The 72089-nt window shown below is 47.7% G+C and overlaps 1 protein-coding gene across 1 annotated transcript; it reads left to right on the top strand.

Annotated features, from left to right (window-relative positions):
* The first annotated feature begins 44128 nt into the window (after window positions 1-44128).
* Window positions 44129-71808, top strand: CDH5 (cadherin 5). Its single transcript, XM_023556528.2, has 11 exons — window positions 44129-44351; window positions 53509-53797; window positions 55014-55130; window positions 56057-56221; window positions 57235-57422; window positions 57626-57876; window positions 61599-61741; window positions 63116-63240; window positions 63561-63669; window positions 66377-66622; window positions 66989-71808. The coding sequence occupies exons 1-11, from the start codon at window positions 44145-44147 to the stop codon at window positions 67501-67503; spliced, it is 2355 nt and encodes a 784-aa protein (XP_023412296.2). The 5' UTR covers window positions 44129-44144; the 3' UTR covers window positions 67504-71808.
* Window positions 71809-72089: the final 281 nt, after the last annotated feature.

Here is a 72089-nt window from a genome sequence, read left to right as displayed (position 1 = left end):
AACTGAATGCTTCGAAGGCCTGCGTAGCAGGGGCGGGGATTTGGGGACCATGGTTTCAGAAGACATCTAAGTCAATTGGCATAATAAAATCTATTAAGAAAACATTCTGCATCCCACTTTGGAGAGTGGCTTCTGGGGTCTTAAACGCTAGCAAGCAGCCATCTAAGATGTATTAATGGGTCTCAACCCACCTAGAGCAAAGGAGAATGAAGAACACCAAAGACACAAGGTAATTATGAGCCCAAGAGACAGAAAGGACCACATAAACCAGACACTGTATTGGCCTGAGACCAGAAGAACTAAATGGTGCCTGGCTACAACCAATGACTGCCCTGACAGGGAACACAACAGAGAATTCCTGAGGGAGCAGGAAAGCAGTGGATGCAGACTCCAAATTCTCGTAAAAAGACCAGACTTAAGGTCTTACTGAGACTAGAAGGACCCCGAAGGTCGTGGTCCCCAGACCTTTGGTTAGCCCAAGACAGGAACCATCCCCAAAGCCAACTCTTCAAACAGAGATTGGACTGGACTACGGGCATAGAAAATGATACTGGTGAGGAGTGAGCTTCTTGGATCAAGTAGACACATGAGACTATGTTGGCTTCTCCCGTCTGGAGGGGAGATGAGAGAGCAGAGGGGGTCAGAAGCTGGCCGAATGGGCACGAAAATAGAGAGTAGAGGGGGAGACCAATTAGGAGTATATAGTAAGGTGTATGTAACTTTTTGTATGAGAGACTGACCTGATTTGTAAACTTGCACTTAGAGCACAGTAAAAATTAAAAAAAAAAAAAAAAAAGATTACAGTGAAGAAAACACTACGGAGCAGTTCTACTCTGTAACATGCGGGGTCGACATGAGTCAGGGGTTGATTTTACAGCAGCTAATAACAACAACAATGCAGGCCTTGGGAGTGGCTGACACTAAAATCATTAAAAAAGAAAGAAAAAGAAGATAAAGTAATTAATGTTGAGTGAACGAGTAGAGAGAGGGCACTTCAGTGGTCCATACAAGAGCTGGGGAGGGCCTAGATGAAGTCAGTGGTGACAGAGATGACAGTAGTGAGCTGTCTGTGGATTTGAAGACTCCATCTTCATCCTGGCTGTATCAGTGACTATAGATGAGTCACCTGGCCTTTATCTAACCCTCAGTTTCCTTGTCCATAAATATGGATTTAATAGCAACACATTACCAATCTCAACCAACCTCCCAGGAGCCAACAAGACAACACAAAGGAAAACATCCACCATATGGCCCTTTATGAGAGTGAGTCACTCATGTCTGATGCAGCTTTCACATTGATTCCACAGGTGTGGACATTCTAAGAAGCTTGGTTTCTGTTGGAGTGTCTTGGACTTTCCAAGTTGAGCTGTGCTTTCAAGGATAAATAAAATGTGGGTGGGTGGATGGAGAGGAGAGGAAATATGCTCCAGTGACAGAAAATGATCTGATCTGGGGACACCCTGGAGGGAGAGGGAAGGACAATGGAAAAACACCCCTCCTGAGCATCTGCTATATTCTCAGCATTGTGCAAGGCATGTTCCATCCTCTTATTTCACCCTTCCAAGAATCATCTACAATCAAAATGAGGGATCTGCAGTCTATTTCCGCTCACCACAAACACCATTAAAAAAACGAATGGAGGAAATATTTTAAACTAGAGAAAGGCCTGGGAGGCGGAGCCAAGATGGCAGAATAGACAGACGCTTCCCTAGAGCCCTCTTTACAACAAAGACCCGAAAAAACAAGTGAAACGAGTATATTTGTGACAAGCTGGGAGCCCTGAGCATCAAAGTCAAGCTTAGACGATGAACCGAGGGGCAGGGGAAGGAAGAGAGCATTCAGAAGCAGAGAGGAATTACCGGACCTGAATCACGGGGAGCCCGCAGGCACCATTCCTGGAGGGGCCGTGGCAGCGGGCTGGTCCTAGCGTTCAGCCGCAGTTTCCTCAGGGAGAAGCAGCCAGCCACACAGCCTACTCACACCTCCAGAACCTGAGCAGAAGGGTGCTCTCAGCAAAAGCTAAGTACCTGCATATATTTTACCCCACCTCCCCACCCCCACCCCCAAGCCAGCTTCAGTGGCTGAATCCCTGGGCCTGAGATAGATCCTGGTGAGCACCTATAGCCATCCTCCCGGCCTTGGGGAAGGAAAAAATTTGCAACTAGGGGGAAAAGATAATTTGATAGCTCCATTAATCAACTCAATGGCACTGAGTTTGTTATTAACCAGGGGAGATCAGGACAGAAGTGGCTCCTGTCCAGACATAAACTGTCCATGGACCTTGAGCACCTTTCCCTTCTGCATGGACCTGTGTGGGCCTATTTCGGGAGGATAGGCCCTTGTTGGCAAACTCCAACTATTTCAGCTGTGCGGTGGAGAGGTGGGTGTTTGACGTTTGACATTGCTTTGCCTATTAAACAAGGTCCTCACCTACCACATCAGGGACCTAAGGATTGGTAGCTCCACTCAGGTCACCCAGCCACCCTCAACAGGGGTCCAAAGATAACTGGTACCTCCAGTCCTTACAACTAAAAACTTTGGGTGCCCATGGTCCCTCTGCAGAACCCACCCACCAGCACACTCTAGGGAACAGAAACGCGTTTTCCTCAGAGACACTCGGGGGTCAGTTCTCAGCCCCTGGCCTTGTTCAGAGCGTGACCCCCTACTGCAATCACATACCAGTATATACGCCAATCACCCCTGCCCCTCTAAGACTGTAGGACAGAGAGTGTACCACACACTTGATATCAGCTACCTGGAAACCTGAGCTGAATTCATACAAGAAAATTGAATGGACTCCTAGACTGATATACAGCTCTAGCCAGCTGGGGACAGGACACCTGAGCTCTAAAGGCGAAAATAATCAAGCTAGCTCACTCAAGCAACCCATAGGAGTATACCAAAACAAAACAAAGCAAGAAGCTACACACAGTACCCAACCCAGTAAGCAAGCATAAACTAATACAATAACTTATAGATGGCTCAGAGACAACAGTCAGTATCAAGTCACGTAAAGAAACAGACCATGATCACCTCAACAAGCTCTCAAAACAAAGAATCCAGGGATCTTCTAGATGAAAGTACATTCCTGGAATTACCAGAGGCAGAATACAAAAGTTTAATACACAGAACCCTTCAAGACATCAGGAAGGAAATCAGGCAATATGCAGAACAAGCCAAGGAACACACAGATAAAGCAGCTGAAGAAATTAGAAAGATTATTCAGGAACATAATGAAAAGTTTAATAAGCTGGAAAAATCCACAGACAGCAATCAGAAATTCAGAAGATTAACAATAAAATTACAGAATTAGACAACTCAATAAAAAGTCAGAGGAGCAAAATTGAGCAAGTAGAAGCTAGAATTTGTGAACTTGAAGATAAATCACTTGGCACCAATATATTTGAAGAAAAATTAGATAAAAGAATTTTAAAAAATGAAAACTTAAGAATCATGTGGGACTCTATCAAGAGAAATAACCTACGAGTAATTGGAGTACCAGCACAGGGAGGGATAACAGAAAATACAGAGAAAATTGTTAAAGATTTGTTGGCAGAAAACTTCCCTGATATTGTGAAAGATGAGAAGATATCTATCCAAGATGCTCATTGAACTCCACATAAGGTACATCTTAAAAGAAAGTCACCAATACATATTATAATCAAGCTTGCCTAAACCAAAGATAAAGAGACAATTATAAGAGCAGCGAGGGATAAACAAAAAGTCACCTACAAAGGAGAACCAATAAGAATAAGCTTGCACTACTCGGCAGAAACCATACAGGTAAGAAGGCAATGAGATGACATATTTAAAAAATTGAAGGAAAAAATTGCCTGCCAAGAATCATATATCCAGCAAAACTGTCTCTTAAATATGAAGGTGAAATTAAGACATTTCCAGATAAACACAAGTTGAGGGAATTCATAAAAACCAAACCAAAACTACAAGAAATACTAAAGGGAGTTCTTTGGTTAGAAAATTAATAATATCAGGTATCAACCCAAGACTAGGACACTGGGCAGAGCAAACAGAAGTCAACCCAGATAGGGAAATCCAAAAAAAACCAAGCAAGATTTTTAAAAAAAGCCCAACACAGGGTAGCGGTGATGTTATTACATAAAGGAAGACAACATTAAAATAATAAAGAGGGACTAAGAAATGTAATCATACATCTTCCATATGGAGAGGAAGATACGGTGATACAAAGAAATAAAAGTTAGTTATAAATTTAGAAAAATAGGGGTAAATAATAAGGTAACCACAAAGGAGACAAACTATCCTACTCATCAAAATAAAATACAAGGGAAAAATACAGACTCAGCAGAAAAAAAAAAAATCTACAACAAAAAATATGAGGAAAGGACAATATATAAAGAAAATCTACTCAGCACATAAAATCAAGTGGGAAAAAGAAACTGTTAACACACAAAAAAGACATCAAAATGATAGCACTAAATTCATACCTATCCATAATTACCCTGAATGTAAATGGACTAAATGCACCAATAAAGAGACAGAGAGTGGCAGAGTGGATTAAAAAACAAGATCCATGTATATGCTGCCTACAAGAGACACACCTTAGACTTAGAGACACAAACAAACTAAAACTCAAAGGATGGAAAAAATATGTCAAGCAAACGACAATCAAAAAAGAGCAGGAGGGGCAATATTAATTTCTGACAAAATAGACTTTAAAGTTAAATCCATCAGAAAGGATAAGGAAGGACACTATGTAATGATTAAAGGGACAACACACCAAGAAGATATAGCCATATTAAATATCCATGCACCCAATGACAGGGCTGCAAGATACATAAAAAAAAACTCTATCAGCATTGAAAAGTAAGATAGATAGCTCCACAATAATAGCAGGAGACTTCAACACACCACTTACGGTGAAGGACAGGACATCCAGAAAGAAGCTCAATAAGGACACGGAAGATCTAAATGCCACAATCAACCAACTTGACCTCATAGAAATGTACAGAACACTTCCACCCAACAGCAACCAAGTATACTTTCTTTTCTAGTACACACGGAACATTCTCTAGAATAGACCATGTATTCGGTCATAAAGCAAGCCTTAGAAGAATCCAAAACATTGAAATATTACAAAGCATCTTCTCTGACCATAAGGCCATAAAAGTGGAAATCAATAACAGGAAGAGCAGGGAACAGAAATCATACACTTGGAAACTGAACAATGCCCTGCTCAAAAAAGACTGGATTATAGAACACATTAAGGATGAAATAAAGAAATTCATAGAATCCAATGAGAATGAAAACACTTCCTATCAGAACCTTTGGGACACAGCAAAAGCGGTGCTCAGAGGTCAATTTATGTCAATAAATGCACACATCCAAAAAGAAGAAAGGGCCAAAATCAAAGAATTATCCCTACAACTTGAACAAATAGAAAGAGAGCAACAAAAGAAACCCACAGGCACCAGAAGAAAACAAATAATAAAAATTAGAGCTGAATTAAATGAAACAGGGAACAGAAAAATAATTGAAAGAATTAACAAGACCAAAAGCTGGTTTTTTGAAAAAATCAACAAAATTGATAAACCACTGACCAAACTGACAAAAGAAAAGCAGGAGAGGAAGCAAATAATCCAAATAAGAAATGAGATGGGCAATATTACAACAGACCCAACTGAAATTAAAAGAATCATACCAGATTACTATGAAAAACTATACTCAAACAAATTTGAAAACCTAGGAAAAATGGATGAAATCCTAGAAACACACTACCTACTTAAACTAACACAAACAGAGGTAGAACAACTAAATAGACCCATAACAAAAGAAGAGATTGAAAAGGTTATCAAAAAACTCCCAACAAAAAAAAGCCCTGGTCCAGATGGCTTTACTGCAGAGTTCTACCAAACTTTCAGAGCAGAGTTAACACCACTACAACTAAAGCTATTTCAGAGCATAGAAAAGGATGGAATACCACCAAACTCATTCTATGAAGCCACCATATCCCTGATACCAAAACCAGGTAAAGACATCACAAGAAAAGAAAATTACAGACCTATATCCCTCATGAATGTAGATGCAAAATCCTCAACAAAATTCTAGCCAATAGAATTCAACAACATATCAAAAAAATAATTCACCATGAGCAAGTGGGATTCATACCAGGTATGCAGGGATGGTTCAACATTAGAAAAACAATTAATGTAATCCACCACATAAATAAAAGACAAGAATCACGTGATTTTATCAGTTGATGCAGAAAAGGCATTTGACAAAGATCAACACACATGCATGATAAAAACTCTCCGCAAAATAGGAATAGAAGGAAAATTCCTCAACATAATAAAGGGCATTTATACAAAGCCAACAGCCAACATCACCCTACATGGAGAGAGCCTGAAAACATTCCCATTGAGATCGGGAACCAGACAAGGATGCCCTTTATCACCACTCTTATTCAACATTCTGCTGGAAGTCCTAGCCAGAGCAATTAGGCTAGATAAAGAAATAAAGGGCATCCAGATTGGCAAGGAAGAAGTAAAAGTATCTCTATTTGCAGATAACATGATCTTATACACAGAAAACCCTAAGGAATCCTCCAGAAAACTTCTGAAACTAATAGAAGATTTCAGCAGAGTATCGGGATACAACATAAACATACAAAAATCAGTTGGATTCCTCTACACCAACAAAAAGAACATTGTAGAGGAAACCACCACATCAATGCCATTTACAGTAGCCCCCAAGAAGATAAAATACTTAGGAATAAATCTTACCAGAGAGGTAAAAGACTTATACAAACAAAATTACAGTACACTTCTGCAAGAAACCAAAAGAGACTTACATAAGTGGAAGAGCATACCTTGCTCATGGATAGGAAGACTTAACATTATAAAAATGTCTATTCTACCAAAAGCAATCTATAGATTTAATGCAATTCTGATCCAAATCCCAAGAACATTCTTTAATGAGATGGAGAAACAAATCGCCAATTTCATATGGAAGCGAAAGAGGCCCCAGATGAATGAGGCATTACTGAAAAGAAGAACAAAGTGGGAGGTCTTACTTTACCTGATTTTAGAACCTATTATACCACCACAGTAGTCAAAGCAGCCTGGTACTGGTATAACAACAGATACGTGGACCAATGGAACAGAATTGAGAATCCAGACACAAATCCATCCACATATGAGCAGTTGATATTTGACAAAGGCCCCAAAACAGGTAAATGGGGAAAAGACAGTCTTTTTAACACATCGTGCTGGCATAACTGGATAGCCATCTGCAAAAAAAGGAAACAAGACCCATACCTCACTCCATGCACAAAAACTAACTCAAAATGGATCAAAGACCTAAATATAAAATCTAAAACGATAAAGATCATGGAAGAAAAAATAGGGACAAAGTTAAGAGCCCTAATACATAGCATAAACAGTATACAAAACATTATAAAGAATGTAGAAGAAAAAGTAGATAACTGGGAGCTCCTAAAAATCAAACACTTATGCTCATCCAAAGACTTCACCAAAAGAATAAAAAGACTACCTACAGACTGGGAAAAAGTTTTTAGCTATGACATTTCTGATCAGTGCCTGATCTCTAAAATCTACATGATACTGCAAAAACTCAACTGCAAAAAGACAAATAACCCAGTTAAAAAATGGCCAAAAGATATGAATAGACACTTCACTAAAGAAGACGTTCAGGTAGCTAACAGATGTATGAGGAAATGTTCATGATCATTAGCCATTAGAGAAATGCAGATCAAAACTACAATGAGATATCATCTCACTCCAACAAGGCTGGCATTAATCCAAAAAACACAAAATAATCAATGTTGGAGAGGCTGTGGAGAGATTGGAACACTTTATACACTGCTGGTGGGAATGTCAAATGGTACAACCACTTTGGAAATCGATTTAGCACTTCCTTAAAAAGCTAGAAAGAGAACTACCATACGATCCAGCAATCCCACTCCTTGGAATACATCCTAGAGAAATAAGAGCCTTTACACCAACAGATATAGGCACACCCATGTTCATTGCAGCACTGTTTACAATAGCAAAAACATGGAAGCAACCAAGGTGCCCATCAATGGATGAATGGATAAATAAATTATGGTATATTCACACAATGGAATACTACACATCGATAAAGAACAGTGAGGAATCTGTGAAACATTTCATAACATGGAGGAACCTGGAAGGCATTATGCTGAGTGAAATTAGTCAGTTGCAAAAGGACAAATATTGTATAAGACCACTATTATAAGAACTTGAGAAATAGTTTAAACTGAGAAGAAAACATTCTTTTGTGGTTACGAGAGGCGGGAGGGAAGGAGGGTGGGAGAGGGGCATTCACTAATTAGATAGTAGATAAGAACACTTTAGGTGAAGGGAAAGACAACACACAATACAGAGGAGGTCAGCACAATTGGACTAAACCAAAAGCAAAGAAGTTTCCTGAATAAACTGAATGCTTCAAAGGCCTGCGTAGCAGGGGCAGGGGTCGGGGGACCATGGTTTCAGGGGACATCTAAGTCCATTGGCATGATAAAATCTATTAAGAAAACATTCTGCATCCCACTTTGAAGAGTGGCATCTGGGGTCTTAAACATTAGCTAGCAGCCATCTAAGATGCATCAATTGGTCTCAACCTACGTGGATCAAATGAGAATGAAGAACACCAAGGACACAAGGCGATTACGAGCCCAAGAGGCAGAAAGGACCACATGAATCAGTGACTACATCATCCTGAGACCAGAAGAACTAGATGTTGCCTGGCTACAACCGATGACTGCCCTGACAGGGAACACAACAGAGAACCCCTGAGGGAGCAGGAGAGCAGTGGGATGCAGACCCCAAATTCTCAAGACCAGACTTAATGGTCTGACTGAGACTGGAAGGACCCCGGTGGTCATGGCCCCCAGACCTTCTGTCGCCCCAGGACAGGAACCATTCCCGAAGCCAACTCTTCAGACGTGGATTGGACTGGACAATGGGTTGGAGAGGGATGCTGGTGAGGAGTGAGCCTCTTGGATCAGGTGGACACTTGAGACTATGTTGGCATCTCCTGCCTGGAGGGGAGATGAGAGGGTGGAGGGGTTTAGAAGCTGGCGAAATGGACACGAAAAGAGAGAGTGGAGGGAGAGAGCGGGCTGTCTTACTAGGCGGAGAGTAATTGGGAGTGTGTAGCAAGGTGTATATGGGTTTTTGTGTGAGAGACTGACTTGATTTGTAAACCTTCACTTAAAGCACAATAAAAACTATTTTAAAAAATGAATGGACAAGCTACTGATTAGGAAAAATATTCACATCCAGATTTGAATTTTTTAAATGGGCAAAAGACTGGGACAGAAACAACACAAAAGAAAATATATGAATGGCCAATAAGCACATGAAAAATAACCTGAAGATTATTAGTCATCATGGAAATCCAAATTAAAACCGAAATGAGATACCACTACTACACCACAAGCGTGGCTAAAGTAAAAAGACTAACAACTTCAAATGTTGGTGAGGATGTGGAGCACCTGGAACTCTCTTACATTGCTGATGAATGTATAAATTGCACAACCACTTTAGAAAATGTTTGGCAATTATAAACATACACCAACCTTTTGACTCAGCAATTCCACTCCAAGTATTTGCCTGACTGAAATGAAGACATATATCTACACAAAGCCTTGTACAGGAATGTTCATAACAGCTTTATTCATAATAGCTCAAAACTGGAAAGAACCCAAATGTCCATCAGTAAGTGAAGGGATAGATGAATTGTGATGTACTACACAATGCAATACTACTCAGCAATAAAAGTAACAAGCTATTGATATGTGCAACAATATGGATAAATTTCAAAAACATGATGATGAGGGAAAGCAGCATACAAAAGTATATGTGTATGTATATATAAACCCATTGCCGTCGATTTGATTCCTACTCATAGCGACCCTATAGGACAGAGTAGAGTTTCCAAGGAGCGCCTGGTGGATTTCAACTGCCGATCTCTTGGTTAGCTGCCATAACTCCTAACCACTACACCACCAGGGTTTCCAAAAGTACATACAGTATATATGAAAAAGTATGTATTGTGTAATGCCATTCCTATGAAATCAAAGAATAAAGCTTGTCTGTGGTGATAGAAATCAAAATAGTGGGTGCCTTCACTTGGGGGGTAGAGATTGACTGGGAAGAGACTTGCAAGATGATCGAAGTGTTCTGTATCTTGCTGGAAACACTGGTTACATGGATGAATACATTTGTCAACTCGTTGAACTGAACACCTAAGACCTGTACGTTTGGTTGTATTTTCATTATCCTTCAATGTGAAAAAGATATGTAGTCAGACCATCTGGGTTTGAATCCTGGCTCCATCCCTTAACACATCTGTGACCCTGGTTAATATATAAGACTCCGTTGCCTTGCCTATAAAATGGGCGTAATACTAGCTCTTATCTGGGCACACCTGGCTATTAAGTGAAAACTTAGTGTGTGTGAAGAGCTTGACTCAGCACCTGAGACTTGGAAAAGCACACAATAAATATTAACTGAATAAAAGCTTGCCCAAGTTCCCGCAGTGAAGCAAGTAGAGTGAGGGTACAGGTGAGGATGACCCCTGCTATGTGCAGAGGCAGGGAAGAGGACAAGGAATGAGCCAGGCAGATAAGCCACCAGCCCACCCACTGCCCCAGAATCCTGGGAAAGAAGCTGTGCTGGGAGTCCTGTCTCCCTCCTGGGCCCCAGACACAAACAGACATTACAGTTGCTGCTTGTGGGCGAGTCATGATTTCTGGGCTCCTAGAGGCTGCGAGGACTAGACAGGTGGACACTGCCCACTGATTTGTTGTGGGAATTCTCAGCGTGTAGAGCACGTGGCCCAGCCCTGAGAAGGGACCAGACCAGGGCACATATAGACTTGGAAAGCAGATGGAGTGCTGAGTGGGGAAACTGAGGCATATGCACAGGCCATACATCAGGACAGGGGATGTGGGGAAGACTTTCTCTCCATGGTCTTCCTGAAACTCAGGGCTTCCCTGAACCCATGGGGTGTAACTGAGACCAGCTCTGCCTGCCCAACATGCAAGGGCACGCTCTGTGGCTCTGGTCCCTTGCAGACCCTAGAAGCACCCACCCATGCTAAGGTTAATAGAGTTCACCCCTCCACAGAACCACGTGGACTGAGGGCAGACACCCATCAGGTTGGACTATCCCCATCAAGCCTGGTAAAGAGCCTCCTCTCCACATCTCCTGCATCTGCCAACCTCATTATAAAATACTGTAGCTCTCTTCCAGGCTAGCTCGAGGCCTTGAATGATCCCAGCACAGTCACCAACAGGTGGAGGGAGCAACAAAGTCTATAAAAATATTAAAAATCAGGGGTGCTAATAATGAGGATAGTAACACTGGTGTTGTTGTTAGGTGCCATCTAATCCGATTTGACTCATAGTGACCCCATGTGACAGAGTAGAACTGCCCAGTAAGGTTTTCTGTAATCTTTATAGGAGCAGATCTCCAGGACTGTCTCCTGTGGAGCCGCTGGGTAGGTTTATATCACCAACCTTTCCGTTAGCAGCTGAACACTTAACATCAAACTCCTATGAGGTACCACGTAGCTTTGCAGATATTATCCCCAACATTCTTAATGGCTCTAAAAGTTGTCATCAGTATTATTTTCCAAACCGAGAAATTGAGGTTCAGAGAGGTTAAGGAATTTGTCTGAGGTCACACAGCCAATTAGTACAGACATAATATAGGGATGCAATGATATTTGCCTCCACAGCCCATGTCCTTACAATGCAGCATACCTCCTGAGGGGTTCCTGTCCCCATTTCGGAGGACAGCTAGATGAGGTTGAGTCTGATCCCTCAGCCTCAGTTTCTAGGAGCACAGCCAGGTGTTAGGTCCTCCTGGGTGTACCATCCAGGTCCACAGATGGCTGAGCCTCACTGGAGACTTGGTGAGACCCCACTCATTAGGAACAGAGGCTTGGGGTATGCCCCTTGGAGAAGGGAGGCCACTTATTTCATCATCTGAGGCAATGAGCCCTCAGTCCTGCTGGCAAACACCAGGTTCTCCCTCAAGATCTCAAAAGCTGCGTGTGTTCTGCACCATGGTCTTTGCAGTCAACAGTAGCTGAGCACCTAGTGTGTGCCAGGCACCATACGAGACACATAGAAACTGTGAAGAAGAAGCAGGCATCTTTGCCATGAGACCAGAAGAACCGGATGGTGCCCAGCTACCATTATTGAACATTTTGATCCAAGATACTGTAGAAGAACTCAGATCAAAAGGGGGAAAATGCAAGCCAGAATTTCAAATTTTCATGCACCCCAAACTTTCTGGAGCCACAGAGGGTGGATGAACACCTGAAATTATTGCCGAGATAATCTTTAAACCTTCAACCAAAAATACCCCCTGAAGTCTTCTTAAAACCAAAAAATAGTTTAGCTTAACTAGTAAAAAAGTCTGCCTTGAGCATTGTGCTCTTACAAGAATTATCTATATGGTATTAAAGTGACAACAGCAACTTGAAAGATTAGATAGGAACTTTAGGGGACAGTGAGTTTATGTTAATGGGGGAGGAACAACTAAAAAGGAGGGTGAGAACGGTTGCACAACTCCAAGAATGTACACAATGTCCCCGAATTGTACATGCAGAAATGGTTGAATTTGTGTATGTTTTGCTGTGTATATTCTCAAAAACAGCAATAAAATAAAATTTAAAAAAGAAGAAGCAGGCACATAAATGGGCAATGATAGAGGAGGATGGGCTACAAAAGACGCTCATGATTCAGGCAAACTGAGGTGGAAGCACCAATAGGAGGCTCGCTTCCAGCTGGGCGATGACAACTGTCACAGGAGGCTGGGCCAGGAGGAAGCACTTCAGCTAGAACTGGGGCAGGTAGGCCGTGGGTGTGTGGAGTTGAGAGAGGCAGCTCGCGAGGCCATGGAAACAGCAGGGGCAAAGAGGTGGAGAAGATGGGTCTATCCAAGACAAGGCTGGGGGTGTTGCAAATAACTTAGCAAAGACCCGAACAACGAAAGAGAGTCATGGCAGGCGGTTTGAAGCTTGGCCATGTGGATTCTAGCCTCAGGGCAATGGGGAGGGCGCAAGGTCTCGAGCAGGTGATTGCAAAGACGTAGGTGTCAGATGCAATCAGAGGGTAAGTGACTACAGAAGCCGAAGGTGGGAGGAGCAGATAGGTTTGGTTAGAAAGATGCTGAGCGTTGGGTTGTTGTTAGTTGCCATCAAGTTGATTCCAACTCATAGCGACCCCATGCGTGCAGACTAGAACTGTGCCTCACAGGGTTTTCAAGTCTGTGACTTTTTGGAAGCAGATCACCAGGACTTGTCCTCCGAAGCGCCTCTGGGAGGGTTCTAACTGCCAACATTTGGGTTAGTAGTTGAGTGCTTAACCATCTGCGTCATCCAAGGACCCCGTGAGCATTGGGTGGTGGTGGTGGTGGTTGTCACTGAGTTGATCCGATTCAGGCCGTAATCGCTATCGGAAGGAGCATTTGTGGCACAGTGGTTAAGCATTCACGACAGGAGAAAGATGTGACAGTCTGCTTCCATAAAGATTACAGCCTTGAAAACCCTGTGGGATAGCACACTCTGTCCTGTAGGGTTGCTATGAGTCAAAATTGACTCAATGGGAATGGGATTTTTTTATTAATCTTTATGGCAGCAAATTGCCAGGTCTTTTCTTCTGCAGAGTCGCTGCTGGGTTTGAACCAATGACGTTTCGGTTAGCAGCCAAGCACTTAACCACTGCCCACCAGGGCTCCTTGAGCATTGGGTAAAACCCTGCCTTCCATCAGCCTCTGAGGCAACCACTTTCCCTGCAACTAGACAGAGAGCCAACAGCCCCCCGCTGCTGGTCATAGGATGAGCTTCCCGAGGCACAGCCTCGCTGCCTGCACCAGGTTTCAAAGATTCACTTCATAATTTAAACACACACACACACACGCAGTTGCCATCGAGCCGATTCCAACTCATGGCGACCCCATGTGTGTCAGAGCAGAGCTGTGCTCCACAGGGTTTTCAAGGCTATGACCTTTTGGAAGCAAATCGCCAGGCCTTTCTTCCAAGGCACCTCATGGTGGGTTTGAACCACCAACCTTTCAGTGAACAGCCGAACACTTGACCATCTGAGCCCTGTAAATTATCGCTTTTCTTTTTCACCGTCATTTACTTGGTGTCTGTGACACCCTGCTCATCAGAGAGAAAAGTAGCCTGCACACAGAACCGCAGGGCGGCATTTCATTCTGAAGCGCTAGGAGAGTGAAATTCACTCAAAGGAAAGGTTTATTCAAAACAAATGTGGCGCCAACACACACTCGCCCTTTGCAGAGCTCAAGCTCTGCTGTGAAGACACAGCCCAACGTGGGAGGCTCGGAAAACAGGGAGGGGCTTTGGAAGTTGTTCCCAGGGGCACAGGGCTGCTGTGGGGTTACCTGGGATTCTCCACGCCTGCTCTGGGAACCCTGGGTCCTGCCCCCTGTGCCTCTCCAACCTGGGGATCATCAGAATTACCCAGGCAGCTAGTTGATAATACAGATTCTTGGACTCCCCCCAGACCTACTGTAGCCACATCTCTGGGGCGGGGCCTGAGGATCTGCATTTTTAACAAGCACCTCCCCCAACCCAGGTCATCCTAAATGCCCAGGTGGGTTTGGGAAACACACATCTAAAACACCACCCCTGCCCTCTCATTTGGAGGGACTTGCCTTCTCTCTCCTCCTGGGCCCACTTCTAGGGACCCCAGGCCCCCTGCCCGCAGGCTCCAGTGCCTCATTCTGAAAGCCCCATGCTCCTTTCCAGGCCAACTGACCCCAGACACGGGGCCCCGAACCTCTCCTCTGGGGTCTACCGTAGCTCTCTGGTGATTATTTCATGGTTAACTCTGCTAGTTTTTGTCTTGTAGGAGTTGTTGCCATTGTTAGTTGCTATTGTGTCAACTTTCATTCATGCACAATGGGATCGGACCATTGTGAGCCATAAGATGTTCATTCACTGGTTTCTTGGTAGCAGATTGCCAGGCCTTTCTTCCTAGTCCATCTTAGTCTGGAAGCTCCACTGAAACCCGTTCAGGAACATGGCAACATACAAGCCTCCACCGACGTATGGCTGGTGGCTATGCATGAGGTACATTGGCCGGGAATGGAACCCGAGCCTCCCACATGCAAGGTGAGAATTCTACCACGGAACCACCACTGCCCCCTTGTAGGAAGAAAAAACTCATTGCCGTCAAGTCAATTCTGACTCATAGCGACCCTATAGGACAGAGTAGAACTGCCCCATAGGGTTTCCAAGGAGCGCCTCGTGGATTCCACGTCGGCCTTTTGGTTAGCAGCCAAACTCTTAACCACTCACCACCAGGGTTAAAAAAAAAAGGGTTAGGACGTATGAATTCTACTCCACTTTATTGCTGTACCAAGAATATCATATTACTTTTTTTTTTTTTTAATAATCATTTAAATCCCCTCACCTCCTCCCAGGTGGTGAGAAATTCCATCTTGACCAGGAAGTGGGGGGGTGCAGTCTGGGGCAGGGGGTAATACCTCTGGTCTTCAGAGCATTCTGATTGCCTTGAGTTTGGCCCCATTGTCACAAGCGTCTTCTTTTGCACCCATGGGTCAGGCACCCCTGGGACCCAGCTTCCTTAAGTGCCCCACAAATCCAGTCCTCTTAGGTCCAGCCACCACCACCACCACCCCCTACCCCCACCCCAAATACTATGAGGAGTCCACCAAAACCCTATGTCCTTCCTGGTCCTGTGGAGTTTCCTCTTTCTCACAGGCCGTCTCAGCCTACCCCACCTCCACCCTCCCAGCCCAGCCATCCCTCCATCCCCTCCGCCTCTGTCCTGCACAAGGGATGGAGGAAAGAGATGCCTTTCCTTACCAGCTCACCTTTAACATAGGCACATTTATATTTCTCTTTTATTAAGGACTTATTTATTAATAAAACCCTTCTTAGTCTACTGGTTTCAAGAGTGGCTTGAAATGTAATACCATTTAATACTTATAACACAATAAATAATAATGAAGCAAGGCCTCTAGTCAAAGCTCTGCTCCATGCCGACCCTGCCGTAGACGCTTCCCAGGCAGGAGTAGTTCTCATTCCTAGCTGCACACGGGAATCTTCTGGAAGCTTTCAAAAGACCCCTGTCCAGGTCCCACTCCCCAGAAGTTCTGACGAAATTGGTCCAGGTGGGACTCAGGGTGGACCCTGGCATTTTAATTACCCTGGGGAATTCTAAATGTGCAGCCAGGTTTGGGGACCACTGATCAGTCCTCGATAGGATCTTTTGACTTGGGGGTGGTTGTTGTTATTGTTAGTTCCTGCCAAGCCAATGCTGACCCATAGCGACCCCATATGTGCAGAGCAGAACTGCTCCATAGAATTTTCAAGGCTGTGATCTTTCAGGAGCAGCTCACCAGGCACCTCTGGGTGGGTTTGAACCAACAAACTTTCAGCTAATAGTGAAACGCCTCACCATGTGTGCCGCCCAGGGACGCCAGGGTATAGATAGTGTCTCCATTAGACAAATGAGGAAACTGAGGCCCAGGGGTTTCAGGAAGAGTTGGATGCGGGAGGCAGGGGTACAAAGCCAGGGGCACTCAGACTGAATCATTGGCTACTGCTGGGAGGGGGAGCTCTGCCCCCACGTCATCCATGTCTGAGCAGATCCTGACTAGAGGTGAGGGTGCAGGGGCTGCCTTGGCAAGCCACCAGCTGTGAGTGGAGCCACCAGCAGGCAGCAGAGGAGGAGGAAGCCCAGGCAGGTGTCCCTGCCTGCTGTGTGTCAACCTCCCATGGCACTAGCCAGAGGCCGCCCCAGGCAGAGGCCATGGTGGGTCCTCTCAGTCCCCCAGGCCAGGCTAGAAGCTGGAGCCCAAAGCTGCTGGGTGGTGGGCTGGGCTGAGGCAGGAAGTCAGAGAAGCCTATCCAAGAAGGACAGAGAAACAAATTGCAAACAGGAGGAATTTTGCTATTAAAAATTTTCTTAAAAAACATAGCAGCCCAGTGAATAAAATAACATATGGGGGAGGTGGCGGGGGGGTTCTCCTGGCCCCCAATGCTCCTGCTTCAATCCCCACTACTGGCAGCAGAGTAGTAGCAGGGATATATAATTAGCAGCTGTTATTACATTAACACGTGTGATACACGCTGATTAGATGTCATTAACATGGAAAGAAGAACCACTTGCACCCCAATCTCCATCTGTGAGTAAGGGAGATGGTGGGGTGGGTGACGGTGAGGGGATCCCTGGCTGAGCCTCTGGACCTCTCAGAGTGGCTGCAATATGCCCAGGACATCCCCCGCCCAACCCCGGGGGACCAGTGTCCCTCCTGCCAGAGGCAGCATGCCCCGCCACCCCCTCAGCCTGCCCACCCAACATCCACTTTCCCCCAAAACATCATTCCAGGCACCATAGATACTTAATATTCTCCATCAGGCTCTCAGAAGACTTTCTGGGTGCTAATAAATTCACGACACTTTGGTATTCTGAGCAGCTGGTGATTTCAAAGCAACGTTTCACACAGGCAAGCTCGGCCCAGGATGGGGACCAGACAGCCCTCGGCTATCAGGGCAGCTTTTCCAGGTCTGCTGGGGCACAGAGAATTGTCTCCAAAGCCACCACCCCACTGGTTTTTAGAGTCGCATCTTCATGAGGGCGATACTGGGTCTTCATGGGATGTCTACACCATGAGTCTCAGTGCATATTCTGTGCACCATCCATATCACCTTTAGGGCCCATAACAATGGTCCCAGCCTAGCCCAGCTGAATCAGACTCTGGGGGAGGCCTGGGAATCTGTATTTTTAACAAAAGCCCCCTGATTGCTATTCACAAAGAAGTTTAGGAAGCCCTGATCTGCCCATGGTGAGAGGCCATGGCAGGAGGGGGCAGGGGGGACTCCTTTATCACCATTTCACAGATTAGGAAGCTGATCCCCAGGTCTCAGCTCAAAAAGGTCACTTCCCCTGACCACCAGGCCAGGGTAGCCCCAGTCACCCCCTGTCACAGCACTTGGGACTTTCTGAAATTGCCTTATTTAGTAACATGTTTGTGTTTCTCATCTGTCTTCCCCTCCACGCCCCCCAGGATGTAGGCTCCAAGAGACCTTACCGGTCTTGTCTGTCGTCCAACCCCACACCCAGCACGGAGCCTGGCACAGAGTAAATTTGGCTGAATGATGGAGATGGTGAGGTCAGGAGGCACACACAGGTTTGGAGACTCCAGGGCTGTCCTGAGATGGGGGTGAGTCCCAGGGCAGGGCTATGGGGTACTCAGGGCCAGGGAAGCTGGCCCACCCAGCACTGAGTCAGGAAGGAATCAGCAGACATCATGTCTGCCCTTACGATGCCACAAGTCAAAGGAGCCAGCTGAGGAAGTTTTGATCAAAAATTCTATAGAAGAATCCTGATCAAAAGAGGGAAAATGCAGAACAGAATTTTAAATTCTTATGGAATCCAGACCTCTGGAGCCATTAAGGCTGGATGACATCCCAAAACTATTGCCCTGAGACAATCTTTAAACCTTAAACCAAAAATATTCCCTGGAGTCTTCTTTAAATCAAACAATAGTTTAGCTTACTAGTAAAGAATTCTGCCCTGAGCGCTGAGCTCTTTTAAGATGTATCTATATGGGATCCAACTAACAACAGCAACTTGAAAGATAGGAATCTCACGGGGCAGTGAGTTTGTGTTAATGAGGGAGGAACAACTTGGAAAAAGAAGGTGAAAATGGTCGCACAACTCAAAGAATGTAATCAATGTCCTTGAATTGTTCATGTAGAAATTGTTGAATGGGTACACGTTCTACTCTGTACATTGTCAACAACAAAAAATAAATTATTTTTTTAAAAAAGGAGCCCTTCGGAAGCTGGGTGGGGTGGTGGTTCTCTTCTGCAGATGAGGAGACTGAGACACCAGGAGCTGAGGCCATGGGCTCATGGCTTCCCAGCAAATAAACATCAGGCGTGCCCCCCACACATGCCCTCTGTCTCCCTCCCTCCTCTGCCCAGGGTGGAATGGGCCTCCACAGGGGCTCTAAGGGCTAAATCCCAAGTTGGACTGAGGTCAGCCAACACCCAGTCTTCTAGGGTTCTGGGAGCATCCGTGAGCCAGGCAGGGTCGGGGAGGAATGTGGGCAAACAGCCCAGTCACGTCCATCAGCCAAAGACAATGGCAGTTGAGCCTCTTTCTCGGGGAGACTAATATTTATGCTGAATGCTAAGCCGCTGCGGCAGCTGGTCCACGGTCAGGCCTGCAAACCCGCCCCACCGGCGCCAGCTCAGGCTCAGCAAATGGACTTCTAACAGGCAGCAAATGAACATGTCAAGCCCGATCATTCCACAGCGGGGGACCAGGCCTGCGGGGCGGCAGCCGAGGGATGGTGACCTCCTGGCACAGCTGTCCCTGAGACCGTCCGCTCCTCCCTGTGTGTGGTAATGCGCTGAGCCCGCGGACCCTTCACCTCCAGTCTGCACACATCTCAGCCTGGGCAGGGGCCGAGGAGGCAGCCGTCAGGCCACAGCCTCAGAGTGACACCGATAGGCCTGGGGATGGGCTGATGCTGGGGGAGCGCAGCTCTGCCCCAGGCAGGGGGCTGTACCGGTGGGGTGGGAGGGTGTGGCACAAGGCCCAATTGAAAAATTCACAGAGGCAAGTATGGAGCCCCAAAACCAGGAATGTTAAGTCTCTACGAGTCCCCGAGAGGTGAAAGTGTTAACACCTTGGCTGCTAACTGACAGTAAGGAGGTTCGAGTCCACTCAGAGGCACCTCAGAACTAAGGCCTGGCGATCTCCTTCCCAAAAACCAGCCAGTGAACACTCTACAGAGCGTAGTCCTACTCTGATACACACGGGATTGCCATGAGCCGGAGTTCACTCCACAGCAACTGGTGTGGGTTTGTGTGTATGTGTGTACGTATGTGTGTGTACGTGTGTGTGTGTTTTGTTTGTTTCTTTTTGTTTTTGTTTTGTTCTCTACTTCTTCCAGAAGAGCTTTAAAGGAAAAGTCCCTCCCTCAGAAGAAGCCATCTGAGGCCTCGATGCACCTTTAAAATGTCAAACCCAGCCTCGGAGGCTCCCCTCAGACAGCCCCACTCAGCAGGTCAGCACTGCTCACTGGCAGACGCCATCTTTGGAGAAGGTAGTGCTGGAGTTTGGGGAGGGAGCAGAGTCAAGAGCCCAGAGTGAAGCTCTGAACACAGGGAAGGAAGGTGGGTCCCCATCGGCAGCATCGCCTCCCCAAATGGAAGGGCTGGAGAGAGTGAGAGGGTCCGAGTGGAGTGCACAGCCTATCACTTCCCTCAGTCATACTAAAGGCCAATGATCGGAGTGACTAGGTGATGACGGAGCTAAGGGCCATTCTTGGGCCATGTCCAGAACAGGCTCAGGTGACAGGTAGGTGTGCCCAGGGCCTCTGGCAGAAGGCGGCTGGTGTGAGTGGAGATGGGGTGCCCCCCAACTTCTTAGAATGGAGTATACAAAGAGGGAGAGCTTTACAGCCAGGTCCTGGCAGAAGGACACTGCCTGTGCTTCCAAGCTCCCAGCAGAGACAGTGAACTTGAGACCAGGCAAGGAGGACAGACACGGCTCGCTGAGGGAGCTCGGGAAGTTGGCACGTCTGCCTCCAAACACAGACCTGGCATCCAACTTCTTGGGCAATGCTTGGCAGAAGAATCTGGATGGCCATCCCTCAGCGTGCCTCCTCCGTGGTCTCACCTCCAAGTTAGTCCCACTCCAGCTCCTTCCCTAGCCGGCTGCAGACCCCAGAGCACAGCCCATGCACGCTCACACGTGTGCACCTACAAACATGCACGCACACTCGTGGACTCAGCCACTACCTATCTGCGCACACATCAGTGTGCACATGCTCACACACACAGGCCAGATGATGCACACTCAGTCACATGCACAGTTTTCCATAGATAGACCCAGGCACAGACACTTGCACACACAAATGCGTCACTGTACGCTGACAGCAACGTACCTGGATTCATAGATCTACACACACACAGCCTGCTCTCGGTCACCATGCCCGACTTCACAGTGGCACCCACAGCTTATATATAAAGCATCTTCCTGGCTCACCAATGGAAAATGAATTTCTTTTCTCACTTTCCACATTGTCTATCATCAACCTGGTGCCAATTTCCATTTAAAAAATGACACCCAAGAAAGACCAAGAACCTAGAAAGGGAAATGAATCTCAGCCCTTACAGGTGGACTGATGCCAGGGCTTCCTACAGGGAGGCTGACGCTGTAACGCCTGTCTTTGTGGCTGGGAGGCAAGGTCATGGGCAGAGAATATCTGAAGGAGGACTATGGGGCTGGAGCTGAGACTAACCACTAGTGGAAAGGAAAGGGCGAAGCAACTGAGGGGCCGGGTTCGCCGCCTGCAGGAGGTGGGAATTGGTGCAAAAGTCAGGACTGTTTTTGCAGCAAGATGGGCAGGTGAGAGGAAGTAGATGGAAAGGAGAAGAGGAAAGAACTCCCTTTAACAAGGACAGGATGACATGCTGTTATGATAGCGCCAGACATGGTGGTGATGGTGGTGGGTGTGAGCTACCATCGAGTGGGCCCCCAACTCATGACGACCCCAGGCACAGCAGGATCAGACTGTTGTGATCCACAGGATGGCCACTGGCTGACGATTTGGAAGCGGATACCAGGCTCTTCTTACTGGTCCACCTTAGTCTAGAGACTCTGCTGAAATCTGTTCAGTATCATAGCAACATGCAAGCTTCTACTGACAGAGGGGTGGTGGCTGGGCTTAGGTGCACGGCCCGGGAATCAGACCTCGGTCTCCTGCAAGAAGGGGGGAATTCTACCACTGAGCCACCACCCCCGCCCCAGAGGTGCCACCTCTGAAATATGCAAGAGGAAAGGCATGGGTGCAAGTATTAAATGGTTTTCCAGAAGGTACTGTGGCATCTTGGACCCTAATCAGGAAGTTATTTCTCCCCCTTTGTGACAGAGCAGACAGAGTGAGAAGAAAGGGGCAGCTTGCCAAAATGTACAGCACAAAAATGACAGGCCTCAGGAAAGCCCCTACACCAAACAGCCTTAATAACAGAACTGAAAAAGACCCTTGGGGTTGAACTTGACCACTGATGGAGCAGGGCAGCAGGTAGAAAGACCAGCCCCAGTTACAGGGGCCAACGGACCACCGCACTGAATGCCTCCAACGGTTTTCAAGGAAAATCAAGGCTCTGAGTTGTGTTTTAAAGTTTTTGTTAGAGTTGCTCGTTTATTTTTCTTGTAAATTTTTTTTCCTTCCAAAGGCTGAATGGCTTTATTTGTGTTCCTGATTTGAAGGGAATTGGCCCAGTCTTTTGTGTCACCGGGATCATTAGAACCAGATCCAGGAGGTCCGCTGGGCTCGTCTGCCCAGAGTTTGTGAGCAAAGTCAACCTCTTAGGAAAATCATAGTTTATAACTTTAAGTGAACAAACACAATATTCTCCAACAAACATTCTGGCAAATGTCCTTTCCTCTAACAAGTATTCATAGCCTCGAATGTAAAAGTCTACAGCCCTTGGAACTATTAAAATAAACCGTTCAATATTTCAGGAAATCTCTTTGTCCCCTTAGGAAACACACTTGGACAGAAAATGAACTTCTTGATGACAAGATACAGAATAAATACAGATTTAACTTGAACGTCATGGTACCTGGTATGTAAATATTTATGGCACTTCTTCCCTCTATCTAAATAAATACTAATAGTTAATCCCAAGCTTTGCATTCTCAAAAGTGCTTATACCCTCTCTAGGCACCTGCTACTGAAGCTTCAAGCCTTTGGTCTCAACTTGATTTTAATCAAGCCTGATGTGAAAAGGTTTGGAGTTTATAATTTTTAATGCTACACAGCTACGAGGAAACACTCCTGGGACCCCTTTTTTAGAAGACAGGATCTTGTGGGGATCCTGGGACAGGTTTAAGCAAGACAAAAACTGGTTCCAAGCAAAGACTTTGGGGGTCGCCTGGGCTGCAATTCCAGCTCTGCCATATACGATCCATGGGACCTTGAGCAAAGCACATAACTTCTCTGAGCCTCAGTTTCCTCATTTGTAAAATAGAAACAGTAATAATAGCAACTTCACTAGCTTGTTGTGAGAATTAAATGCAGTCATATATGGGTCTTGGATGTTGTGAAGTGCCTCCCCCTCCAGGAATGAAAGCCTTACTTCCCTAACTTTGAGGAATGCTGTCACATGTCAGCCCTCTGTTAGAGACTGTCACAGTTGCAGAAAACTGCCTTGCCCAGGGTAACACCTCCTACCAGGGGCAGCCTGAATCCAAGGACTAATCATCTTAGAGGTGTAAAGGCCTGGCCCCCTTGCCCCAACTCAGGCAACTCTGGAGGACCATCCCAGCTCTAGAGCTTCCTATGGGGTTGGCTGAGCTCTTCCTTGGCACTATCTCAACTTCTCCTTCTGCCCAATCCTGCTTCCCACTGCTTCCTTCCTCAGGTATTGGTCCCAAGACACCCTGACCTCATAAATACCCTGCACTACCTTGGACTCAGAATCCACTTTCCCAGCAAGAACAAAGTGTGACAATATGTAAAGTGTTCAGAAAAGTGGCTGGCACATAGTAGGCATTACTTAAGTGTTTGCTAAACAGAAAGTTGGAAGATTTAGTGGTCACAGGATGTTCTCCATGCCTTGGGAGTCAAGTGGTATCTGTGTCCAAACTTGTCTTGGAGGTAGAAACCTTTAGGAAGAACTTACAAGGGGATAGAAAAAACATGGTCAGACTGCAGGCCTCCAGGCCAGAGGGGCTCTAACTTAACTAGGAAGAAGAGAGATGTCAAGATGTTAGGCTGCTCTACCCCTTCCACCCTGAAGCTCTCAGGCAGAAACTGGAGGGAAGGTGGAAAATGAGTTTTCTTACTTAATTTTTCAAATTCTATTTTAATATGTCTTGGAAGAAGTACAGCCAGAATGTTCCTTAGAAGCAAGGATGGAGAGATTTCATCTTGCATACTTTGGACATGTTATCAGAAGGGACCAGTCCCTGGAGAAGAACATCATGCTTGATAAAGTAGACGGTCACCAGAAAAGAGGAAGACATCCAACAAGATGGATTGACATAGTGGCTGCAACAATGGACTCAAGCATAACAGTGATTGTGAGGATGATGCAGAACCGGTCCGTGTTTCGTTCTGTTGTACATATAGGGTTACTATGAGTCAGAACTGATTCAACAGTACCTAACTACAACAATTTCAATATGAGATTTCCAGATGATTTCCACTAGTATAGCTTAACATTGTCCCAGAACAAGAACACCTGGGACAAACAGAAGAGCAAATTTAGACCAGAGCAGAATAGACATTCTGGAACAGTTCTTAGCCAAAGGTGCGTGGGGCGGGATGTGAGTTTTTCCTTTAGAACTTCCAAATGCCAACCTTTTGAAGGAATAGCCTCTCTCCATTGTGATACGGGGCCATTCCCCAGCCAAAGGATAAAAGGATAGGCATGTAACCCTGACTCTTACCACAGGTCAACTTGGACATGTGCCCATCATTCCCTAACAAAAAGCAAATGTCAAAGTCATGAGACTACGGCTATGCTAGAAAGGGCTTTAGGCCCACTGGAAGCCCACAGGGGGTAAAGATTAATTTTGTCTGGAGCACTGACAGTAGACTTCTCAGAGGAGGTGATAGTCAAAGTGGGTCTTGACAGAGGAGTAGAGGTTCTCCAATCACACAAGGAGTAGAGGGGTTTATTTCTAGGCAGAAGAAACAGTATGTCCATTGACACATAGACACAAATAAGCATGGCATGTTCAAGAAAACTTCAGGTGATTTGGTGTGGCTGGAGCTTGGAGTGTGTATTAGTTTTCTAAGACTGCTGTAACAAAGTCTCACAAATTGAGTGACTTATAATATGCCCATTTCAAAGAAAGATGACCCAACAGAATGCAGACATTATCGAACGATATCATTAACACCACACACAAGTAAAATTTTGCTGAAGATCATTCAAAAGCAGTTGCAACGGTACATGGACAGGGAATTCCAGAAATTCAAGCTGGATTCAGAAGAGGACACGAAATGAGGGATATCATTGCCAATGTCAGATGGATCGTGGTTGAAAGCAGAGAATACCAGAAGGATGTTTACCTGTGTTTTGTTGATTACGCAAAGGCATTTGACTGTGTGGATCATAACAAATTGTGGAAAATATTGAGAAGAATGGGAATTTCAGAATACTTAATCGTACTCATTTGGAAACTGTACATAATCAAGAGGTTCGAACAAAACAAAGGGATACTTTGTGATTTAAAGTCAGGAAAGGTGTGCGTGAGGGTTGTATCCTTTCACCATACCTATTCAATCTGTATGCTGAACAAGTAATCCAAGAAACTGGACTATATGAAGAAGAATGGGCCATCAGGATTGGAGGAACACTCGTTAACAACCTACATTATTGATTTATTTGAGGGGAAACTAGTTGGAAGGCCCAGAGCAAAATCTGAACATTTGCTAAGAAACCCCACTTGGCCAGAAGATTCCGGGGAAACCTCCCAAAGGCTGAAGCCCCCTCTGATGAGCAGTGCCTTCAAGGCTCATGGTACCCAAGGTAGCACCATCAATGCCATGGGGACAGGAGAGAAGAAAGAGTCACGGCTGAGTGCCTCCTTTGTGCAGAGGAGGCACTGGGCACTGCCACACACACCATCTCACTAATGCCCAAGGGGGCCGCCTCCTCCCCTCCAATTCCTAAATGAGGAAACTGAGGCACCGAAATGTTGAGAAACTCACCCCAGCCACACAGCTAGCTCAGGTTGTCTACTTCTAAGTATATAAAAAAAAAAAAACTTCCCTAAACCCAGTGGCTGTGGGCATTTTTTTCCCAAGGGAAATTCACTGGCTTTCTGGAACCACATCATAAAATCAGTTGTCAAAAAGCCAGGCATGTTTTCCCACAGGGGCAATGTAAGAAATTCAGTGTGGGTTCCTGACCAATGACTGGGCATCCAGTAGTCAAAATATGACTAACACCGTGTCATAAATATAAATGTACGATAACTATAAATGTCTTAATAATCAGCTGAAAGGTAAACCCTAAATGGTCATGCAAAATTATGTCACAAGTCCTAGAACTTGGGAATAAATATCGTGTGCGTATTTGTCACAGGAGAAACTCCACCGTGTGATAAATAATGCACATTCAGTGTGTAAAAAATATAATTCTCCCATATCATAAACTTGATTTTAAAGTAATAAGTTGCTATAGAAGATTATAGAATTGCAGAGGATGGAGGGACCTTAAACATTGTTTATTCTAGTCCCCATCCTCACAAGAGCCCTAACGGGGTCTTCCAGCCTCTGCTTGAGCATTCCCAGGGACCAGGAGCTCTCTACCTGCCTGGCATCCCATTCCACCCTGGGTTACACTTCCCTCTAGCTGTTCCGCAGGCATCCTATGATTGTGCTGAACGGGGAGAACACAGTGCTCCAAGCAGGGTCTCCCAAGCGCTTAACCACTGCGCCACCAGAGCCTGTTCCTTCCAATACTCGTTGTTAGGTGCCATCGACTTGGTTCCAACTCATAGCAACCCTATGTACAACAGAACGAAACACCGCCGGGTCCTGCACCATCCTCACCATCTTTGCTAGGTTTGAGCCCATTGTTGCAGACACTGTGCCAATCCATTTCTTTGAGGGTCTTCCTCTTTTTCGCTGACCCTCTACCTTACCAAGCATGATGTCCTTCCCCGGGGACTGGTCCCTCCTGATAACATACCCAAAGTACATGAGGTGAAGCCTCGTCACCCTCACTTCTTTTATTTATTTTTTTTTAATTTAGATGAAGGTCTGCAGACAAACTAACTTCTCTTTAAACAGTCCACATACAGTTTTATGACACTGATTAACAACCCTATAGCATGTCAACCTTTTCCCTTCTCGACCTTGGGTTCCCTTTTACCAGCTTTCCTGTCCCCTCTTGCCTTCTAGTCCTTGCCCCTGGGCTGGTGTGCTCTTTAGTCTCGTTTTCTTTTATGGAGCTGTCCAATCTTTGGTCACCATCTTCACCTCTAAGGCGCATCCTGGCTGTACTTCCACGATAGATTTGTTTGTTCCTCTGGAAGTCCATGGTATATTCAATAGTCTTAGGCAACAGTATAATTCAAAGGCATCAGTTCTTCTTTGGTCTTTCTTATTCATTGTCCAACTTTCGCATGCATATGAGGCAGTTGAAAATACCATGACTTGGGTCAGGGTCACCTCAGTCCTCAAACTTACATCTTTGCTTTTTAACATTTAAAGAGGTCTTGTACTACTCCACTGTTCTTGTTGTTAGGTGCCGTCGAGTCACTTCTGACTCATAGCGACCCTATCCACAACAGAATGCAACACTGCCCGGTCCAGCGCCATCCTTATAATAGTTGCTATGCTTGAGCTCATTGTTGCAGCCACTGTGTCAATCCACCTCGTTGAGGGTCTTCCTCTTTTCTGCTGACCCTGTACTCTGCCAAGCATGATGTCCTTTTCCAGGGACTGATCCCTCCTGACAACATGTCCAAAGTATGTAAGACACAGGCTCACCATCCTTGCTTCTAAGGAGCATTCTGGTTGTACTCCAGTAGTAAACCAAAACGAAACCCGTTGCCTTTAATTCTGACTCATAACGACTGCATAGGACAGAGTAGAACTGCCCCATAGAGTATCCGAGGCTGTAAATCTTCATGGAAGCAGACTGCCACATCTTTCTCCTGAGGAGCAGCTGGTGAGTTCAAAACACCGACCCCGCCTGGGACCCACGGCTCTCCTGGGGTTTCTGACCAACGCTAATCATAGATTAAATATGTAACCCACCGTCATTCCACTCTCCTTCTCAAAGGACGCCTTTTGAGGAAATGGGCCCAAGTCTCCTAATAATGCCTAAGAAACCCTTTAAGAAACCCTGGTGGCGAAGTGGTTAAGTGCTACGGCTGCTAACCAAAGGGTCGGCAGTTCGAATCCGCCAGGCGCTCGTCAGAAACTCTGTGGGGCAGTTCTACCCTGTCCTATATGGTCGCTATGAGTCGGAATCGACTCCAAGGCACTGGGTTTGGTTTTTTGTTTTTTGATTTTTTTTTTTTTTTAAGCAACTGAATCCTGGCTTTGCTCTGCATTCTTCTCGGAAAAGTCATTCTGAGTCCTGGAGATACTCGTCGGTTCTCGGCACTGGCCACTAGATGGCGACTTCACACATCATTGACTTTCCAAAGAGGAGCTTGGGGAACCCACAAGTGGTTCATTCAGGAGGCCAGGCACCCCTCACTCCCTCACTCCAGCCAAGGACCACCACATCTTTCCTGTGAGTGACTCCAGCCCCATCTGAGAGACAGAAGGAAACTTTCCCACAAACAGGCCTGAGAGAGCCGTTCTCAGAGATGGTACCTCAGTCCAAGTCAGGGGAACCCCAGGTGGCAGCCAGGTTCTCAGACACGGAATCCGAAAGGAGGTTCAAGAACAACCCCTCTGAAGGGTCCTTGACAGACGAAAGAGGCTCCAGGAACCCCCAGCTGCTCCCTCTCATCTGAGCTGGCTGCCCTCAGAGAGGCAATTCCCGCAGGGTTTCCTCAGCACTGCTCTGCTCTTGCCAGTCCCCTCGCCTTTGCTCACACGGGTACCCCCTCCTGGGGCTCCCTCTTTCCTTCCAATTCTCCCCTTTTATATTGTTGCCTTTGGCCTCGGCTGGGCTTAATGGCATAGGTACAGGCCAGAGGAGGAGGCAGGCTTCAGAGTCTCCAAAGTTCTTGGAGATCCATTTCTCATGTGGCCCTCTCAGACAGGGTGTGGACAGTCACCACCATTTCACAGATAAGAAAGCCAAGGCAAGAAACACTGATTAGCAGGCAGTAGCAGAGCTTGTGATCACTGCCCTCACCTCTGTGCCCTCTGGCCTAGAGAAGCAGCTTGTCAGGACTGTGTGTAAAGGAAGAGTTAATGGGATCTGACATGGCCCTACGAGAAGGGAGCTTTAGCACAGGGACTGGGGAGGGTTTATTTTGTTGGGTCAGAACCTCTTGCTTTCCTCTTGATTCTCAGCAGCAGGCTGGGCAGGTGAGCCTGGAGAACTCTCAAGGCCTCCACAAGCCTGAGTGATGGGTTCCCGCCAATATGCCTTGGTTTCTCCCTGGGCAGGATCCTTCCAATGACCAGCTCAGATTCCCCCTCCCCTAGCTGGACTTTGTGCATAAAACCTACCTCAGGACAAGGGGGCAGTGTGTGCTGAGGGGCCTGAAAAAAGCTTGTCTTTGAGACAGAGAAGACAAGGAGCTATGGCTCCGGGACCCAGGCAGGCAGGGGTAGACGTCCTGGGCTCACCTGGTTCTGGTCCTGCTACTGCACCGCCAAGCTCACAGCTAGTGCTGGAGCTGGTGTGTTTGCCCCATCAAGAGACAGGACAGGGTGGCCCCTGACCCACCTTCCTGCCCCACAGATGGCCAAGGCTCCCACCCATTGTTCCCTGGGACACTTTGACAGGATGCAAGGAATGTGGGGACTGGAGACAGGAAGTCCTGGCTTCCGCAGGGCCAGGCTCCTACCAGACTCAGGCCTGCCCTCCAGACAGGGAGTTGGGGAACTTTGTCCCATCCTGCCCTGCTGGGCTTGCTGGGCAGCCCCAAGCCAGGCTTTGCCCCCTCTGCATCCCTGAGGGAGTGCTGGTCACTGAGTGAAATGGGACAGAGATCCCAGACAAAGGAGGAGGAAGGTGCTGCCCCGGGGCCTGGCCCTCCCTTGGCCCTGGTTGCACTCCCCAGGCCCCTCTTGTACTCGGGAATACCACACACACACAGTCACATCATGGGTTGCCTTACATACTCCGTGTATGTCCTTACACACACACGTAGCCACACAGCTGCCCCACAAGCACACGCCATGCCCATGCTCATACCCTTGCCTGTGCCCCACTGTCAACATCTCTGTGGCATCATTGTCATGACTAACATGTATTGGGCACTTACTGGGTACTGGAGTCAGTTCTATATACTTTAGGTTCATCTTCTCAATCACTCCTTCCAGCATGCCCATGAGGAAGGCATTGCAATCACCCCCATTTTACAGAAGGAGAAACTAAGGCACCACGGGCCATGTGGCATGTCCAGGCTCAGCCGGGCTGTAATTGGCAGAGGCCGGATGTGCCCCAGCACATAACCCTCATATCTCCCCCACCCCCAGACCTCCCCAGCCCCCCACTACTCAGTACTCAGCACCATTGCCCCAGCAGCCTTCCCAGGATGTTGCAAAAGGAAAGTGAGAAACATCTGGGAAAGTGCTCAGCTGCCTCCCTCTCTCCCTCCAGGGCCCCCACATAAGGCATTGTTCTCACTGTCGGCAATTCAGTCTCTGCTCAACCTTGGTCCTTCCTGGCCAAGGAGAGGCTGCCCTTAACTCCTCAGCCCACCACCTCCCTGACCACATCCTCGGTCACGGTGGCCTATGGTTCCCCATCCTGACCACAGCCCACCCAATAATGCTGTGACCGTCATTTTCTTCATTGCCTTGATGATACTCCAGACAGCCCTGCACAGTATGAACTGATAACCCATTTCACGGCTGAGAAAAGAGGCTCAGAGAGGTTAAGTCAGCTCCCCCAGGACGCACAGCCAGTGATGGACCATGGTGGGACTTGAACCTGGGTCTGCCAATCCCCAAGCCTGTCCCTCTCCAAGCAGGGCATCACAGGGCCCCCTCCCCGATCAGCTTTTGTCCTGGCACAGACTGGGTGGGCACCTGTCCTTGCACACACACACGTACACACACACACACACACACACAGCCCACATTGTTGCTTCCTTCTCCGGTTGCTAATCGGGTCTCGCAGACCGTCCCGTTTCCTGCCTGCTGCTGGCTGCCTCCTTTGCTCCTGATGGCACTTCCTGATCACATGCCCTCCTGTTACCGCCTTGGCCTCGAGAGGGGTTGGGCCAGGGGCTGGACAGTGCCAGAAATTGGGCCTGGGATCTTCGGTGGGCCTTGAGGGGTACTAGCTTCCCCTCTTGTGGCCTGGACCCCCACCCCCAGGGCCTGAAGGCATGAACCTGCCTGGCCCTGTCCTAGTTTACAGCCAACAGGAATGAAGGGCAAGTTTTCAGGGCAGAGTCACTTCCCCACGGACTGGGAGTACAAAGGGAATTGACAGATGGTGCCAGACAGGGACTGTCTCCCTCTGCCACCAGCACTGAGTCTGAGACCCAGCAGGAAGTGATACTCAGGCTGGGCAGGTCCCTGGGGCACATAGTCAATGAGGACAGATACTCAGCACAGTCGGGGTGAGGGGAGCTGGCTGGGCACCTAGGACCTTGGGTAAAGAAGAACAGGGCACTGGCCTGTTCTGGTTCCCCTGCAGCCACCCAGGCTCCAGGCAGGAAATTACCTATTACCGTTATCCATTGCCATAGAGTCGATTCCGACTCATAGCGACCCTATAGGACAGAGGAGAACTGCCCCATAGAGCTTCCAAGGAGCACCTGGTGGATTCGAACTGCTTACCTTTTGGTTAGCAGCCAGAGCACTTAACCACTAAGCCACCAGTGTTTGCCCAGGCAGGAAAAGGCAGGGTTAATCCTGTGGAGGAGGAAACGCTGAGCTGTTGTTTGTTTATTCTGCCAACGATGATGGAATGAATGATGGAATGTGCTGGATCCACTCGAGTCCCACCTCGAGGACTGTTCTCCTTCCAGCAGGTCTCCCTTTTCTCTCCAGCATCATCTGTCTTCCCATGGCTGGATGTGCTCTGAACACACAAACATGCTGCCTTGGCCATCAGCTTAAAGACAAAAAAACCCTCCCATTTCTCTGCTCCCGTTCACTACAAGGCTTGGGAAGGAGCTGTCACCTCTACTGCCACACGCCCCTCACGAATTCCCTCCCCAGGCTCCCTTACTTGCTCCTCTCCATTCAGCTGCTCTGGTCAAAGTCATGGATGGCCTCTTCCAAAGCCACTGGTCAAGGCTTGGCCCTCCCTGGGCCCAAGCAGACCACATTCTCTCTTCTTGCTTGGCCCCTATGGCCCTGCCCTCTCCTGCTTTCCCCCCTTCCTCGCTGGACCCTCCTCTTCTAACAGATCTGCTGTCTGAGGCCTGGGGGCCTCTCTCCCTGTCAGCTTGTCCACTCCCGTGGCCCCAGGAGCCAGCTGTTAGTTCATGGCTTCCAGAAGTCATGTCCAGGCTGTGCCATGGCCAACTCGATGTTTCCACTTGGGTTCTAATTGGCATCTCAACCCTAGCCTGCCCAAACAGAGAAATCCTTATCCTCCACCAAATAAATAAATATATATATATATATATATATATATATATATATATATATATATATATATATATATATGTATATTCTTCCACCCCATTCTCCACCTCCATACAGGTGTCCACGAACTTAGTGAGTGCCTTGGGCAAGGCCCTCCCTTTCTGGGACCTCTGTTTGCCTAGCTGTATAATGGACTTCCCAACCATTCATCCATGGAAAATCAAGGGCAACTATGTAAAGGACAGACTCCCAGGCCCTGCCCTGGGGGATCCCAGATCTGCTGGTCTGGGGTGAGGCCCAGGTATCGATAGTTTTTGAAAGCTCCCCAGGTGACCCCCATGAGTGACAGAATCTGAACCTCCCTTCCCAGCTTCTTGACTGTCACAGGTTCTGGGCCCACCTTTTGCTCCACTATCTTCCAAGCACCTCACTGACTTTTCTTTACCTCAACAGCCTTGTGAGGTTAAGGCTATGATTATCCCCATTTTACAGATGAGGAAACTGAGGCTCAAGGAGGGACACGACTGGCTAACCATCACAACAAAAACAGAGGCAGGACACCTGGATCCCTGCCCGATATTTTGATACCCAACCAAATCCCACAATTCAGACTGGCTCCTTAGAGCTGGAACCCCCTCACGCCCACACCCACTAGGGAGAAGCTCATCTGGTCCCCTTAAGCCAAGAATGGCTGTTTCCCCTCTCCCCACCCAACCCACCCCCAGGGTCCCTCCGTCCTCCCCATCACCTATAAATCTGCTCCCCAAGCACCCCAGTATATCACAGGGTCACGGGGGGCCAGGTGGACTGAGGCTTGATTTCTGGCTTTGCTACAGCCCTGCTAATTGAATGTTGTTGTGGCTGTTTTTAGGTGCCATTGAGTCGATTCCAACCCATAGTGACCCCGTGTGACAAGTAGAACTTCCCCATAGGGTTTTCTTGGCTGTCATCTGCGGAAGCAGATCACCAGGTCTTTCCCCCATGGAGCTACTGGTGTGTTCAAACCCCAATCTTTCAGTTAGCAGCAGAGTGCTTAACCGTTGCACCACCAGGGCTGCTTTGCTAGGTGAATAAGTGCCTTAAACTTGTTGGGCATCAGTTTCCTGGGTTGTAAAATGTGGGTAATAACATTTTCATTCAGGGTTACAATGGGTGGTGTAGGTCCAGGGGCCCCCACGGACTAGGCCCTTGAGATATTGAGCTCAGGGGCCCAGGGATGAGGTCTGGAGTCAGGGTTCGAGTTCAGCCAGGTCCAGAGTTAGGCCTCCATGTGGACAGCCTATCTGGGCGAGGTGGCCGCCCACCTCGGGACCTGCCTATCTGCAATCGGCCCGGCCCTCACAAAGGAACAATAACAGGAAAACCTGAAGGGGCGGCAGCCAGGCCTCCCTTGCTGGCTGGGTGTGGCTCCCCCTGCCCCAGAGTCAGACAGCCGAGCTGCACAGAGCTCCACACCACATTCAGCCCTGGACAGAGAGCGTGACGGAACAGAAGCCCACAGGCACGGTGAGTGAGGGTCCCCACACCCCATTCTACCTCAGACCCACCGCCATATGCCCAAGAAGGGAGGGTTGTCAGCTTCCCCATCTCTAGAATGGCCGTGTCAGGCTCCCAAGGGAGAACTGCTCCTGTGGTGTAGAATGGGCCTCTTCCTGCTCAGCGTAGTTGGGGAAAGTACACCCAGAGGTGCTGTCGCAGGGCAGAAACAGGGTTTCTCAGGCTGGGTGAGAAGGTGAGAGCTCGACTGTCCCACAAATGGACTCTCCAGCTCAGTGTAACCCCAGGGCCCACCGAGCCTCAGAGGCCCACTGGTTTCCGTCTGTGCCAGTCTCAGAGAGGGCAAGATTCTTTCCAAATCACCCAGCACACCAAGGGCAGAGGATTGGCACCCACGCCTTGGCTCCCCCCCAGTGCCCCTTACCCCATGGGAGCAGATTCATCGAGGCCTGACATCACCCCAACCACAGCTGAGCTCTGTGTTAAAATTCAGGGAAGGAGGCCAGAAAGGAGCTCTGAGCCTTGTGCCCTCTCTGTCAGCCAAAGCCCCAGTTTCAGGATAGGCACACTGAGGCCTAACCTCAGCTCTGGGCACGTGGGGTGCTGTCTATGGGAATTCCCTATGCACTGTGGAGCTGTGGTCAGGAAAATGGCCTATCCTTTGTCCCCCAACACCCACACACCCACAGGCTGGACAGGAAGGACCCAGGGTCCTTACATCTGAGGGCAGCCCCCTGGGACAGCCTGGAGAACAGGCGGTCTGGGGCAGAGCTCAGCTTGGAGCCAGCCATCCTGGGTTCAGGCCCTGGCTCTACCGCTCACTCCCTATGTGAGCTTGGAAACTTACTCACCAGTGGCAACCTCAGTTTGCTTGTCTGAACAATGGGGATAGCAAATATTTTTGCAATTCATTGTGAGACCTGGAGTTCCGCGCATAGAAACTTCTTAGGCAATGGGGCTTCTTATTTTACCATTATCAACAGCACCACAAGGTAGGGATAGTCTTTCTCCATTTCTCTGTGGCAACAACTGAGATTTGGAGGAGTTCCGTAAGAGCTGGTGGGAGATCTGATCCAGCACCACATGGCTTCTTATCTCTGTCTTCTCATCTGTAAAATGGAGGAAAAGTCTTTTCATGAGCCCATTAAATGAGGTGAGTGGTGTCCACATCTGGCACTGGGAATGGCTCCAAGTAGGGAGATCCTTCAGGAATTGTGGCTGATTTCCCTGCAACCCCAGGGCTGACCGTGACTGTGAATGTCACGAACATTTGAGCGCCTGAGCACAGTTCGAGGCCACTAGACTGAACCCAGGCCCCATCATGGATGGTTCAGGAGCCCCCCAAGTAAGAGGGAGTGGGTGGAAGTGAGGGGGCACCAAGTCAGTTATTGCTTTGGGGAGCACTTGTCGGCACCTGCAAACTTCTGGGCACTGTGCTTGACCCCAGTGGAGGTGAGAGGGCAGGACCTCTGCCCTGTGTGGTGGCAGATAGGATTCTAACAGGACACAAAGGGCATCCTGGGGACGCAAGGCAGAGGACCTAGACAGGCTGGTGCAGCCGGAGGGCTTTATACAGGGAGCTGCAGAAGGGGCAGGAGGGCCGGTGATATGAGTACCAGCACAGTAGCTTTGGTTCACCCGTAGGCAGCGGGGAGCCCTGTTTCCCCTATCTGGCCTGTGTCCAGCCTACCTGTGGGCCCCAGTCTGCAGGGCAGCAGATGACCCTCCGAGAGTCCAAGAGCTGCTGAACCCTCAGGCAGCCCCACCTATTCTGGCTTACTGGGGGGGAGGGTCTACTGGCCTTGAAGGGGTTAAGCCACCCGTCTGAAGCAATTGTGCAGCTGAACAAGGGCCGGACATGAAAGCAGGAAGCCAGAGGGGGCCACACTGATTTTCTCCCAAGTCGAATGACTCACAGCTCTGTTGCTGCCTTGGGGACACACAGTGGGCACAATAGCCACCAGCCCAGGAAAAATCTCAGGCCCTTCACCTAACATGGACCCATCCCTGCTACACCCATCACCTCTCTGCAGCCCCTCAGCAGTTCTGCAGCTGCTACAGATACTCCCATTTGACAGGTGGGACAACCGAGGCCAAGAGCAGCTGAGCAGCCAGTCTGAGGTCACATGGCTATTATGAGGTGGAAGCAGGATATGAGTGAGACCCAGCCCCTTCTGACCCCACAGCCCATGCCACACTTCATAGAGAAGTTCAGAGAGGGGAAGACCAAGAGGAATGACCCTGACAGTTTGAGTGACAGACTCGGCACAAGGACAAGCCAATGGCCTGATACTCCTAGGGAAGTAATGTTCTAGCAGACAGGCCCTGCACTCGGAAGCTTAGCTTCTGGCTGGGGAGATAGTGAAAACCTGCCTTGAACCAGGGCCAAGCTGGGGTTGGGTAGAGAAATCACAGAAGGCTTGCTGGAGGAAGAGCAGGAACCCTAGGTGCTGTGAGCCCCTCTGCTTTCTGAGTCTTAGTCTTCCAATCTCTCTAGGGCAATTGTCCTTAAGGTCACTCAGAAACCCCTAGACTGTCTGCCTCGGGCCTTGGTGGGAATGGTCAGGTCCTGGCAGGTGCAGATACTAGAAGGAGAGGGAAGTGGGCCTACAAAAGGGTCGGGGGAGGGCCAGGCAGGCGGTGAATGAGATTTCCTTCTGGAGAGGAATAGAGGGAAGGAGGAGGTGGGCCCAGGGCAGAATCAGGAAATGGGGCTGGGTGTAAGTCCACCAGTAGAGCCCACAGCTCCCAGGCTGCAGGGGATGGGGAGACGGAAGGTGGAGACGGCCACACACTTACTGAGGACCTACTGCATGCCTGGATTCCCACCCAGGATCTCCTTTAAATGTCCTGTCCACGGAGGCAGCTGTGGTTGCCTTCTTTACAGATGAGGCATCTGGGGCTCAGAGAGGGCAAGAGATGGGCCTGTGGTCACACAGTTCATGAATAGGCAGGTGTGTGAGATATGTTTTGCTGTCCCCATTATCCCCTAGTCCTGCAGGGAGTACAGCAGGCAAAGTAGGCTCCCCTGACAGATTCAAGGTCAGGAAGACCCAGAGGAGGCTGGAAAAGACTTCCCAGGGTAAGTGTTCTTCCCTTGAACAGGGGTATAGACTGGATGACCCCCTGGGGTCCAGAGAACCCCAGCTCAAATTCGTTTCAAATTGCAAACCAAGTCTGGTGAATTGATAGTATCGACCTCAAAGGTTATGTTGAGAAGGATTCTGGGGCTGAGTTCAAGTCCAGTGGGAATAAACACTGTGATTGACTAGTGATGTCTGCCATGGGTGAGAAGTGGTAACTGGTATCCACAAGCTCTGTTTTGCCACCCTCACCTTAAGAGATTCCCCGCACAGGGGTACATGCATGTTTATCAGAGCCCTTAAGAAAGATGATCTCATTGTTCCCAGAAGATCCAAATCCTAATGGCAGTTTGTCCTACAATGCAATGGGCCATTAGAGGAGCTATTTGGGGACAAAGAGGAGCTTCTTTGCCTTATAACAGCTATTACACCTGCTCTGGACACCCAAGGTGTTGTCTGCAAAGTATGCAGATTTGTTCCTAAATCCTGTGGGTAAGGAGGGAACCAGTGGCAAAATCAGAACTAGACACCAAGCCCAGGCTGACAGGCAGCAATAGGGACATCGAAACTCTAAGCTCTGGGACCTTGAGTTTATGCTTCTGGATACTGGAACAGAGTGGCGACTTGGGGGACACAAGACAGAAGGAAGCCAGACAGTCAGGCGAGAAAGGCAGAGGCTGTGCTGGGGCTGGAGTCAGTCAGAAGACCTCATGAAGAAGGTGTCCCGGCATTTGAAAAGAAATAAGCGTTCACCCAGGAGTCCCTGGGTGGTGTCAATAGTTAAGTGTTCAGCTACTAACCAAAAGTTTGGTGGTTCTAATCCATCCAGAGGCACCTTGGAAAAAAAGGCCTGGTGATCTACTTCTAAAAGAGCACAGTCATTGAAAACCCTATGGAACACAGTTTTACTCTGTAACACAAGGGGTCGCCATGAGTCAGAATCAACTCAATGGCAATGGATTTTTTTTTCTTTTTCTTTAAGCATTCACCCAGGGAATGCAAGGAAGGTTATTCCAGGTAGAGGGAACAGCCTGTTCAAAAAGCCTGCTCTTAAGAGGAAAAGCACTGTGTACTCCAGAAACTGCTATCTCCCCCCGCGTCTGGAAGGGACAGGGAGGTGGAGAAGAGAGGAGCTGGAGGGGTGGTCGGGGGACACACTGTGCTGGGCCTTGAATGCTAGTTCAGGAGCTAGACTTCACCCTGCAGATTTGGGGAGCCAAGAAGGGGCTGTCAGTGGGGAGTCAAGAGAAGGAGGCTGTTGGCAGAACCCCAATGGAGGGAATAAGGCCTGAGACACACAGGAGCAGGACCCAGGGCCTAACAGCCACAACCAGGAGAAAATACCAAGGGGCAGTTCAGAGCTGCTCAGTCCTGCCCCCAACACCCCCATCTTCTGGCTCCCAGGGCCTCACCCTTCCTCCCAGGGTCTGTGGCTGCCAGGGCCCAGCTGTAAATCTGGGGCTCATGGCAGACAATTCGGGAGTCCCTAAAGGAGTGTGGGGGTCATTGGGGTCAGTCCCTGGCCTGGACTGAGGCTGGAACTGGTGGGGGTGGGCCAGTAGTGGGAGAGCTGCCCAGGGCCACCCAGGGAGGCAGACCAAAGCTCATGCCCCACCTGCAGGCACACCTGTGTGTTCTGGGCTATCTCCTCCTCCCACTAGCGGTCCCTCATCCCTGACCTGAGGCCTCTGGCCAGAGTCCAGAGCCAGCAGGAGACTGGGCTGGGACAGAGCATCCTATCCACCCACCCTCTGGGACTTTCCGTGGAGCAGGGCTCAGCTGCCAGATCTCAGCTGAAGGTGGGGTGCTGGGCGGGCCCACGGTGCCAGCTCAGGAGGGCAGCTGTCTGCACTCGTGTAGACGTGTTGGAGGGGTAGTGTGTCTACGTAGTCTGAGGATATGGTGTGTATATCGCATATCTGGAGCCTTCCTCTGTTCCCCCTAGGGCCTTCCAGCCTGCTCAACAACTCCTCAGAGCTCAGATTTGGCTCTGAGGCCCAAGGGCTGAGCAGGGCTCTGGTCAGGCCAAGTAGGGGGCAGCTCAGTGGAGGGGGGCAGGACCAACCCGGGGGCATGGGTTCAGGCTTCCTAGGGCCTATTAGCTACAAAGCCAGTGGGTTCCAGGGAGCCCCCAAAAGGAATAGCTTCAGTCCCTCCCTCTCCTCCCTTCTTTCCCCTCTGTGTCCCCAGCCCCGCTTTTTGACGTTGTAATCTAAAGGACACAGAGCTGAGCAGACCTCTCAGCCCCTTCAAGGCCAAACCTCAGAAACAGATGGGAGCCCACAAATAGTGGGTCATCAAGAGAAGCAAGACTCCCCCTGGGACTGGGACCCCCAGACCAACCAGTGTCCTCTCCCCCTCTATCCCCTCTTCCAGTTTCCCATGCCCTCCACAACCAATCATGGCAATGGCACAGGACTGGGCAGCATTTCATTCTGTTGTGTATGGGGTCACCATGAGTTGGGGACCAATTCAATGGCAGCTAACAACAACAACATTTTATCATGTGATTAATGTCCATCTCCCCCATGGGGGTGGAGCTGGTGTTTGCTCACCATTTGTAGTTCAGTGCCTGCGACATTGTTGTAGTTGTATGCCTTCAAGTCGCTTCTGACTCATGGTGACCCTACGTGACAAAGTAGAACTTCCCCACAGAGTTTTCTTGGCAGCAATCTTAATGAAAGCAGATCTCCAGGTCTTTCTCTCATGGAGTCGATGAGTAGGTTTGAACTGCCGATTTTTAGGTTAGCGGCCGAACACTTAACTGTTGTGCCACCAGGGCACATAAAAAAATGAAAAACCCATTGCTGTCAAGTCAATTCTGATTCATAGTGACTCTGTAGGACAAAAACTGCCCTATAGAGTTTCCAAGGAGCACCTGGTAGATTTGAACTTCCGACCATTTGGTTAGCAGCTGAGCTCTTAACCACTGCACCACCAGGCTCCTCCCACGGCACATAAAAAAAAAAAAATAGGCGCTAAATAAACATTTGTTGAGTGATTGCATGATCCCAGGGACTCCAAAGAGGGCTTCAGAGAAGTGGTGACGTGTGACCTAAAGCTTGAAAGATAAGTCGCATTTTCAGGCAAAGGAGAGAGAACAGAAATTGCAAAGGCCAGGAGGGTGTAATGGAGCCTGACTGGTGTGGGGAGCTTCCATCTTGTGAGTGGTGGCTACTTACTAAGCACCACTGAGACCCACAGCTAACTGGGGAGAAGCAGACACAGGCATAGGACCTGGATTCTGTCCCCAGGGTGCTTGTTGGCTCAGCCTTTGGATCCACCCCTCAACCTTCAGTCTTGGCCCAGTATCCAGGTTCCAACCCCAACGGCCCCACCCACTGTAGACACACAGCCCCCGACCCTGGGAACTCTCCAAGGTCCTCACCTCCCATGTGGCAGGGGTGACCTCCGCCATCCCAGGGTTCTCAGAGGCTTCCTGCCCCTTATCCTAAGCTCCATGCTACCTGCTAAGGGCGTTGGGTCACCCACTCTGTCCTCTGATTTGGAGCCCCCAGGACCTACTCAGACTGATCGAAGGCACAGAGGGCCTTCCCTTACCCTCAAATCCATTTTGAGCTGCACCAAATGCCTCTCACGTGGCTCCAAGGAAAGCAGCATCGTCCCGGATCCTGGGTGACAGGAACATGAGCAGGCGCCTGGGTTCTGTATGCCCCACATGCACATCTGAGTTGCCAGTGTGACCCCTCAGCTCACCACGGCTGTCAGGCAATTTCCCAGGCTGCTCAGCTGGGGGGTTCTGGGCACAGGAATCACTCCCAAAGTCCTCAGGCCCTCTGGGCTTCTGTGGGGCCCAAATACACCCAGCAACAACAAAGTCTCCTCAAAAACTAGGTGAAAGTAACCAAGAGACATGACTCCGACTTGTTAAAAGGAAAAGGGTGACAATAAGCTTGCCCAGCTGTGACTCTGACCACGCCTCCAGAAGCTGCTGCCAAGGGGAATTCTCTTTCCCACTGTGGCTATAGCAAATCCTGCAGGCCCCGACTTCCTCTCCATCAGTAGAAGGAAGAGGAACGATTGTCCAGCAAAATCATTTTTGCTTGGCCCCCATTTTGGTGGCCAAATTTCTAACACAAAAGGCAAAAATACACAGAAAGGACCCTCTGAGACTGGGTATAGACGGAGCCCAGAATTTAGAGAAAAGTAGATGATGAGGGTTCCAGATTCATCACTTATGAGTCTCTGGGCCTCAGCTTCTTCATCTGTGAAATGGGGGTGGTAATTTTTACATCCTGGGAACCGTGTGGAAATTAAATGAGAAAGTATATCTGAAAGGCAGGCACTGAGAACAGTTTATTATTGTGTGTGAATGTGAACATCACTTCAACCTCCTCTTCTGTCAACACATCTCCTTTTTTCTGCCTCTGATCCTCCTGCCTCCCTCTTACAAGGACCCCTGTGATGACCTTGGGCCCACCTGCATAGTCCAGGATAATCTTTCCATCACAAGATCCTTTAATTAATCACATCTGCAAATTCCCTTTTACCATTTAAGGTAATGTAGTTACGGAGTGTGAGGATTAGGACATGACATTTTGGGGGGGCCATAATTCAGCCCACCACACCAACTTGGCCACCTCTTCTTATACCCCACTCTCCCTGGCTTATTTCTATCTGACTCAGAAGCCTCCTTTTGGTTCCTCAAACTCACCAGCCATTTTTCCACCTCAGGGCCTTTGCACCTGCTGGTGCTTCTGCCTGGCATACCCTTCCTTCCCCTGGCATTCTTAGGGCTGACTCTTCACATTATTCAGATGTTGACTTAAATGTCATCCCCTCAGAGAGGTCTTCCCTTTCCTCAAAGTCTCAGCCAGATACCCTCTCACTCTGTCACACACACCCTTATTGTTCCTTGAGAATCTCTGATCACTAGCTGACATTTTTCCTCGTTCACATGTTTTCCTACTGTTCTCACAATAGTGTGCACTCCCTGAGGGCATGGTCCTGTCTGCCACCTCGCTTACTACTGCACCCAGATGCCCAGCATGGAGGAAGGCATACAGCAGGTGCTCAACCTTCTGCCCCAGAAGCCTAAGAATGTTCCCTCCCTCTTTCTCAGTTTCACTTCTGTTTGGTTTTTTGTTTTTTTTTTTTTTTTTTTTGGTCACTTCTTACTTGAGGGAGGAAGAAAGGGCCCAGACTTACAATTCCTTTCAGGGAAAAGAAGGAAATGGCCCACAGGACCCTGGCACAGCAAGGCTAGGTCAGCGGTCATGCCTGCCACATCCCCTGAGTCAGGACCAGCTTTCAGACCAGGACTCCTGACACCACCCCCCGCCCCACATTCCCTGCTCCAAGCCTTTGTCCCTCGCTGTCCTCCTCAGGACTGGAACGCCTGCCCTTCCTACATTCTATCTCAAAGGGCTCCAGATAGCTTCCAACTTGACCCCTCTTTTATGACTGATGAAACTGAGGCCCAGAGGAGAAAGGGTCTCCCCCCAGGCACATGACATCTTCATTCTGGGGGCCTGCGCCAGCATTTCTTCCCCACCCACCCCTAAGGTCCTACTTCTTCCTGGGCCAGGGCCAGTCTGGAGGGTGGGGACCTGAATGCTAAGGTCAGCCGTCACTGAGGCCATGGGCGCCAGTGGCTCAGGGGAAATGTTACCAGAGTTTAGAAATGCCTGTAATGTGCAGAGATCCAGCCTTCTCCTCAGGGTGACAGGGAGACAGCTGGGGGCGGAGTCCCCATCCAGTGCCCCATGGGTGCCTCTGTCCTGCAGGCACAAGCCTGGTTCCCACTCACATCCACCTGCCTTCTTCTCCTGCCCCATCCCAGGAGCCACAGGTCAGTGACACAGGGACCCAGGATGCATGAGTTGATGGGGTCAGGATGAAGCTGGCCCTGGTCACTGGGAGGCCCCAGCTCCTGGCCCAGGCTGACCCCTCAGGTCTGGCTCCAAAGGCACACAGTCTGTTCAGTTGCACAGGGTTCTAAGCTGAGAAGGTCCTCATGCTTGGTTTCATGCTCTGCTGTCTCCGTCTTGAACGTCTTAATAACATTTGACAAGGGTCTGTGTTTTCCTTTTGCACTGGGCCCCACAAATTATGTAGCTAGTCCTGTGAGCCCCAACTCTCACCCCTTTACCCCAGCCCTCCTGGAAAAATGCAGGTGCTCGTATTACTGGTCACCATGTTGAGCACCTGCCTAGGCCTGCTGGCAGCTGTAGGTGCCACCGCTGCCCTGTGACAGCTCCTAAACTGATCACATCTGGTGACTCTGGGGTGAGGGCCTGACCCTCTGGCTTAAGACATCTGGGTTCTGAGCATCAAAAGAAAGCTGCCACAAGGACTCTCAGGCTGGCTACAGGGGGCATATGTGTTCAAAGGGACCCTTTTAAGTCCCACCTCATGGCAGCTGCTAGGGCAAGGAAGACAGTAGGAAACAGCATGAACTTGGGGGCCAGACAGACTCAGAATTCCTGGCTCTGCTCCTTGCAGGCTGTGTGATCCCAGGAACATTACTGAATGTCTCCATTCCACAGCTCATCTACAAAATGAGGATTCCATTTATACCCACCTTGAGGGCTATTGGGTAGAATAAATGAGAAAACACATGTAAAGTGCTTGATATGGTGTCAGGCAAACAATCCAAAACCAAACCAAACCCATTGCCATCAAGTCGATTTCAACTCACAGCCACCCTATAGGACAGAGTAGAACTGCCCCATAGGGTTTCCAAGGAGCTCCTGGTGGATTCCAACTGCCGTCCTTTTGATCAGGATCCATAGTACTTAGCCACTCTGCCACCAGGGTTTCCAGGCAAACAATAAGCACTAAATAAACATTAGTCTTTGAAGTCAGTCAGACTTGGGTTCCATTCTCAACCCTACCAAGTACTTCGGTGTGAACTTAATTTCTCTGTGCCTTGGTTTTCTCGTCTGCAAAATAAGGATAACCTGAGGGCCTACTGCACGGGGCTCTGAGAGCTACCATCAGCATCAGCATCGTCTCCTCCTCTAGAAAACCTTCCTAAAGCCCCGAGATGAGCCAGGCCCCTTCTCTGTGCTCCCAGATCCACTGTGCTTGCCTCCATCTGAGCACATGTGACAGCACCAGGTTGGAATTGTTTCTGTCTCTGTCTTTCCCCCACTCCGGACTGGAAGTTACTTGGGGACAGTGGCAGGGTCTGGTCCTGCTGGTATCAGCCGAGAATGAAGGATGAAGGGGTGAACAGATAAAGGAGTTTCGGTTCTCACTGGGAGCCATCCATACCCTAGGGCAGTGACCCCTGTCCGTTGATGGTGTCTCTCCTCTTTCCCAGGTCTGTCCCTCTGGGAAGATGCAGACGCTCAGACTGCTGGTCACCATGTTGGGCACTTGCCTGGGCCTGCTGGCAGCAGCTATAGCAGCCACAGGTGCTAACCCCACCCAGCTAGATACCCGCAGCATGCTGCCCTCCCACCGGCGCCAGAAGAGAGACTGGATTTGGAACGAGATGCATATTGATGAAGAGAAAACCTCCCTGCTCCCCCATCATGTGGGCAAGGTAAGGCTCAAGATCCAGAGCAAGAGAGGTTCCCAGCAGCCAGCCCATAGTGACAGTAGTAACGATGCTGGTGGTGATAATAATGGTAAAGACAGTGGTGGTAAGAGTGGAGATGATGGTTGTGGGGTGGTGGTAATAATGCTTGAGATGATGATGACGGTAGATGCGATGGTGGAGGTGGAGGTGGTGGTGGTTGTGATAAAAAAGGGGAAGGCAGTGGTGATGATGGTGGTGATGGTAGTGGCGTTGATGGTAGTCACGGGTGTGGTTGGTGATGGTGATCATAAAGGTGGTAATGGTGGTGGTAGTGATGGATGTGGTGGTGGTGGTGGTGATAGTGATGGGAGTAGTGATGGTGGTCATGTGTGTGATGATGGTGATAGTGATGGTGATCATGGAGGTGGTGGTGGTGATGGTGATGGGAGTAGTGATGGTGGTGATGGGTGTGATGATGGTGATGGTGATTGTGGAGGTGATGGTGGTGATAGTGGTGATGGTGGTAGTGATGGTGAACACTGTGGTTCATTTTCTCCTAGACCTTCATCTGTTGACTAGAGATTGCTAGTAGAAGGGTTACCCCTTGCATAGGCTAAGGAGACAAGCCTGGCCTGGGAGTTGAGGACTTGAGACAGAAGCAGTAAAGGCTGCCATTAGGTTTTTCCATCCAGAGCTATCAGAGATACAGTAAGCCCCATACAGTAGGTAAAGCCCGGGAAACCTCCTACACAATTGTGCTGGTGACAAAGCTAATTATCCAGGCTGTAGTTTGCCTACTCTTGCTCTAGGCCTCTAAACTCTTCAAAAACCCCTTTCTCTCAGATGATCTCTCTCTGGTTCCCTGTGACCCTACACGGTTCCCCAGATTCCAGAAAGCCCACAACAAGCTACTGACCCAAGCCTGACCTTCAGGCCAGTGCCTAAGGCTCTAACCCTAATTTTATCCCCCTTTAAACTTGTCCACCCCAAGCCCACCTTCCTAGAACTTGGAGCTAATCTGAGTGACTATCAAACTGTCTTACTGCGTCAAACTGTTATTGATGTCAAAATTTCCTAAGTCCTTGTATAATAAAAACTATAAAATACTGCTGAAAGAGATTAAAAAAGACTTAAATAAATGGAAAGATATTCATGGATTGGAAGACTTAATATTAATTGTCAGTACTACCCAAAGCGATCTATAGATTCAACACAATCTCGATTAAAATTCCAACATCCTTCTTGGCAGAAATAGAAAAACCAATCCTCAACTTTATATTGAATGGCAAGGGGCCCCAAATAGCTAAAACAATATTGAAAGAGAAGAACAAAGTAGGAGGACTCACACTTTCTGATTTTAAAACATAGTATACCGCTACAGTGATTAAAACATAGACCAATGGAATATAACTGACAGTCCAGAAATAGACCCACGCATCTATTTGTATCAAGGGTGCTAAGTCCATTTGATGGGAAAAGAAGAGTCTCTTCAATAAATGGTGCTAGGAAAATTGAATTTCCACATGCAGAAAAATGAAACAGGATCCATGGCTCATACCACACACGAAAACAAATTCAAACTGGATTAAGGACCTAAATGTACAAACTAAAACCATAAAATTCTTAGAAGAACAAGGAAGGGCAATGTTGTCAGGCCCAGGTTTCAACAATGGATTATCTAATATAATAACAAAAGCACAAATAGTAAAAGACAATTAAATGGGACCTCATAAAAATTAAAAACTTTTGTTCATCAAAAGACTTTATCAAAAAAGTGAAGAGACAAGTTACCAACTGGGAGAATATCTTTCAAAACCATATACCCAACAAGAATATAATAACCAAAATATATATAAAAGTTCAACAACTTAACAACAAAAAGGCAAATAACCCAATCATAAAATGGGCAAAGGACTTGAATAGACATTTCACCAAAGAGGACATTCAAATGACCACCAACCCCTTGCCGTCAAGTCAGCTCTGACTCATAGCGACCCTACAGGACATAGTAGAACTGCCCCATAGAGTTTCCAAGGAGCACCTGGTGGATTTGAACTGCTGACCTTTTGGTTAGCAGCCATAGCACTTAATCATACGTCATCAGGGCTTCCAAATGCTCACCAAACACATGAAAAGATGCTCAGCGTCATTAACCATCCGTCAAAAAAAAAAAAAATTGCCATCGAGTGTATTCCAACTCATAATGATCCTATAGGACAGAGTAGAACTGCCCCATAAGCTTTCCAAGGAGTGGCTGGTGGATTCGAACTGCTGACCTTTTGGTTAGCAGTCAGCTCCCATTAGCCATCAGAGAGATGCAAATCAAAACCACAATGAGATACCATTTCACTCCCACTAGGATGGCACTGGGTTTTTTGGTTAGGATGGCTAAGGGAACCTCCGCAGCAGTACAGTAGTTAAAAGCTCAGCTGCTAACCAAAAGGGCAAAAGTTCAAATCCACCAGCAGTTCCTTGGAAGTCCCAGGGGACAATTCTACTCATTGCAATCAACTCACAGTGAGTTTGGTTGTTTGGGTTTAGGAAGGCTGAGGCAAAAAAACAGAAAATAACAAATGTTGACAACGATGTGGGAAGATTGTAACCCTTATCCATTGCTTGTAAACCAAAAAAACCTCTGCCATCCATTGCTTGTAGGAATGCAAAATGGTACAGCTGTTGTGTAAAACAGTGGTGGTTCCTCAAAAAACTAAAAATAGTACTACCATATGCCCCAGCAACTCCACTCCTAGGTATACACCCAAAAGACTTGAACGCAGAGACTCAAAAAGAGACTTATACACCAGTGTTCCCTGCAACACTATTCACAATAGTGAAAGGTGGAAAAGACCTAAATACTCCAAAAAACGAGTAGATAAACAAAATGTGGTACATATATACAGTGGAATACTGCTCAGCCAGTAGGAGAACTGAAATCTTGATACATACTACACTATGGATGGAACTTAAAGATATTATGCTGAGTGAAATAAGCCAATCACAAAAGGACAAATATTGTTTGAGCTCACTTATACAAAAAGACAAGAAAAGGCAAATGTATACAGATGAAAATTTATTAGTGGTTACCAGCAGTAGGAGGAAGAGAGAAAAGTGGGGTTAGCGGTGATGGAAAAATTACATTGACTGAGGGTATTGCACAGCCAATTACTGGAATTGCTGTCAGTAAGTTGCACACCTGTTAAAAGTTGAATTAGCAAAGGTTGTGTGATAGATACTTAAAAAAAAAAAAAAAAAAAAAACTATCCTGAGTTAAAGAAATACCCCTAGTGGTGGAATGTAGATGTAATAGGTATTTTGAGAGTTTTCAGTAAGGAGAAAGTCTCTTTCAAGGGCATCAAAATCTCATCAGGTCAGCTTCTTGGAATCTAAATGTCAGCTACAAGAGAAAATGTATCAATGCTGGTAAGAGGAAGCACAGTGCTAAGCGTCGTGCTGGGTACTGGGAGACAATAGTGAACAACGACAGGCATGGTCCCTGCCCCCATGGAGCTTGTGGTCTAGAGCACAGGGTTCAGCAAACTAAGACCTTTGGGCCAAATACAGTCCACCACCTGGTTTTGTAAATAAAATTTTATTGGAACACAGCAACACCCATTCATTTACAAATTGTCTTTGGTGCTTTTGTGCTATTAAGCAGAGTTAAGTAGCTGTGATAAAGACCCTATGGCCTGAAAAGTCAAAAATATCTACTCTCCAGCCCTTTACACAAATAGTTTGACAACCTTGGTCTAGAAGGACAAGCACACATCGGACAAAGAATCCCACAAACAGCTAGTGGTGATGGGGGAGTCCTCTGGTCATAGGCTAAAGAGGACCCTTTGAGGGGAGGGTCCAGTCTTGTTTCAGTACCAGAAACATCATGGAAGGAAGGACTAGCCAGGAATCTCCACTCACAGCCCCACCCACAGCCAGCTCACTGTGCCCCTGGATCCTCCCAGGAATGACTGGAAAATTTAAACCCTTCAACAAGGCCAGTCAGAAACCCAGGTCCAGAGAGGGGAAGACTCTTGCCCAGGGACACACAGTGGTACCAGGACAGAGCCCTAGGAGAACCAAGGATTCCTGACCCCCGACATGAATGTGAACTCTATGTCATAGAGGAAAAGGTCATCAGCACACCTACATCCCTCCTAACGGAATAACTGTGCCATGACTCAACCTCATAGAGAACGGCCGGCCCCAGGGAAAACTGGGAGTGAGTCAGCGAGAGTCAGAGGAAAGCGGAGGCACCTGCGACATGTGCAGCCCTGCCAGGCAGCCTCAGGAAGGCTCGCCCTAGGATCTAGAGCAGCCGGAAGAGCGTCAGGACTGGCGTCACCCATCAGCAGCATTTGCTTGGCACGCGATACGGGCCTGGGGTTGGGGATAGAGGAGCCACAAGCAGTCCCCACCCTGGGGAGGCATGGGGGCCTGGGAGAGGCAAGGACAGGACTTCGAGGGTCACCTCTAAATCCCAAGGATGTAATGTGAGGGAAGAAGTCCCCGTTTATCGAGGCCAGAGCCCTGAGCCTTTGTTTACAGACCTGGATGGACAATGGGAGCAGACCTGAGGAGGCTTCCAAATCCACAAATGTGGGTCATTGTGGCTTTTGGCATTAAGACGTTATGTCCCATTATAAACCCCCCCCAAAAAAAGTGACATTAAAAAAAAAATAGGAAGAAAGGAGAGCAGAAACTTATATTCAAATGAAATTTTATGCAGAACTCTAGTAAAACAGATCAAACTGCCTTGCTCCCCGTCACCACCCCTGTCCACGTGGATCTGAAGGTGCCTGCCTACCCAGAACCAAGTTTGAAAACCACCATCTTATTCTAACTCCCAGTGGCCACATATGACTCCAGCCTGTCCCACTTTCCAGGGTCCCCACCATGCCCCTAGGCCACAGGTTCATTGCCCCAACTCTCTCCTTCCTTCTTGCCTCCCATCCAGCTGGCCATCATATATCCTGACCATGGGGCCTCGAGACATCTTCACGACCACCTGCCCCCACACAACACAGCCCTGCTCCAGGGTGCTTGGCCACCTCCAACTGCTGCCCCCTCTCTCCCACTCTTTCATGGGTGGGGGTCCTCACTCCCTGGCTCCACTCCTCCACCCACTTCTCTCCTGAGACCCCACTCTCTCCCGGTTCTCTTCCAGCCTCGAAGTGCCCTCAACAGATACCTCGCTCAAGGCTCTTGCTCCATCTCACCCTTAAATGCTGCCCTTCCTCGGAGTCTCAGACCCTGAGGCTTCAAATATAGGTTGTGAGAGCAATAACGGGGTCTGTGCTGTCTCTGTTCCCAGCGCTTGGAGTGGGGCCTGTCATCTTGTAGGCATGAAATTTATTTTTGTTGAAGTGAATTTAATTATATCATTCAGGCATTCTAACATTCTATGAGCATACTATTTTACGTGCATGATATACTATTATCTTCTCGTTATTGTTAGCTGCCATACAGTCAGCCCCTGGCTCATGAAGACCCCATGCACAATGGAATCAAATGCTGCCTGGTCCTGTGTCATTCCCCTGATCCGTTGCAGATCAGACCATTGTGATCTCATAGAGTTTTCACTGGCTGATTTTCGGAAGTAGATCACCAGGCTTTTCTTCCTAGTCCACGTTAGTCTAGAAGCTCCACTGAAACCTGCTCAGCATCCTAGCAACACACCAGCCTCCACCGACAGACGGGTTGTGGCTGCACGTGAGATACATTGGCCAGGAATCCAACCTGGGTCTCCTGCACCGCAAGTGAGAATTCTACCACTTCCCACTTACGTTCCTAATATTCTCTGATTCTCAGATTCTACACAAGGGATGTTCAGCAATTCTAACCTTCTAATACCCTGTAAGCTGTGGATCTAGCATTAATAAATAATAGCATTTATTGCGAGCCTATTCCATGCAAATTGCTTCACACAATTTTCCAAATAACGTAACACTAATAGTACCTGTTACAAAGAAAAAGGATTCCATAGTACAATAAGTATGGGAAGTCTGAGTTAAAAAAAGGTCATTGGAGTTCTTTTCTCAGAACTACACATAGCCGATCTCCAAGAAAAGGACAGATTACGTACCATTCCAAATCTAAATTGACCAAAATCAGTGATTTGCTGATAAATATTTGACAACCGGCTCTCCACTGGGAAAAGCCTTGATTTGTAGTTTTTGCCGATTTCCATGGTGTGAATACTCCCACCATGTCTGATTTCAAGCTTCCAACTGATGTCACTGATACGGATACAATAGACATGAATAACCTCAGGAGCATAAAGAAAGTAAACTTGTAAAATAACTAGGAAGTAAAGAATTTTGAGCATACATTACCTTTATTTTTTTTTCTGTCATTGTTGAAAATATACACAGCAAAATGTACACCAATTCAATCATTTTTATATGTACAATTCAGGAACATTGATTACACTCTCGGAGTTGTACAACCATTCTCACCCTCCTTTTCTGAGCTGTTCCTCTCCCATTAACATAAATTCACTGCCCCCTAAAATTTCTACCTAATCTTTTGAGTTGCTGTTGTTGCTTTGATTCCATATAGATAGTTCTTAGAAGAGCATAGCACTCAAGGCAGACATTTTTTACTAGTTTAGCTAAAGCATTGTTTGGTTTTAAGAAGGCTTCAGGGAGTATTTTTGGTTGAATGTTTAAAGATTATCTCAGGGCAATAGTTTCAGGGGTTCGTCTACCCTCCATGGTTCCAGCAAGTCTGGAGTCTATGAGAATTTGAAATTCTGGTCTGCATTTTCTCCCTTCTACACAATCTTGGTTCAAAATGTTCAGTAATGGTAGCTGGGCACCATCCAGTTCTTCTGACCTCATGGCAAAGGAGGCAGTTGTTCATGGAGGCAATTAGCCACACATTCCATCTCCTCCTCCTATTCCTGACTCTCCTTCTTCCTCTGTTACTCCAGGAGAATAGAAACCAATTGTCCTGCCTTGGATGGCTGCTTGCAAGCTTTTAAGACCCCAGGCCCTACACAAAGAACTGGGAAGTAGAACAGAAGCACTAACCCCGTTATTAGGCCAATTAACTTGAATGTCCGTGAAACCATGACCCTAAACCTCCAAACCAAGCAACCAAATCCCATGAGAATTTTGATTGTACATAGCAGTCTCAGAAGTTAATCTTTTTTTTTGTTTGTTTGTCTTTGTACCTTTGTTTTTAATATGTTTCATTTAACTGTAAGTTTATGTAATTTAATCTTTCATTATGGCTATGTTTAACAAACAGCTCACAAAAGTTCTTGAAAATTTAAGTTGGCTCTTGCAAGCCAACCCAGTACAAGCCAGCTGCACTGACCCAGTCCACATTCATGTGGAACATTGAAAGAGACTGGTCTTTTCCTAGAACTCTCTTTCAAAAATGCTGTTCTGCTCATCAGAGGCAATATTATCTCTATTTTACAGATGAGGTAACAACAATTCAGAGAAGTTAAGTGACTTAAAACGGTCAAAAATACCCAGGCTTTTCTGCTGCAAAACCCCTGCCTTCCAGTGGCACCAAGTACATTCTTTCACTAAAAAAATATTTCCTATGCAGAGTAAAATAAGTCAATCACAAAAGGGCAAATACCATATGAGACCACTACTGTAAAAACTCATAAAAAGGTTTATATACAAAAAGAAACAATCTTTGATGGTTATGAGAGTGGGGAGGGGTGGGGATGGAAAAGCACTTAATAGATAATAGATAAGTGGTAACTTTGGTAAAGGGTAAGATGGTACACAATACTGGGGAAGCCAACACAGTCTGTACAAGGCAGGCTACGGTAGCTCCATAGACACACCCAAACTCCCTGAGGGACCAAATTGCTGGGCTGAGGGCTGTGGGAACCATGGTCTCAGGGAACATCTAGCCCAACTGGCATAACACAGTTTATAATGAAAATGTTCTACATTCCACTTTGTTGAGCAGCATCTGGGGTCTTAAAAGCCTGTGAGCGGCCATCCAGGACACTTCACTGTTCTCACCCCTTCAGGAGCAAGGAAGAATGAAGAAAACTAAAGACACAAGGGAAAGATTAGTCCAAAGGACTAAAGGACCACGTCCACCATGGCCTCCACCAGACTGAGCCAGTACGACGAGATGGTGCCCAGCTACCACCACTGACTGCTCTGACAGGGCTCACAACAGAAGGTCCTGGACAGAGCTGGAAAAAATGTAGAACAAAATTCTAACTCAAAAAGAAAAACCAGACTTACTGGCCTGACAGAGACTGGAGAAACCCTGAGAGTATGGACCCCGGACATGCTTTCAGCTCAGTAATGAGACCACTCCTGAGGTTCATCCTTTAGCCAAAGATTGAACAGGCCCATGGAACAAAACAAGACTAAAGCCATGCATCAGCCCTGGGGCAGGGACTGGAAAGTAGGAGGGAACAGGAAAGCTGGTAATAGGGAACCCAGGATTGAGAAGGGAGAGTGCTGACATGTCATGGGGTTGTTAACCAATGTCATACAACAATGCATATACTAACTGTTTGATGAGAAACTAGTTTGTTCTGTAAACCTTCATCTAAAGTTGAATAAAAAATAAAATAAAAAGGCAGAAAATGATTCCTGAGCACTTACGATTCTCCAGACACTATTGTAGGCACACTGGGGCACTGTGCCAGGCAACTCACGGTAATGTGGTGTTTGCGGCGACCAGGCCAAAACAACTCACTCCTGATCAGCCAGAGGTTCTCGTCAGTGAAACTATTTGCACGATCCTGTAATGGCGGACACAGGGCGTTGTGCATTTGTCAAAACCCACACGACTGTACAATCCATAGGGCTGGACGCTAATGGAAACTAGGGACTTCAGTCACTAATAATGTATCAATGTGGGCTCATCGGTTGTAACAAACGACCCACATTAATGCAAGACGTTGATAATAGGAGAAACTGCAGTAAGAGGAGAGGGGGTATTTAGGAGCCTTCTGCACTTTCTGCTCAATTTTTCCATAAACCTAAAACTGCTCTAAAAAATAAAGTTTATTCATTAAAAAAAAAAACCCTGCAGTGTCACATTTAGGGTCTTCTGTCAAGCTCACACACGTGCACACATGCGCACATCTGCACGCATACATGTACACAGACATGCCTACACACATGTGTGCACACGCACACACACACACCCAGCCACCACTTCCCATTTCCAGCTCACAGCGCCCCTTCCTTCCTAGATCAAGTCAAGCGTGAACCGCAAGAATGCCAAGTACCTACTCAAAGGAGAGTCGGCGGGTAAGATCTTTAAAGTCAATGAGGATACCGGGGACGTGTATGCCTGGGAGAGGCTGGACCGGGAGAAGAAGTCTGAGTACCGCCTCACCGCCTTCATTGTGGACAAGGACACCAGTAAGGACCTGGAGCCTCCTTCCAGCTTCACCATCAAAGTCCATGACGTGAACGACAACTTGCCCGTTTTCACACGCCAATTATTCAATGCGTCTGTGCCTGAGATGTCACCTGCAGGTATGTGCCCACCTGTCCCTTTCCTTCCTCCCTCCCTCATTCCCAACCTGGAGGCACCTCTCACATCAGCAACTGCCTGAAATTGGAATTCATTGAGTTCAGACCAGGGCAGTGGTTTTAATGCCCATATTGCCAGTTTATATGACTTAAAAGAAACTCTGGGCCCTAGACTAAACTCTGACCTAGCCCCAGAGCCTTGAACCTAGTCATAGATTGAGCCCTGATACTAGACCTAGACTGAGCCCTAGCCCTAGTCATAGACTGAACCTTACCCTACACAGAGACTGAGCCCTGATCCTGGTCATGGACTGAGTCATGACCCTGGTGAGTGTGAGCCCTGATTCTGAGCACAGGCTGACCTTTGACTCTTATTTCAGACTAAGACCTGATGACCCTTATTATTGACTAAGAGCTGATCCTGGTCTGCAGTCTGAATTTGTCCCCAGCCCCAGGCCAAGCCCTGACCATCAGAGAGGCACCATGTCTCATAACTCTTGGGGCGAACCCCACCCGCTTCTTTTGACCCTCAGGACTGGCATGCCAAGAGCGTAACCTTTGCACTTGAAAAGTATCAAGCCCTGCCACCAAGGCAAGAAAGGCCATCTCTAAGGGGCATGCAGGGGGAGGGGGGACAGGTATGAGCAGCCAGAGCCCTTGCCCTAGAGTATGTCACCAGCCTAGTCCCGGGCCTCGGGTTGTCACTACTTCTTTCTCAGCCCTCCCCTAGCCTCTGGGGGATGTCAGAAAAGGGGTGCCCTCCTCATCCCTTCATCCCAGGGTCCCTGGAAAGGGCCCTGGGACCAGACCTCCCTATTAAGTATAAGGGCCCTGGAGTTGAAGGGAATGAAAGATGTGATGCCTACCACTTCGGAAGTATCTCCCCATTACCTTGTATTCAACCTTCCAGAACCGAGAAGAAACAGCCCATTATACCTTCAGTTTCTCCTCATGACCCCAACCACCTGCCCCCTCCTTCAGTTTCCCCATAGATGCAAACCACCTGTTTTCTTGGCCCCCTTCAAGGCTGACAGGGCTGCCCCCCACCCCCGACTGAAGCGTGTGATCCCTGGTACAGTCTCCTCAGAAAAGAAAGCAGTCTTTTCTCCCTTGGGGCCCAGGGGGGCAGGAACAGCCTCAGCCCTATCTGTTCTTATCCAGGAATTGGGTGCGGGACTGGCAGTCACAAGGTAGCACCCCGGGGGATTTCTCTCTGCAGGAACCTCAGTCATTCATGTGACAGCAGTGGACGCAGATGACCCCACAGTGGCAGACCACACCTCTATCGTGTATCAAGTCCGGAAAGGAGATGACAAATTTGGCATCGATGGTTCTGGTCTGTGTGACTAACCCTCCTGGGGGCAGGGGGCAGGGGGCATTCCAGGTGCAGGTGCTGAGGGCAGTCCAGTCTGGCAGGTGATACCTGGCTTCTAAAAGGTTTGCTAACCACTGGGAAATACTGCCCCATGGCGTTGTCAGGGTCAAGCATTAAGACAAGGTGGCTGGTGGGAGGAGAAGGAAGCAGATAGGTGCCCAAGACATGGACTCAAGTCCAGGGGACAAAATCAGGATCTTATTACCCAAGCAGTGATAAGAGAGGCAGTAGAGAATGCTGTTAGCAGCTCTGGTCCTGGTACAGACAGACCTGGTTTCCATACCCAGCTCTGCTGCTCACCAACACTAGAGACCTCAGGCAAGTCCATTAGCTCCTATGAATCTTAGTTCTCTCACCTAGAAAATGAATGTGTTTATATTTATCTTGCGTGGTAGCTGTGAAGTTTGATAGATAACGTATGGAGGGACCTTGGCTCGTAATAATTGTCCAATCAATGTGGCTTAACAGAAAACTGTAAGGAGTGACTCTTGAGAGCAAGACAGAAGTCCAATTGGGCAGACCTGGACATACTGTCAAATACATACCACAGATACCACCGTTATCCTATAGTGCACCAAGGCAGACATCACTAATCCATCACAGCGCTCTTTCACCCTGAGACGAGATGTGGCCTCATGAGCTTTCTCAACACAATGCTCCAGGTGGCTAGGACCAGGCTTGGACTGAACCATTTGGCCAGCTTGGGCCCATCAGTGCAGGGCACGGAGGTGGTGGGTTTAGACCAGTGGTCTCAGCCCTGACTGCACATTAGAAACACCTGGGGAGTTCTTAAGTCTGGTTCTCGGGTGGGGGGGGCGGGTCCCAGGCATCTATGTTTTTTTTTAATTCCATGGGTAATATGGGTCCTCCTGGGACACTTTCTGCAGGACTCATTTTCACGAAAACCACAAATTTGGACCGAGAGACACAGGGCAAATACGAGATCGTGGTGGAGGCACGAGATGCCCGGGGCAAACAGGGGGAGTCAGGCACAGCCACTGTGCTGGTCACTCTGCAAGATGTCAACGACAACTTCCCCATCTTCACCCGGGGTGAGCTCCTCCCCCCTACCCTGGGCCCTAGGTGGGGGGACTCTATGACTTGGGGCCCTCTCCACCCCCAGGGTGGGTCTAAGGCCCAGGGAAGTCTTCTGGTGCAGGAAGGGACCCTGCTCCCCATCCTCCCAACACATCCCCAAGGCTTTCCCAACTGCCCCTGCCATGACCCGTCACAGCCCAGAGGAGAAGCACCCTCCCTACTCTATGCCCCACTGTGCCCAGAGCCCAACTACCAGGTAGGAGCAGTCTCACCCAGATTCTGTGGGATCAGATCCAGGCTCTAGCTAGAAAATTCCCATGAGCCAATGAACTGGGTCACAGCAAAGCTCCACCTCCAGAGCCTGGGCTGAGCCTGGGCCCACATGCAGACTGGTTCTCATCTCCCCCCTCCCCGCCCCCCCCAAAAATGTAGGATAAAACCTTTTCACAGGTCTTGGGTGCCCTGGGATGGAAAGCCATGGCTCAGCTAACTTGCACCCTCTAGTGGCCTAGTTGGACATATGCAACCTCCCTAAAGGAAGGCTTCTCTCCTTGTTTGATTGACCCTCTATTCCCTAGCGGAAACCCTGGTGGTGTAGTGGTTAAGTGCTGCGGCTGCGAACCAAACGGATGGCAGTTTGAATCTGCCAGGCGCTCCTTGGAAACTCTGTGGGGCAGTTCTACTCTGTCCTATAGGGTCACTATGAGTCGGAATCGACTTGACAGCCCTGGGTTTGGTCTAGTCCCTACCAAAATGCCTGGCATACAGTGGGTGTTCAGTAACTACTTGTTGGTTGCATGGAGGGAGGGATGGATGGACAGAGCAGAACCTCTTTGCCTTAGGGTCCAGAATAGTAGCCAGGGGTACTATTATTGTTACTACTGCTATTGTTATTGTTATTATCACCATCATCATTATTTTACTGTGCCCATTAGCTGTGTCAAAAAGTATTAGAATAATATGAGGGGACAGTCACCTTGTCTGTCTCATTAACTCAATGCCTTTTGGGGTGACCTATCTGCATCAGACAAATACACATTTGCCGTGCCTGAAGACATCCGCGTAGGCAGCCCCCTGGGCTCTGTGTTTGTTGAGGACCCAGATGAGCCCCAGAACCGGATGACCAAGTACAGCATCGTGCAGGGCGAGTACAGGGACACCTTCACCATCGAGACGGACCCCACCCGCAATGAGGGCATCATCAAGCCCATGAAGGTCTGTAGCCTGCAGCGATAATATCAAACGTGGTTCAAGGCTCCCAGCATCCACAGGGCCCATCCAGGGGATGCTCCCCATTGAAAGTGCACACCCTGGGTCAGCTCAGAGATGGGCTTGTGCCCATGGAGACTGGGATCCTGGAGCCAGGCCAGGGGAGAGAGTCAGTGTCTTAGGCTCACCATAATCTTTCCCCCCTGCAGCCCCTAGACTATGAGCGCATCCCACAATACAGCTTCACCATCGAGGCCACAGACCCCACCGTCAACCTCCGCTACCTGAGCAGCAGCCCCACCAGAAGCATCGCCCGCATCACCATCAATGTCACCGATGTGGATGAGCCTCCCGTCTTCCACAAGCCCTTCTACCACTTCTCCCTGCAGGAGAACCAGAAGAAACGTCAGATCGGCTCAGTGATGGCCACGGACCCTGACTCGGCTCGGCACAGCATTGGGTAAGGGTGTTCGTGGTGACATGACAATCCTGGCACTGCTGTTGTTATCCCTGCTGGACTGAGACAGGCTCGGAGAGGAAAGCTGGCTTCTCCTGGTAATCACAGGCGAAGCAGCACAGGCTGGACCAGAGCCACTGGCCAGGGGGGAGCTTGTCCTGTCCCTGTGCCTTCCAGGGACCACCAGCCAACCTGTCGCCTGCTATACCCTGAAGGCTCTGTTCTTGGGGCCACGACTCCCACCTGCCCCATCTAGTGAGATCTGACAGGCAAGGAAACAACCAATCATATGTCATACTTGAAGCCCCTTCATTATAAATATTTTATTAAATTTGTCTTTCCAAAAGCACAAAAGTAAGAAGTGTTCATTTTACACAGATCTGTAAAGAAAACATCAGTAAAGCCCTCCCCTTCCCCGCCAGATAATGCTTGTTTAGTAGTTTCTGTGGTCCTGTCATGATGTTAATAGGCTGCTGTGTTCCTATCACGCCTTTCGTCAGCCCTACACAAACATGTAGAGACATTTGTAGCAGATTGTTGTTGTTATTGTTTGGTTGGTTGGTTGGTTGGTTGGTTGGTTAGACGGTTGCTTGCTTGTTTGCTTGCTTAGTTTGCAGTTTTTGTTTTTCGAATTCTTCGTATCATACCATACCCATTTCCCTACTTGCTCTTCTGTCCTAACTAGACTCCCCTTCCCTACCCTCTGGGACAAAAAAAATACAGTTCTAAGTCATACTTTTTAGAACCCCATAATATTTGCTAGGAGCCCTGGTGGTACAGTGGTGAAAGCAGTCGGCTGCTAACCAAAAGGTCAGCGGTTCAAACCCACCAGCCACCCCATGGGAGAAAGATGTGGCGGCCTGCTTCCGTAAAGATTTACAGCCTTGGAACCCCTTTGGGGCAGTTCTACTCTGTCCTATAGGGTCACTATGAGTCGGAATCCACTGAACGGCAGTGGGTAGTATTTGATAACCCAAAAACCCATTGCCGCCAAGTTGATTCCAACTCATGGCAATCCCATGTTTTACAGAGTAGAACTGCCCCACAGGGTTTTCTTGGCTGTCATCTTTGCAAAAGCAGATTTCCAGGCCTTTCTCCTGGGGCTCCACTGGGTGTGTTCAAACCACCCACCTTTCCGTTAGTAGTCGAGCGCAAACTGTTTGCGTCCCAGGGACCTTTGAATATATGACTCCTCCATCTGCATCCAAACGGATTCCTACCTATCTGCTCACGGTGGTCGGAGGTCCCAAACCACTTGTGCCACCCAGATTATCTGTGCTAGCACCATTTATTAGGTAAGCCATCATTTTCCCACCTTTGCTGTACACTAAGTTCCTGTATCTACTTGAATCTATTTCTGAATTCTCTAGTCTATCGATCTATAGCAAAGCCATTCTATTTTACTGTAGTAGCTTTACACTGAATCTGAGAATGTGTAAGACAAGTCCTTCCCTCGCTATTTTTTGTTTGTTATTTATTTTTTGTCCATTCTCAAACATACATTCATTAATATGAACTCTAAAATTATCCTACCCAGTTTTAAAACAGTCAAATTCTAATGAGAATTGTGTTTACTTTATGCATCAATTTTGGAGGAGTTAATACTTTTTGTTAGTTCTTCCTATTAAGGTACAAAATGTGTCCCTCCATTTTGGCCACATCCCATAAATCTGGGGACTGCTGTTTTCATTGTAACTGTATTGTAAATAGTCTATAATTATTTTTGTTTAATATTAGATCCAAGGATTTATTTAGCAGGATGATTTGGGTTTTGTTTTGGTTTTGGGGTTTTTTGTTTCATTTTGTTTTTCTTCATTTCCAAATGGTGGGGTAATTTTGTTTTGCTTTAACGTCTATCTTTGACGTAATATATTTGCATCCATTTTTTTCCTAGACTATCTAAGCTTTTGTAATATATATCCAGTTAACAAAGGTTTATTCTACCTTCATTGAGGCTTGTAACTTTTATCCATTAAAAAATTACCCAATTTTTTCCATTTAAACATTTTGTCTTCAATTCCATGTTGCATGATACTCATTTCGCCACTCCTGTTTTCGTGTTACTCATGTTTGCCTGATACAAATTTTCCAACCTTTATTTTTAACTTTTCTAGATCATTTGGCATTAAGGTGTCCCTTGAAAATAGAATGTAGCTGGGTTTTGCTTTTTAATCCAACCTGAAATGCTTTGTGTTTAACCTATTTACACTTTTCATCATAAACGATATGTTTGATCTTATTTCTTCTGTCTTGTTATGCCTTTTTTATTTCTCAAACTTAATGACTGTTTTCTTCCCCTGCTCCCCCCTGCCCATCTTTGCTACACAGTTCATTTTTTTTTCATGTTTTTCTCCTAGATATTTGGATAGAGTACATCTATTTTTACTTCTACCAGCAAGATTTACTTCTACCTGTAAAATTAATTTTTTTTCCTAAACTTGTATTTTCTAGTTACAAATACTACACACGGAAACCCTGGTGGCATATGGTTAAGAGCTAGAGCTGCTAGCCAAGATGTCAACAGCTCAAATCTACCAGGTGCTCCTTGAAAAACCTGTGGGGCAGTTCTACTCTGCCCTGTAGGGGCACTATGAGTCAGAATCGACTTGACAGCAACAGGTTATCGGTTAATATGACACACACACGCACAAATGAAATCACCACTGCTTTCTTATTTATGATAAATCTATAGGTTAAATTTAATTCCTCCAAAACCAGGTTTTTATACTGACACATTTGTCAGTTAGGTGGATTAAGTTCCCAAAAATTTTTTTTCAGGATCCATCTTTGTGAGTGATATACTTCCTTGCTCTTATATATCTACAAATACCTTAGTTCTTTTGCCTTCTTATATTAATAACATCTATATGTGCTCATATAGTCCTTAGATACCAGCTACTTCCCTTCAAAAATACTGTCAATGCCTTCTAGCATTTAATTTTGTGGGGACATCTGAGGCAAGCCTGATTTCTCTTTTTTGAAGTAAGGAATTCATTTTTCTATGGATTCTTTTCGCTTTCTTCACATAGTCTTGAAATTCAAAAGTTTCGTTAAGGTATGCCTAAATATGCATCTCTTTTAAAGTTATGCCTGATATAGACTGAGGTCTTTTAATATGTAGACTTGGATCTTTCTTCAGCTCAGGAAAGTTTTCTTTTATTATATCTTTTTTTTTTCCTTCTGTTCTATTTGTTCTGAAATTTTCCTCAGTAGTAGCAACTGTTTTTCTACCGTGTGTGTGTGTGTTTATTTTCCTCTCTCTTTTTCATCTCTTCATAACTTTTTTCCTGATTTTTAGAAAAACTTTTCAAATTTTACTTCACAAATATAAGTCTCTTTCAATAGCTTCTCACCTTTTCCAGTTCCTTTTTTATTTCTTCCTAGCTCTTTTCATTAATCACATAAACTAATCCCAGCTGTGGTATTAGTTGATTATGGTGTCACCTGCCTCAGCTCTAAAAGTACTATAGATGGAACCTCAGGTACCACCTTCAGTCCAGTGATGGCAACATTGCCAAAATCAAAAGGATTATCTACCCTTGAATCCCTCTGTGCTAATATAGGTTCACTCACTGTACTAGGTGGTAGAGTGCAGTGGGCAAGCAGTGGGGGAGGAGGACAGAGAAGGGTGCAGGGAACAGATCCAGAAGGGCTTTTCTGTCATGCTGAGGAGTTTGAACCCTGCAAAGGACAATAGAAAACCATGAAACTCTCTCCCCTGGCAGATACTCCATCCGAAGGACCAGTGACAAGGGCCAGTTCTTCCGAGTAAGCAAACTGGGGAACATTTACAATGAGAAAGAACTAGACAGAGAAATCTACCCCTGGTATAACCTGACTGTGGAGGCCAAAGAACTGGATTCTAGTGGTGAGTGACCCCATCTGTCAAGGGACCTGGGCTTTTCTCCTCCTCCATCATTCTTACAAAACTGGCATCATCGTCATTTCAGTCCCTAGAAGTATGGTTAAGCACCTGCTGAATCACCACTTGGCTGAGATGCTATAGAACCTCCATCCCCAAGTGTGGTCCTTGAACCAGCACCATCTACATCACCTGAGACATTGTTAGAAGTGCAGAAGCTCAGGCCCCGCCCCTAGTCTGAATCAGAATCTCATGCACATTATAGTTTGAGAAGCATTGTTATAAAGAGGGCTGATCAAATGTTCCTGTGATGATAATCACCTAAGGCATTATTAAGGCTTCTCAGGCCCCTCCGTGGAGGTTCTTGTTCCATGAGCCAGAGATGGTACCAAGGAATGTCATTTTGCAAGTACCCCATGATTCCTCTTATCAGGGATATCTAGTTAATGCTGCTTTGGGGGGTGTTTATGCAATAGTTAGCACTGAATTCAATATCTGAAGCAGCTTCCAACTCTGAGACTGTTAGGTTCTTCAAAAATTGGTATAACTTATGCCAGAGGGGAGGGCACGTGTTGAAGTTTGGCATCCTTTACCAATATGAGAAAACCCCAACAACCTTCTGGGAGAAGGGCTAATATTCCCACTTTACCTAGAAGACCACCAGGGCCCAGAGAGGGAGTGACTTGGCCAAGGCCTTACTGGTGCTACCCTGGAGAGCCCATGCCTCCTGCTGGGCCACCCAAACTCACTTCCCCCAACATGACAGCTGTGCCCAACCTTGAGGGACTCCTGGTGTTTTCCAGATCAGTCTGTGACCCTTTCTTCCCTGCCTAATCTTACCCATAGACTTTTTTTAACTGTACAAGTAGTAACTGCTTATTTTAGAAACCAGAAAAAAAAAAAGAATTATCCCCCCATAATCCCACTGTTAGCATTTTAGTGTATTTTTTCCTATATATATTTTTACATAAGTGAGATCATAATATTTGTATAAAACATCATATCCTGAATTTTTATTTAATGTTATCCTATACCATTTTTCCATGTTATTAAACTGTTTTTCATTACATTTAAAAATATCTTCATATGGGCATTGTAAATGGCCACAAATATTCCACCCTCTGAAGAGGCATAATTTGTTAACCCAGCTTCACATAGGTTGTTTACCTTTTTAATTTTTACAAGCAATGCTTCAGTGAACACCCTTGCACATGAAACTTGACCTCTTACTCTTCTGCACCCCTTTCACTCGAGCACCATCCCTGGCCTCTCTTCCAGGCGTCCACCAGGCAGCACCCCTGGACTCCAGTCCATATACCCTCCACCCTCAGGGTTGGCATCTGCTGAACCCACTTTGCTCACAAATCTTTTCCCATGCAGGGACCCCCACGGGCAAGGAATCCATTGTGCAGGTCCACATTGAAGTCCTGGATGAGAACGACAATGCCCCAGAGTTTGCCCAGCCCTATGAGCCTAAAGTGTGTGAGAACGCTGCCCCAGGCCAGGTGAGTCTGACCGGGGCGGGAGGGTGAGGCAGTGCCACCCTACAGCATGCTGAGGGGCAGTCGCTCCCACCCACAGTCAGCTGGGGTTTCACTGCATTTAATGTAACCTGCACAACAGCCTTGAGGGAAAGTAGCATTATCCCATTGTTACAGATGGAAAAACTAAGACTTGGAATTTGTGGAGAGTCAAGTGGGGAAACAGTGGCTTTGTGGAGATTTCTTAGGTTAGTGTTAAAGGTTTAGCCACAGTCAGGATTAAACCCCAAATCTCCATCACCTCCCCAGCCACCACTGACAGTCCCCCTCTTTCCTCACTCCAGCTGGTCGTGCGGATTTCAGCAATAGATAAGGACATAACCCCGTCGGATGTGAGGTTCAGATTCTCCCTGAGCACTGAAGACAGCAACTTCACTCTTATGGATAATCGGGGTATGCATCAAAGCAGTCAACCGGGTGCTTAGCAGGGTCAGGGGTGGGGCTATTTGAGTCTTGAAGCCCTAGGTTAAAGGACCAAACTAACAAGCTGAGGGCAGGCCATCAACGAGATTTACAAGTTACGGGAAATTTCATACAGCTCCTGTCACCGACTTTTCTGGTCTATCCAATGGTCAGCACCACCCTGGCCAAATTGCCAAGTCCACATGGCCAGCTATTCCCCCATAAGATGCTCATATCGGTGAGGAACAGAGAGTAGGTATGGGAGCTGGCAGTCAGCTCAGTTCATGCGCTAGCCAAGGGGCTCCTTCCCACGCCAGGATTTCTGTGCCTCACTAAAATTGCCAACTACCCTATAACATGGACCTTTGCAGTCACTTCCAAAGAGTCAAAACTAAAAAATATGAAATCTTAAATGCCCAGGATACACTCTGTTTTAATTTAGCTACAATAACTATCTACCACCAGGTGGCCCCGGAACAGGATCTGGTCCACCAGTCACAGCCCAGAGATTCCTATGATGTCATTAGCAGCCAATCAGAGCTCCTAGTTAGTATGTGCTCACTAGAATGATGATGCTGAGTTGATTGCATTCCAGCCCAAAGTAGACAGGCTTCGATGCTTGCCTCTGCAGCCCCCTCAGTAAAAGAGAGAAAATTTACTTCACATGGGTCTGGATGGAGCGATCCTTTCACCCAGCACAGGGCAGAATCCCTCTTTGTTCCTATTGGCAAAACTGTGGTTGATGAGGACCACTGTACTGAAGCAGCAATTGCCACCTTTGAGGGCCAGCTGGGGGTTACCGTCCCTGAGACCCAGGGAGTGAAGGACCCAGGCTAGGGAGCTCTGTGTCAGCTCTCTGGAACAGACTCAGGGGATCAGACACAGACCCATCTTTAAGGAGCCCACTGTGTGTGAAATGGGGAATGAGGCCATGTTGTGTTGACAATAACAGACCAGTCAACGTTTGCTGCTTTTAATAGCAAAAATACCTGTCACCCCACCTCCAACGTCCACCTCAAGCCCACTCATAAGGGGTTTTTCAGTACGGTAGAAAGCTTAAGTGCCATCCCACAGACAGCCCGTGTGTGACCAGGAGACAAGCTTGTTGATCCCAGAGCAAGCCATGTCCAAGTCTCATTTAAATTTCGAATGTACTACATGTCAAAATCTTTAATTTCGCCCATAAAGTGCCAGTGGCCATATTATTTACCTTCAATTATAAGACATGGCTACTTAATAATGAAATGGAATTGGCTTTCATTGGAAATCTTTAAAAAAAAAATGGCCTTCTTTGCTTTCTGTTGGCTTCCTGAGTGTGCTGACCCTGTGTGGCTAGATAAATCCTGGAGCAGGGATTCCCTGGACCCACCTGTCCTCTGACTATGGGTGTCAGAACCTCCTGGGAGCCTGTAAAATGCAGATTGCCTGGCCCTTAGTCTAGGGCCACTGATTCAGATGTATGTGTGTGTGTGTGTGTGTGTGCGTGTGCACTTGGGGGAGAACAGGTAGGAGTCTAATCATCAGCATGTTTAAGAAACCTCTGTATTAGACACAGATTGGAGCTGGAGACAGGAAAGGGGGTGGCAATATTTGGGCTAAAGCACATTCCCCTTTCCAGCCTGCCCAGAATACCTTCAGCTACACACGAAACCATTCTCGCAGTACCCCAGAAAGCATGTGCATCATTTTTACTGTTGTAAAACGCTTTTGTAATGATGGATTTTCAGCGATAGCAGAAACACCCTTAAAAGTTAAGACTTTTTAAAACTTTATTTTCCCCCTAATTGCTCACGAAGCTTGAAACAATATTGAGTCAAAAGAGAAAGTCCCTGTCATTGGAGTGGGATTAGGGTAAGAGAAGGAGCCCAGCCTATTGGTTGCCCAGAGAAACAGAAAGCAAGGATTTTACATTCTAGCCAGACTTTTTTTGTTTTGTCTTGAAGACTGTATTACTTTCTTTCTTTTTTTTTTTAATTTTTATTGTGCTTTAGGTGAGAGTTTATAAATCAAGTCAGTTTCTCATACAAAAATTTATATACACCTTGCTATATACTCCCAGTTGCTCTCCCCCCTAAGGAGACAGCATACTCCTTCTCTCCACCGTGTATTTCTGTGTCCATTCAGCCAGCTTCTGTCCCCTTCTGCTTTCTCATCTCCCCTCCAGACAGGAGCTGCCCACATAGTCTCATGTGTCTACTTGATACAAGAAGCTCACTCCTCAGCAGTATCATTTTCTATCCTATAACCAAAAACCAAACCCACTACCATCGAGTCCATTCCGACTCATAGCGACCCTATAGTCCAGTCCAATCCGTCTGAAGAGTCGGCTTTGGGAATGGTTCCTTTCTTGGACTAACAGAAAGTCTGGAGACCATGACCTCCGGGGTCCTTCCAGTCTCAGTCAGACCATTAAGTCTGGTCTTTTTAGGAGAATTTGAGGTCTGCACTCCACTAGCCAGCCATTTTTAAAGGCTGGATCAAAGCAGCTGCCCAGATTATTCCCTCTATTGGGCAATAGGTCTGAGCTCAAATGGCTGAAACCTGAGGAAGATGATGCCAAGGACAGAGAAGCAGTCCAGGCTGCACATGAGCTGGCGCAGTTGGGAAGGGCTCTCTGGAGGAGGCAGGCTCTGCTGTCTGTAGCTGAGGGAGCAGGTACTACTGGCAGAGCCTGACTCTGTGGCTTTGGTGTTTCCAGACAACACAGCCAACATCACGGTCAAGTACGGGCAGTTTGACCGGGAGCGTGTCAAGGTCCACTTCCTGCCTGTGCTCATCTCGGACAATGGAACGCCCAGCCTCACCGGCACCAGCACGTTGACTGTGGCGGTGTGCAAGTGCAATGAGCGTGGCGAGATCACCTTCTGTGAGGAGGCGACACCCCAGGTGGGCGTCAGCATCCAGGCGCTGGTAGCCATCTTCCTCTGCATCCTCACCGTAACTGGTCAGTGGTGGGCATAGCGGGGGAGGGGAGGAGGCACCAAGGGGGCTTCACCGGGAGGAGGAGAGGCCAGAGATCCAGGTCCAACGCTGCCTCCAGCCGCTGTGCAGCCCTGGGCCAGCGCCCCACTCTGGGCCTGTAGAATACGGGGGTGTGAGCTCCACCTCCCTGGGTGTCTCTGTTCCAGGAGCTGGGGTGGGGGCGGGTGACCCACCAGATGGTTGAACTAAGCCAAACGTTCTGTGTGATCAGGTCAGGGAGGTGTCACTGGGAGTCTGTGATGGCCCGAGAATTCCAAGGGAGGCAGGGAGGCGGCAGGTGGGGCTCGGAGGGTTAAGCCTTGTGTGATTCTCGCTCTGCTGCCGGCAGTGATCACCCTCCTCATCTTCCTGCGCCGGCGGCTCCGGAAGCAGGCCCGCGCCCACGGCAAGAGCTTGCCTGAGATCCACGAGCAGCTGGTCACCTACGACGAGGAGGGCGGCGGCGAGATGGACACCACCAGCTACGACGTGTCAGTGCTCAACTCGGTGCGCCGCGGCGGGGCCCAGCCCCCGCGCACGCCCGACACGCGCCCGCCGCACTATGCGCAGGTGCAGAAGCCGCCGCGGCGGGGGCCCGGCATGCACAGCGCGCCCGGCGAGATGGCGGCCATGATCGAGGTGAAGAAGGACGAGGCGGACCACGACGGCGCCGGGCCCCCCTACGACACGCTGCACATTTACGGCTACGAGGGCGCCGAGTCCATCGCCGAGTCGCTCAGCTCCTTGAGTACCGACTCGTCCGCCTCTGACGTCGACTATGACTTCCTCAATGACTGGGGACCCCGGTTCAAGATGCTGGCCGAGCTGTATGGCTCGGACCCCCGGGAGGAACCGCTGTATTAGGGGGGCTGGCCTTCTGGGCCTGGGGACCCAAACGGCTGCAGCCCAAGCCAGCCGGACACCAGGCACCGAGTTCTGGAACAGTGACACTGAGACCAGGTCCAGCACCCCTTCCTCATGGATTCCGGGCTACCCCTGAATAGCAAAATCCAGGCCCCTGAAGCGTCCAGAAGGTGCTTCGGTGATTGCTACCCCCTAAATGCTGGAAATGCCGGTTTAGTGTTCTCACTGGGCTCGGACATCTCCACGACCATGTTGCCCCCACCACGAATCTAACGCAGACTTTCTCTGGCTCCTCAGGGCTGCAATGCAAAGCAGCTTGGGCCCGACTGCAGTGATCCCCGAGCCCCGGGTAAGGCCAGTACACTCCTGGTGCCTGTCTGTCTGGAAACAAAGGACTGGACAGCCTGACGGGGGGCGGGGCGGGGGGGCAAGACTCTCTGAAGCCCAGGTCCAGGGGAGACTGGGACTGCCTATCACACCTGCTCTCAGGAGCCCCAGCCTTACGCTTCCCCTTCCCAGGCCTGTCCAGAGGAAGGAAGGGACCATTTGGCAGCTCCTTACCTCCAGACCTGAGGTGACCTCACGTTGGAACTGTGCTATACTGAGTATTGAACTGTTCAACCCAATTCAGGGAAATGGCTTGTTGAGCTTTGAAGCAACTGTGAATTCATCCTGGAGGGGACAGTGGAAACTAAGTGTGACAGATCACAGGGTGTGGGCCACCCGGCCACCTCTACACCCAGCTCCTCTGGAGAGGGCCTAGAGTAGCTGGGTCCCCATTTGACCCTCATCACCACCCCTCCAGGTTTGCCTGTGAGGTGAAGCAGATATTCCTGGAGCAGGTGACCTTTCCCCATCTCTGCCTTGCCCAGTCACCATTCCTCCGTCTTTCTCTCTCCCTCCTCTCTCTCACCTTCTCTCTGCGTTTTAGCTGGTTATCTCTTCCTGTCCTTCCCTTTGCATTGTCAGTTCTCTGCCTCCCACAGCTCCTCTCCCTGCCTCTGTGCCTTTGGTTCTCTGTCTCCTTGTCTCTCTGGCTGTGTGTGTGTGTTTGTCTCCTCCTTTTCTCTTGACTTAGAGGCACCCAGGTTGTGGCCCACAGCAACTCTTGCCAATGTCCAAGCCCCAACACAGCTGCAGGACAAGTCATCTCCCTTTGCACCTTTTTGTTGCCACATCTCAGGAAATCCCAGCAGGGCCCATCACTCAGGCCCCACATGCTACGGAAGATGCCGCCCCTGCCTTGTGCAAGCACTTGGGTCACCCATGCATCTCCTACCTTCAGCCACATATGGATCATTCCACTGCAAACATGCCTTGGCAAAGTGGTGTCAATCAGTGAAGAGGAGCCAAGGGAGGAAGCAATGTCTCCAGCTCACCCTTTGCCATGGACCAAGACTTCTGCTCTGGGCCCTGCCCGATCAGGCCCTTCACACTGGCAGGAATTGTAGATTAACACTGTCCTTTTTTTTTTTTTAACCAGTAACTAGTTTTTCATAATGATGTTTTTTACTAATAATACTTACAAGTTTCTAGTTCTCACAAACATAGAATAAGTGGGGTTTTTTGCATAATAAACAGGTTGCTATTTAGGTTGGCAGTTTTAATTCAGGGTTTTTTAGTTGGATAAACAAATTCCTGTAACTTCCTATTTCCTATCATTGTACTAATTGCTGTAGAGATAACGGCTATATATTGGCCACACTGGTGCATGGGATGTACTGTTCTGTTTTGTTTTTATACCTAAATAAAGAAATATCTTGGAATTCTTCCATTTCTGGGTCATTAAACTAAAGCATCACAGAACTGAGAGCTCATGTAAAACACACACAGGGGCTCACGCCACCACCACCATCATCAAAGGAACCAAGAGGGCAAAGGGACATTTGCAGTCAAGGTTCCACAGTCAATACAGAAAAGAGAATGGAGCAAAAAGTCAAGAGGGACACCTAGTCTAGCCCCCTGTCCTGCCAGAGCCCCATGCCTTCACCCAGCCTCTGTACAGTACCCCCCAACACACAACTCCTACCCTACACAGCAGGCAGGACCTCTGGAAGCTGGAGCCACAATATGTTCACATTTGCCAAATAAGGAACCAGCAGGATGAGATACATGAGGGAGGAAATCAACCTCCAACTTATGATTGACAACAGTGATTCACTAACTGGCAGCTTTTTGAGGTATGTGGACCCCAACATTGGAGTCCTTCCTGGAAAACCTCACATTCAAAATGAGAAGAAAGTACCTCCTTGCCAGACCTGGGTCTTGAATTGAGGACTGGAAGGATGGATCCCACTTCAGCAAGGCCTGTGCTCCTTGACCTCTGCCAGCAGGATGTCCTGGACAGTGTCCTCGGAGAATGATACTGTACAAACTGCGGTCTAGACAAACTGCTTCTTGGAGCTCTTGGGTCAGTTTGTCTCAATTCTAATTTTTGTTCTTATTTCCCTTGTGATTTTTTTTTTCCTTTTTGTGACTCGTTGGTTATTTAGGAATATGTTGTTTAATTTCCACGTATTTGTGAATTTTACAGATTTCCTTCTATTGATTTCTAAGTTTATTCTCTTATCGTTAGAGAACATTATATGATTTCAGTCATTTTAAATTTATTGAGACTTGTTTTATGGGCTAACGTATGGTCTATCCTGGAGAATGTTCCATGTGCACTTGAGAAAGAATATGTATTCCACTGTTACCAAGTAGAATATTCTATTGATGTCTGTTAGATCTAGTTAGTTTATAGTGTTGAAGTCTTCTATTTCCTCATTGATTTTCTGTCTCATTCTATCCATTGTTGAAAGTGGGATATTGGAGTCTCTGATTATTACTGTTGAATTATCTATTTCTCCCTTCAATTCTGTCAGTTTTTGCTTCATGCACTTTGGAACTCTGTTGTTAGGGGAATATAGGTTTATAATTGTTATATCTTCTTGATGATTAACACTTTTAGCACTATAATAGGTACTTCTTTGTCTCTAATAACAATTTTTATCCTAAAGTCTATTTTGTCTGATATTAGTATAGTCACTACAGCTCTATTTTGGTTACTATACACATGCCTTTTTCCATCCTTTTACTTTCAACATATTTGTGTTGTGAATATAAAGTGTGTCTTTTGTAGACTGAATATAGTTGGATCACGGTTTTTTATCCATTCTACCAACTTCTGACTTTTGATCGGAGTGTTTAATCCTTTTACATTTAATGTAATTACAATAAGTTAGGACTTACGTCTGCCATTTTGTATTTGTTTTCTATATGTCTTACCTCATTTTCGATTGTGTAAAGGTGTAATATATATGACAATAATAGCACAAAAAAGACAGGAGGGCATGAAACTATGTAGGAGCAAAGGTTATGTACACTATTGTAAAAATGACATGGTAGGGGTATCTGACCTCCTGTAACTTCATGAGAGAGAAGGAGACTAAAGATCAACAGCCCAAGGCTGATTCCTATGAGGCCAAGGTCAGACATGCCTCCACCCTCCAACCTTTTTACCAATACTCCCATCAATCATCCCTCCCACAGTACTCTCCACTTCTCTGCTGGGTTCAGTAACTTCTTGTAGTGGCCACACAGAACTCACAGATAATACTTAAAATTACAGGGTTTATTAGGGAAGTAACAGGTTATAATTCAGGTTCGGGAATGCTCAGGATACAGTTCTTCAATCAGGACAGCCTCTTCTAAGCCATATCCACAGGCACACCTCTCTCTAGCCCCTTGGCCTCTGCCCTGCTCAGGCAAGTGTTAAACAAAGCTCTTTTAGCTCTACTGATAAGTGCCCCAAGGCACCCCTCTCCACCAGGAAGCCTTGGCCAGAAGGCACTCAGCTCTAGCTCTGTGGGTCAGCAAAGCTAGCTCTACCAGGTGCCCAGAGGCACCATACCCTGCCATCAAGTCTCTGGCCCAAAAGCCCTCAGCTTTCTCACTCCATGGTCAGGGAAGCCTTCCGTACCATCTGCCAGTCTCCTGCCACCACTTCTCACCATCTTCAGTGTTACAGCTCTCTCTCTCCATCTCCTGATTCCAGGATCTTCTCAGCACAAGGAGCCTAGGTCCAAAGGATGCACGCCACTCCTGGCTTTTCTTTCTTGGTGGTGGTGAAATCCTCCCTTCCTGCCTCTAGCTAGGATGGCTCATTTTAAGTCTAACAGGATGGCAAAACTGACCAATCTCCTCCTTAGAGTTCCATGCATCTTATTTGCATGTTCCTACCCCGATGAGGGTGCCATGCACCTTATTTACATTATTAGCAAGCTATCGAATCCCCTTGGTGGGCCACAAGCACCTCATTTGCTTAGTCCCACCCAGTCATTTGATGAGAGTTACAAAGACTACGGTTAGAAGGGCCATATTAAGTAATTCACTGTACCACAACTATTTAAGTTAGTATAAATCTGAACTATATTGTTATAAGACTTTAATTATAATCTGCTGCTGTTTGTTTAGTGATTTTCCTGAACTAATTCTGTACAGTTTGTATTCTGAACTGTACACTGAAGTCTCTGCTTGGTAGTAGTCAGCTAATGATTGCACAGATATTTCCTTAAATTCCTCGAACCCGTAAGTCTCTCAGCCTT

The sequence above is a fragment of the Loxodonta africana genome, chromosome 21 (genome assembly GCF_030014295.1).
Source record: "Loxodonta africana isolate mLoxAfr1 chromosome 21, mLoxAfr1.hap2, whole genome shotgun sequence".
Lineage (NCBI taxonomy): Eukaryota > Metazoa > Chordata > Mammalia > Proboscidea > Elephantidae > Loxodonta > Loxodonta africana.
Note: the sequence above shows the minus strand (reverse complement) of the source record. Positions and strands in the feature narration are given on the sequence as shown.

What these genes read in the sequence shown, in the direction of transcription:
- CDH5 (XM_023556528.2), top strand. Translation starts at nt 44,145, where the DNA reads ATGCAGACGCTCAGACTGCTGGTCACCATGTTGGGCACTTGCCTGGGC. An exon ending in GCCTGAGATGTCACCTGCAG is followed by an intron (nt 53,798 to 55,013) that starts GTATGTGCCCAC and finishes TTCTCTCTGCAG; the next exon opens with GAACCTCAGTCATTCATGTG. An exon ending in TCGGCTCGGCACAGCATTGG is followed by an intron (nt 57,877 to 61,598) that starts GTAAGGGTGTTC and finishes CTCCCCTGGCAG; the next exon opens with ATACTCCATCCGAAGGACCA.